At 39.4% G+C, this 72,089-nt stretch overlaps 2 protein-coding genes and 1 long non-coding RNA gene across 4 annotated transcripts; 1 reads left to right on the top strand and 2 right to left on the bottom strand.

Annotated features, from left to right (window-relative positions):
• The first annotated feature begins 13,371 nt into the window (after positions 1-13,371).
• LOC107811787 (protein CHLOROPLAST VESICULATION) lies at positions 13,372-15,084 on the top strand. The gene is made up of 2 exons (XM_016636776.2): positions 13,372-13,562; positions 14,519-15,084. The coding sequence occupies exons 1-2, from the start codon at positions 13,468-13,470 to the stop codon at positions 14,856-14,858; spliced, it is 435 nt and encodes a 144-aa protein (XP_016492262.1). The 5' UTR covers positions 13,372-13,467; the 3' UTR covers positions 14,859-15,084.
• A 1,738-nt stretch (positions 15,085-16,822) lies between these two features.
• LOC107811786 (uncharacterized) lies at positions 16,823-19,280 on the bottom strand. 2 transcript variants are annotated; one of them, XR_012705954.1, is made up of 4 exons: positions 19,148-19,280; positions 17,475-17,570; positions 17,325-17,397; positions 16,823-17,213 (listed from the first exon to the last, which is right to left on the bottom strand). It is a non-coding gene; the product is annotated as an uncharacterized LOC107811786 (long non-coding RNA). The 2 variants fall into 2 exon arrangements; XR_012705953.1 differs by having other exon boundaries at positions 17,475-17,589; positions 19,148-19,279.
• A 31,002-nt stretch (positions 19,281-50,282) lies between these two features.
• Positions 50,283-57,539, bottom strand: LOC107811788 (pleiotropic drug resistance protein 1-like). The gene is made up of 24 exons (XM_016636778.2): positions 57,010-57,539; positions 56,454-56,574; positions 56,257-56,345; positions 56,086-56,170; positions 55,838-55,997; positions 55,653-55,729; positions 55,495-55,548; positions 55,324-55,414; positions 54,884-55,185; positions 54,506-54,787; positions 54,095-54,411; positions 53,849-54,009; positions 53,637-53,740; positions 53,392-53,554; positions 53,188-53,295; positions 52,942-53,105; positions 52,536-52,868; positions 52,165-52,455; positions 51,994-52,077; positions 51,775-51,908; positions 51,462-51,689; positions 51,218-51,389; positions 50,892-51,146; positions 50,283-50,769 (listed from the first exon to the last, which is right to left on the bottom strand). The coding sequence occupies exons 1-24, from the start codon at positions 57,333-57,335 to the stop codon at positions 50,512-50,514; spliced, it is 4,359 nt and encodes a 1,452-aa protein (XP_016492264.1). The 5' UTR covers positions 57,336-57,539; the 3' UTR covers positions 50,283-50,511.
• Positions 57,540-72,089: the final 14,550 nt, after the last annotated feature.

Below are 72,089 nucleotides of genomic sequence, written 5' to 3'. Positions count from 1 at the left end.
TTCAATTTTTTTTAATAATTATTTTTCTCTTATATTATATTTTGTGAAATAATAGCTCTTAACTTTTTGTAACCATTGTTATGATCACTTCTTGTAAAAGTAGTGTATTAATATTCGTTGGATTTGGGATTGGGATCATCTACTTTAATTTTTATTATTATTTTTATCTTTTGTAAATTTTAATCTTTTATTTTAACTTATGAAGTTGGGTTCTAGATCTTATTTTTTAAGAAAAACTTAATAAATAAGAAGTAGAATCTCATTAGAATCTTTCTTTTGTTGAGGTGTTTATTGATTCTCTCGTCTCCTTGGAGTATTCTTTTTAAAGTAATCTTTTGGGCAAAATTCTTTACTGTAATATTTACTTTGTGTCTTATGATTTGTAGGGAATTTTAGTGAGTCAAGATGATCAAGAAATTTTTCAAGCCGCAAACCTCTTCAGGTTGTACTTCTAGTTCTCCTTCGCTAAACTCTCATTCATGTCAGTGGTTAATGACAATGTCAATTCTTCCCATTCATCACGCAAAGATATTATGTTGGATTTGAATCTTCCTAACTCTGATCCTGGTGAAAGAAAATAAATTTCAAAATATCCTCCTAATTTACGCGATCGAGTGAGAAGACATTATATTCAAAGAAGGCCTTGTCGGCCTCGTAATTTTATTTTTCCAAAAATATATTTTGGTGGAAAATTGCGTCACTTTAATCCGGAATGGTTTAAAACTTCATATTCTGGATGGTTAGAATACAGTATTAAAGAAGATGCAGCATTTTGCTTATGCTGTCACTTGTTTAAAAATGAGATTGGGGGATATAGTAAAAAAAGTAAGTGATTCTTTTACAAAAGATGGTTTTAGAGCTTGGAATAAAGGTATAGAAAAGCTTAACACTCATGCAGGTGAAGTAAATAATATTCATAATCGATACTCGTTCCTTAGTTCGATTATTATGATATATTGACTTGAAATTACGTTAGTAACCCATACACTTCAATTTCTAAATCCGTTTCTGTTCTCCTTTATAATAGACACAATAAATATTTGTAGATGTTCGATAGAAACACAAGTCAAAAAGCAAAAAACAGCATGATATCATTTTTCTTCTTAGATGATTTACATGAAACTTTTCCTCTCTTTTTTTGGTTTGATTAAATGAAATTGTCAAAATGTTTGTAAGCCACGTGGTTCAAATATGCTAGGAGAAGAAAGAGCGAGGATTTGAAACTTATAGATTTAAGATTCTAGCCTTTTTAAGTTATTCAATTCTAAATTAATAATTTATATATAGTAAATAAATTTAGCCTTCGTGTTTGTGGCCTTCTTTCATCACCCATACGGTTGTCCTATGGGAGAAAAATCCACAACTAAAATAAGTTGGGATTTCACTGAGAAACCAATTAACAGGGAGCATCATCTAAATTCAAGAACTACATAAAAGGGAGTAATTAAATAACCGTAATCAGTCAAGCTGGCCGTGTCCTGGCAGGGGTCTTAAGAAAACCTCAGGAGACTGGAAAAAAAAAAGTATAGACCTATTTTTTAATAACTGAGAAATGCGGGCATAGTTTGAAACTTTGTGGATAAAAGGATAATAAAGCTAAATTATTTTTAAATATAAAAAAAATATTTTTTAGGTAAACTAAAATGAAAAGTGTACCACATAAAAAATGCACATACAATAAATTATAACAAGATACAGATAAAATTAAACACATTGGTTGCTCATGTTAGAATCGAAATAACTAGATGTCATGCGTAAGCTAACAAAGCATACATTGAACAAGAATAAATTATACAACAAAAGAGAAATATACCAAAAGAAACAAAAATATTAAACGTGGTTCGGTCAGTTGAATTACGTCCACATGCGGAGATGAGCAATCAACTATATAAAAGAGAGAACCAAAATATCGAGAGAACAACCTCACAAAGAGGCAAACACAAGTGGTAGGCTAATACTTGTCCCGAAATTCTCCCCCTAAACAAGACTCTCACATCTCATATGGCTACACTGTGGATACTACTGAATGAGAAGGAATGATCCTCAATTTATAGAAATTCAAAACATTTTCCTCCGAGAAAAAGGACTAGCCAAGTATGGGAGATTTATAATTTTCTTCAAGGAAAAGTAAAACCCAATTATGGTAAACATGTTGCCCTTTCCTTCACGGAATTAGAAAATCAAATATGGTAAGGAAATTAAAACAAACACCTAACAATTCTCCCCCTTAGCCTGAATTTTCTGACAAAATAAACTTGATCCACCTTCTTTACGTAATCATCAACAAATCGCATCTCCAAATCTCCACCATAAATTTTGTCTCAATGTGAGTAACACTCCGACCAAATTTCTCAGACAAATATCATGATTACCATCAAATAGTTGCGACTAGAACTAAATTCACCTCGATGAACCTGTCTTGAACCTCACTCTGATACCACTTGTTAGGATCGAAATAATCAGGTATCATGGAGAAGCTACAAAGCATACCTTGAATGACGATAAATCAGACAGCAAAATAGAAATATACCAATAGAAGACACAAATATTTAATGTGGTTCGGTCAATTAACCTATGTCGACAGACAGAGCTGAGCAATCCACTATATAAAAGAGAGCATAAAAATATCTAGAGAACAACCTCACAAAGAGGCAAACACAAGTGTCAGGCTAACACTTGTCCTGAAATTCTCTCCCTAAATAAGACTCTCAAACCCCATATGGCTACATTGTGGATACTACTCAATGAGAAGGAAGGATCCTCAATTCATAGAAATTCAAAACCTTTTTCTCCAAGAAAAATGACTAGCCAAATATAAGAGATTATAATTTTTTTCTAGGAAAAGAAAAACTCAATTATGATAAACATGTTGCCCTTTCTTTCAAGGAATTGGAAAACCAAATGGCAAGAAAATTAGGACAAACTTGTATAGGGTAAAATATGTTATATTAAATGATCGTATAAGGAAGTGACACGTGAAGCCGAAGGCAGAGGATAGCTGAAACCGAAGGAAACTATTCCGTCTGTTACCAAAAAGAATGATACTCATAAATATGAAATGCCTGCCACTCGGTAACATTAAGAATATTCCACAACATTTAGTACACTGCCCGTTACAAAGAATATGACATTCATGCCCGCCGTTACACATTCTTCAATGGCCCCGTAATTGATATTAAAGAAGGACCTTGTTCCCTAGGCGCAACTATAAATAGTGAGCTCTATTATCATTGTAAAAGACACGAATTTTCTGGCAAACATATGCTACACTTTATTCAAAGCTTAATATAACTTTATCTTCTTGCTTTTTGATTTTATTGTTGTTGTGCCCGGAAGCCCTACTCTCGGAACTAATATTTATGCTATTTCATCTCCATCTCACAGCTAAGTATTGCATATGTATCTAATTCTTCTATTATTTCAGGATCAAATTAATTTACTTGTCTAAATACCACGTATAAATTCAACTGTATTGTTTTACAGGTAAACTGTTTGGCGCCCATCGTGGAGCCTAGACAGTCGTGTAATTAAGTTGGTCCTTGCCTTTTTTACTAACGTATTTTGATTATTTGTTCTTAGCAAAAAATCATAAAAAATGGCAGATAATGGTGTTAACAACACATACAATCTTGAGGCCCAAGGAAACCAGCCTCAGCACAAGGATTCAATGAGTGATACCCGCAATGAGGGGAACGAAGCCACGCCGGTCCATGGCAGGCGATACTCGCAACATGTTCGGGAGGCAACTCCTGATGATACTGAAGAGGAGTATGTTGTTGAAGCGTTAAGGGTCTTGCAGGAGCAACAAGAGGTCATTCTAGACCATCTCACACGACATGATAAAATTATGACAGAGCTAAAGCAAGCGTTAGCGGGTATTTCCAATAACGCAAATAGGCGAGGTCCAGTTCCTTTCGGTGCTCCCGCAAATCAAACAACGTAGAAGATCAACAACAACACCCCGAGGGGCGAGGTCGACTTCGATAGATCGGGGGAAGCGGATCCGGTCACAACAACGAGGGTGATCCTTTTAAGAGCGAACTCATACGATTTATGAGGGAAGTGAATGACCGCATGGACCAAATCCCGGGTTCACCACCTGTGCTGAAAGGGCCGGACTCAAAGAAGTATATTCAATTGCTGTACAAATCAAGTGCGACACCAGAATTGATCCCGAAGCGGATTACAATGCCCGACGTGCCAAAATATGATGAGACTTCGAACCCTCAGGAGCATATTACCACCTATACAATGGCAGTAAAGGGGAATGATTTAGCTCCCCACGAGATCGAATAAGTTTTGCTAAAAATCTCGGAGAGACTCTCACGTGAGGAGCTTTGACGTGGTATTCGCTGTTACCTGAGCATTCCATAGATTCCTTTGAGATACTCGCAGATTCTTTCATTAAGGCTCATGCAGGGGCGAGAAAGGTGCAGTCCCGGAAGGCCGACATATTCAGAATTGCACAAGGAAAATCCGAGTTGCTATGAGAATTTGTAACCCGGTTCCAGAAGGAAAGGATGTTGCTACTCGGTTGTTCCGGATGAATGGGCGGTTGAAACATTCACCAAGGGTTTGAATCCGAGAAGTTCCGATGCTTCTCGGAAGTTGAAGGAGAGCTTGCTCGAATTCCAAGCGACGACTTGCGTGGATGTTCACAACCGGTGCGAGTCAAAGATAAGGATTGAGGATGATCATCTCAGCTTCCCAGCGTCACCTAAAGGTTGGGAGAAGAATAAAGAGAAATCAAAAGACGATTTCGACAAAGATAGATGGTCTTTAAGCGACCGGTTTTTTCCCTATGAATGGGCCGAAGGACGCGACAGAGATTTCCGGTCGGCAGACAGGTTTGCTACCGATAGAAGAACTGATCGCGGCCGAAATAATAGATCACTACACGACAAGGAAACATCAGGTTCTTGAGATCCTTCCTACCCTAGACTTTCAATACAACTTCAACGTCAGTGTAGTAAAGTTGGTGTCGGCTAAGAGGAACATTATAGAAGCACGGTTTCCAAAGCCAATGAGGTCCGATCCCAGCCATAGGGATCTTAATTTGTGGTGCAAATACCACGGGACGAACGACTACCAGACTGGGGACTACCAATATTTCCGGGAAGAAGTGGCAACACTATTGAAAAATGGCCATCTTAGGGAATTCTTAAGTGACCGGGCCAAAAATAATTATGGTCGTAACTGTGATAACATAGAGCGCGCAAAACAATAGGAGATGATCCCCCGCACTATATGATCAACATGATTTTTAGGGGAAACGAGATTAATGGGGTTACCTTCTCGGCAGCAAAAAAGACGAAGGTATCAGTAACCCACAACAAGAGACTCCGGGAAGTCGCTGAAGACGACATCACTTTCACGGAGGAAGATGCAGACAGAATATTGCTACTGCTCAACGACACATTGGTAATTTCTCTAACTGTATTAAATTTTAAAAATCAAACGAGTTCTGCTGGATCTAGGGAGTTCTGCCAATATTATACAATGGAGGGGTATTGAAACAAGCCAAACTTACCAGAAGCATCATTCCGGACACAAAGCTCCTCACCAGGTTCAACCTCGCAAGTATGACAACCCGAAGAGAGATCCTGCTACCCACAAATGCCAAGGGGGTGACGAAGACGAACATTTTCAAGGTTAGGGATGGTGATATGGGCTACACCATTATCTTGGGAAGACCGTGGTTGCACGAGATGAAAACCGTGTCGTCAACGTATGATCAGTTGCTGAAATTCCCAACTCCCGAGGGGATTAAACAGATTAAAGGCGATCAACCGGTGGCAAGGGAGATGAATGCGATTTCGGTCACCAATAGCAAAGGGAAGGAGCATGCGGCATAGAAATTACACGAACCAGCGCCTACTCCTGAATCAAGTGAAGTCAACCAGGGGGAAGAGGCGTCAGAATCTTATCAGGTGCGAAGATATTTCCAAGTACCAGAAGAGACGGATGCAACGAAGTCCACATCGGGAGAGCTTGAGCAACTCACATTATTTGAAAAGTTTTTGGAGAGAAAATTCCACTTGGGGACAGGACTGCACCCCGAGCTCAGGTCTGGATTTTTTGAATTTCTCAAATTTAATGCCGATTGTTTTGCGTGGTCGCATGCGAATATGACAGGTATCCCGATGGAAGTGGTTGTACACAAGCTAATATTGGATCTCAGCATCCCTCTGGTAAGACAAAAGAAATTCCCTATTACCGAGGCCAGAAATAAATTCGTCAAAGAAGAGGTAACTTGCCTACTTGATATCGGTTCGATCCGAGAGGTAAAATATTCGGACTGGCTAGCTAACGTAGTAGTAGTTCCTGAAAAGAACAATAAATTTTTCATGTGCGTAGACTATAAGGACTTGAATAAGGCGTGCCCAAAGGACTCGTTCCCACTGCCAAACATCGATCAAATGATTGATGTAACGATCGGGCATGAGTTAATGAGTTTCCTTGATGCTTATTCCGGGTACAACCAAATTAAGATGAACCCGGAGGATCGGGAAAAAACTTCGTTCATAACAAATTTTGGCACATATTGCTATAATGTGATGCCATTTGGGCTAAAGAATGTCGGAGCCACTTAGCAACTACTCGTAAACAATATGATTGAAAAACAGATAGGAAAAACCATGGAAGTTTATATAGATGATATGATTGTTAAGTCTTTGAATGCATGTGATCATATTAAGCACTTGCAAGAAACTTTTGACATCCTAAGGAAGCATAACATGAAGCTTAACCTCGAGAAGTGCACGTTCGGGGTCAGCTCCGGCAAGTTCCTAGGATTTATGGTGTCACAGAGGGGGATTAAGGTAAACCCTGATAAAATCAAAGCCATCGAAGACATCTCGGACCAACTATCAAGCGTAAAAGAGGTTCAAAGGCTCATAGGGAGATTGGCCACTTTGAGTAGGTTGATTTCCCGGTCATTAGAGAAATGCCACAGTTTCTTCGCGCTGCTAAAAAAGAAGAACAACTTCGAATGGACCCCGGAATGCCATCAGGCTTTGAGGGATTTGAAAAAGTAGTTGTCAACCCCTCTGTTACTATCAAAGCCAGAGGAAGGAAAAAAATTGTTAATCTACCTAGCAGTCTCGGAAGTAGCGGTAAGCACCGTTTTAGTTCGTGAGGATAAAGGTACGCAATCTCCCATTTATTATTAGTAGAATTTTAATGGGAGTAGAAACTCGCTACCCATATTTAGAGAAGTTAGCCTTAGCTCTCGTAGTCTCCCTCGAAAGCTAAGGCCTTACTTCCAATGTCACCCGATAGCTGCGGTGACCACCTTTCCCCTGCGAAATATCTTTCATAAGCCCAAACTTTCGGGTAGGCTACCCAAATAGGCAGTCAAAATGAGTGAATTTGATATAGAATATAAACCTAGGACTGCGATTAAGTCACAGGTTTTGGCCGACTTTGGGGCCGATTTTAGTCCGGGATTTCTGCCTCTGGCAACCAAAGAAGCAGTGATGGCGTCAGAATCGACATCAGGAGTTTGGACCCTATATACGAACAGAGCTTCCAACGTAAAAAGGTCCGGGCTTGGCATAGTATTAACCATGCCTTTGGGAGAAACCTTAAGGCAAGCCATAAGAATGGTCACTTTGACTAACAATGAAGTAGAGTATGAAGCTTTGATTACAAGACTCGAATCAGCCCGGGGACTAGATTCCAAGGTCATAGAAATCAAATGCGACTCCTAGCTGGTGGTAAATCAGGTCTACAGGATCTTCGAAGCCAAAGAGAAGCGCATGCAACAATACATAGTGAAGGTTTAGGCTCTGCTTCCGAGAGTGGTCAATTACACACATCCCGAGGGAAGAAAACTCGGAAGCGGACGCACTAGCTAACCTCGGCTCATCAACGAAAATGAAAGGATCGGATTTCGGTAAGGTAGTACAGCTTATGCACTCGGTTCTGGACGCAGATAACTATTATGAGGTAAATACGACTAATTTAGTATGGGACTGGAGGAATGAGATCATTGATTATATCGAACATGGGAAGTTGCCCGAAGACCCCAAGTCATCTCGGGCACTGCATGTTAAAGCATCACGATATAGCTTCAAAGAAGGCCAATTGTATAGGAAATCTTTCCAAGGCCCACTGGCCCGATGCTTGGAAGCCTCCAAAGCTAATTATGTAATACAAGAAGTCCACGAAAGGATATGTGGAAATAATTCAAGCGTAGACTCCTTAGTACTAAAATTGGTAAGGGCAGGATACTATTGGCCCCGAATGGAACAAGACGCCCAATCTTTCGTACAAAAATATGATAAGTGTCAACGCTACGCACCGCTAGTACATCAACTGTCAGAACCATTGCACTCAGTTTTGTCTCCATGGTCGTTCATGAAATGAGGAATGGATATCGCCGGACCACTATCGCCGGCCCCTGGTAAGGTAAGATTTCTTTTGATTTTAACTGAATATTTTTCTAAGTGGGTTGAAACAGGTCCTTATCAGAAGATAGGCGAACTTGAAGTGGTGGATTTCTTATAGGAAAACATAATTTGCAGATTTGGAATACCAAAAGAGATAGTCTGTGATAATGGGGCACAGTTTATAGGCGTGAAGGTCACAAAGTCCTTGAAAATCAAATGGATCACCTGTTCGCCCTATCATCTAAGCTCAAACGGTCAAGCGGAATCAACGAACAAAGTGATTATACAAAATCTCAAAAAGAGATTGGAAGCAGCTAAAGGTAAATAGCCCGAGGAACTACCTGGAGTACTATAGGCATACCGAAAAACGGCCAAATCGAGCACAAGAGAGACTCCTTTCTCCCTTGTGTACGGAGCAGAAGCCTTGATTCTTGTGGAAGTAGGGGAACCTACCTTGAGATATTTTCAGGCAAATGAAAAGGCAATCAACGAAGCAATGCTAGTCAATTTGGAGCTACTCAATGAGCGCAGGGACTTGGCGCATATAAGTATGACAACTTAAAAGTAGAGAATATAAAGATATTATAATCGAAGAGCCAACCTCCGTTATTTCAAAGTAGGGGACTTGGTTCTAAGGAAAGTAACTCAAAACACCCGGGAACTCAATGCAGGGAAGCTAGGTCCAACATAGGAAGCCCCTACAGGGTTTTAGCTATCACCGGGAAAGGTTTATACGAGTTGGAGAATCAAGATGGAGAAAAGTTTCCAAGAAACTGGAATGTGGCACACCTCAAGAGATACTATTGCTGATGAACATCACCTGTACTGAGAGTATGTGCTGCATTCTTTTCCCCTTCGTCCGGATTTTGTCCCAATTAGGTTTTTCTGGCAAGGCTTTTAATGAGGCAGCAACGAAAAATATACCACGAAGAAGGTTTCAACAATAGCGATAAGACCTTTTAATAGCAAGGCACACAAGCGAAGAACCACTCCGGAGCGGTTAGATAATCTTTTGCTCGGTAGCAAAGTTCCCATCGGGAAGTTAAGTTTGCTAACAAACAGAGGTTACCCGACCGTTCACAAGTGAAAACCACTAGGAGATAGTTAGATAGTCTAGGTGAATAGCAGCTTGGTCCTGCTTGGCCAAAAGTTGATCCCGCTCAGAGGTAAGTTCCTCCTTTTCCCGAATCATCCTTTGGAGGCCCTCGGAAGTAAGGAAATTGGCATGCGAAACAAGAAAGGCAAACTCAAAATACTACTAAATCAAAGACAGAAGAAATGACAAAGCAAGTGAAGAGTATACCGCTGCGGTGTTGTGTATAACATTGTTCAACATGCACTCTCCCGAGATAGCTTGTATCTTTTTCCAATTTTTTTCTAAAACCAAAGGCCTCAGATAATTAGCAAGTTCCAACGGTCGGGATAGCAAATTGCATCCGGTAGAGACCGAGAGAGTAACGCTCCTCCTCCTTTGTGGATCTTCTGAGGAGGCAGCATAAATTTTCCCCAAATTCCCATGAACTGGAGACTGGGGGAGAAAAACGTCCTCTTCTCGAATAGATGCGGCCGGTGGAGATGATGTAACATTTGCTGGTGGAAGAGTTAGTGAAGAAGGAGATGAAGCTGATGGCGTTGAAGGATGAGAAGCAGTTGCGGCAAACGTAGTGCTGGTTGTTGGTTTCTCGTCAACCGAAGAAGGCAGGGATTCGATACTCAGTCCCACAATACCGGGCGCAACAACTGGGATCCGAAAATGGGAGTTGGAATTTTCCACCATCTCAAACTCCCCCAGAGCGCCGAAGCATCGTCCTCAGTTGGTGTAACTAACTCAACATATTGAGCAGTTTGCTGAGTTGAGGAAGGTCATCGTTTTGTGTGTAGAGAAGCCCCCTCCTTGCTGGTTTCTCCATCATCGTCAATCATCACAGTATCTATGGCCGGCCCGGTCTGGAGATGACTCGGGGGTAGCATTCTCCGCCCTATTAATCTTTCCCTCGTCCGCGGAGAAACGCTTTCTTTTTGGTTGCTTGTTCTTCGGTCGGGGACTCTGAGAAGAAGCACTCGCACCAGAAGCAGGCCCGGAGATGCCTGTCTGTGAAAAATCCTTCTGTAGCAGCCTCGCTACATCAGCAGGATCGGCCAAAACGTCCTCTTCGGGGACGACAACCAAGCCCTGGGGTAGACCTGAATTCAACAAAGAGAGAAATGATTAAGTTATACTACCGGAAAGTAGGGAGACTATCTGTATAATGTAAAATATGTTATATTAAATGATCACATAAGGAAGTGACAAATGGAGCCGAAGGCAGAGGATAGCTAAAACCGAATGCAATTATTCCGTATGTTACCATAAAGAATGATACTCATAAAGATGAAATAAATGACTGCCACCCGGTAGCATTTAATGAATAATATTCTACAATATTTAGTATACTGCCTGTTATAAAGAATATGTCATTCATGCCCGCCGTTACACATTCTTCAATGGCCCTCATAATTGACATTAAAGAAGGGCGTGATCCCAGGACCGTGTTCCCTAGGTGCAATTATAAATAGTGAGCTCTATTATCATTGTAAAGGACACGAATTTTCTGACAAACATATGCTACACTCTATTCAAATCTTAATATAATTTTATCTTCTTGTTTTTTGATATCATTGCTATTGTACCGGGAAACCCTGCTCCAGGAACTATTATTTCTCCTATTTCATTTCCATCTCAAGGCTAAGTATTGCATATTTATCTAATTCTTCTATTATTTCAAGATCAAATTAATTCACTTGTCTAGAAACCACGTATAAATTCAACTGTACTATTTTATGGGTAAACAAAGATGTTTTATGTGTGTGTGAACAAAGTCCCACATGGAAAGTAAAAAAAAATATAAGCTACAAATTGGATACTTTCAATGGTGTGAGGCCTTTTGGGGAAAATCGTGCAAACTTGGTCCAAAGGGGACAATATCATACCATGTTAAGAGTATCTTTGGGTCGTTTTAGCCCATTAACTAGTATCAGAGCCAATGGTTTGGCGAGACGAGTATGGAGATGACGAAGTGATGGCATAGAAACTCAAGACTATGTAGGTGACACACAGTTAATCTCCAAATTAGCCCATAAAGGATGATGGGTCATGTGAAACTCAGTTCAAGGGGGAGATTGTTGGGTTCGTGTGAACAAAGTCCTACCTGGAAAGTAGAAAAGAAAAATAAACTACTTATAAGAAGTTAGATATTCTTAATGGTGTGAGACCTTATCGGAAAAATCGTGCGGGCTTCATCCAAAGCGAAAAATATCACATCATGTTAAGAGTATCTTTGTACCGTTTTAGCCCAACACAAACACCTAACAACTCAAAAGGAAAGTTGTTTAGAATTTTAGGTACAACAACGAAATTGATAGTCTAACTTTGAAGTTTCTTCGGAAGGAAAACAAATTACGCAACGGAAACCCCTCCCAAATATTTGGAGCCACATTCACGACGTAAGCACGTGATAATATTGATAATAGATGCCCCTTGCAATTAATTATTGTCCAGCCTTACTTTTATAGTTAGAAAAAAGAAGATTTAGTGTTAATCATAATATATTTAGATTTAAATTTAATAAGTTTAATATTTATGTTCTAGTTGAACTCGTTTCACTTTGACAATTATGAGTTTAGAATTTAATACATGTTGAAAATTTCACATATGATCTAATTTCCGTAGCAAAGTTAACCGAAATAAATCGCCACTAAATAAAATAGTTTTAATAAATTTGTCTTTACCATTTGAAGTAGTTCAATACAGTTTCTTTTTACGATATTGATATACATTGTATAATTCCATAAACTTGTATTATATTTTCATGTCATTTGTTTTTTCTTCATTTTCAAAAAAGACATTAATCACGTACTCACTTTAACTTCTTGCTCTTCTGTAATGCGTGCTCCAATTGTATTAATTTTCTACACATGAAATTTGTCCATACAAAATAAAAAAATTGGTTGAGAGATCCCTCTAAATTTGAGCTCTTGTGTAATGCGTGCAAGCAATTGGTATGAGAAGATGTTAAAAGCCGTAGCTTTCAGATTTTTGTTGGTTTGAACTTTGAAGTAGGCATAGAAAGAAGCATTACAAATTGACTCGCCAGAAAAATTGGACTAATTACACAAATCTCTTCAACCTTTTTTCTAACTACGAAGACCATCCCACTAGTTTCTAATGTTACAAAGTCAATCCGAAAGTTTAAATTAGCTGAGTTTAGGACCATAACGAATTTCCTTATAATAGACATTAACAAATACTTAATTAGAGATAAACTATTCGACTCGTGCTAAACTCTGCCTAGTTCGTTGTTCCGTTGATTGAAGTAATACATTTAGTTATTATGAATGTAATGAAATTATATCTTTTATCCTTCTAATTTTTGTACTTTTTTTATTTTCCTTTTGGTATTAGTCCGCAATAAATAAATATTCAAAAGGTAAATATTTTTTCAGTATGTTTGAGACATGGTTCGAAGAGCAAACCTCCATAAGAATGACTTCGCTTAAACCATTGCATTGTAATCTTCAGCCTTTAAAAAAGAAAGACATTTTCTGTTAATACTCTCTAAATGAAATTTCTTCTCGTATCGTGAGAAAGTTCAAATCTCATGTTCAAACTTCTTCTAACAATCAGTGTATGTATATATATATATATATTAAAGAGAAAGAGTTTATGATTTTTGAAACTTCAAAAAACATTTTTTAATTAGACTAACCTCAGGGGAGGTATATAGTAATAACTTATTATTAAAGTATCTTCCTAGAAAGTATTTCAAATTGATCGATAGAATTTGCTAAATTATTAAGGGTCCTACCCACGTGTCCATAACAAAGGAAATAGGACACCTTCTGAGTTTTGGTCAGCTACCGTAAACTGACCAATGACTCCGATCCACCAAACCTCATTCAACAAAAAGAAAGTACAAATTATAAATATCTAATGAAGCTAGTACGTACTACTCTTACCAAAAGGGATCGTAAAGAAAACTAAGCACCTACAACTAGTTCTCTTTGCTTTCTTCTCTTGATCATTTTGCCGTAGAAGATGGCCGTTGCAACAAAGTTGTGCCTCAATCTCTCCCCTCAACCTCCACCTTCTAACTTTATTCCTCCACCTTCAAAGACTACTCAAGTTTCTTGGTAAGTTTACTATTTCTCCTTTTATATATATATATATATATATTGTACTGTATCGTATGCCATAAAAAAAATATTATCATTATATTGGGTCCTTTTATATTTTAAACTTTTTATTAAAGAGCAGCTCGATGCATAAGTCATTCTATATTTATACAGGGTTCGACGAAGGACCCATCCTAAGAGGTGTCATGTATGCAACTTACGTTCTTATACCTTTTGAAATGTCATGACATGTTTATGACATTCTAAGAGTATTTTAGATGTGTTAAAAATCTTTTTAATTTTTCTGATAAACTTTATGTCTAGTCAACCATCACAACTGAAATAAAATGGAAAGGTACATGTAATCATACCTTTCTATGCAAATTTGGAAGAATGTCAATGTTATCTCAAAAGCAATAATTGCTCCATCCGTTTCAATTTATGTGAACTTATTTTTTTTTAGTCAGTTTCAAAAAGAATGATCTCATTCTTAATTTAGAAACAATGTAGTTTAAACTTTCAATTCTACCCTAAATGAGAAGATTTTATAACCACACAAATACTCTAAACCCTATTTTGACTTGTTTAGGACCACAAATTTTAAAAATCTTTATTTTTTCTTAAATTTCGTGTCCAGTCAAACATGTTCACATAAATTAAAACGGAGGGAGTATTATCGTGCGAAAGTATTATAGGCTTGTAACTAATTATACCGAGTGTCCTCGATCTTTGTACTCACACTTAGATCTCTTTAGTAATTGAAAACCAAGAATCATTATTGTGCCATCTGAATAACGTGAGACATAGTCAACATCTTTAACTGTTCATTCATTTGTATTCATCCCAAAAAAAATCTTCTTATGTCTGACACGAACTCCCCTATTTTATTTCTCTGATTCCATAAAAGCATGTATCTTTTTCCTTGGTATTTATTTAAAATAACATAATTTAGCTGTCTCTTTTAATTTAAGCAGGCAACGAAAAGAAGGATCATGGAAAAGCCAATGTGTATTAGGGATGGCATGTATAGTAATTGGATTAGAATTAGACAGCTCAATATTAGTAAATCAAGAAATTAGTGCTATCGCCGGGGATATGCAATTACAAATTATTGCCGGAAAACCAGCACAGAAATGGAGCGAGAAAAGATCGTGCCCGCCGTGGAACGGGAACTCTTTAGAAACCATCGTGCCGGAGAACTTACCGAGGCCGGTGACTCGCCGGAGATGGGAAACCGTTGATTATACTACTACTCAATCTGCACCAGAAGTAAAGTTGGTGACAAAATTTAGTAAAGGATGCTTCACTATGTGAACATATTAAAGGTTAATGTACAGTCAAGGGAGTTGGGTATAGGGTAAAGGGTTCAATTCAATTCCCTCGAAATAGACTATTGAATCCCTGTGACATAAAAAACAAGTTCAAATTTCAGCTGTAGCATTGTTTTTAGAATCCTCTTATATAAACTTCTTGGCCCCGCCAATAGCTATTTAATTACCGTGTATATTGAAGAATGCTAATAAAATATTTGTGGTCTTAATTTGTTTTGGTTTCTACTTGATGAATGAATATTTCAGCAGTAGTACATGATTGGCAGTTTATTTGCAGTACATGCAGTACCGAAATATACGTTACACATGAAAATCAATCAGCTCTTGCTTTCCCATTCCCAAACTCAATAGAAAGCATATATGTTTGGTCGACATCAGCCCATAAATAAAACCAAAATGCCCGAAGCAACTGATTGATAAGTGTTTAGTTTGGTGCACCACATATACATTTGTATAAGAACTTGATTTTTATATCGGCTCCCTTATTGAGATTTTTACGTGAAAAACCTCATTGATCAAGGGAATAAAAATCACGATCCATCTCTGAAATTTCTCACAAAAACTTCACTAAAACAAGGAGCAATTTCAGGTTACAAAATTCTTATAACCTAAGAGACTAAATCCTCGCCACTTAAGTGCCTACAACCACTTTGATTGTAGCAAAATGGTCAAGCTAACGCAAGTCTAAGACTTGAATTCTCTCACAAAGAAAAACCCCTCGAAATGCTTCTTGTGTAAGCAAATAAGATTACAACTCAATAAGCCTAATACAATGAACTAGACTAGAGACAATGAATTTGGCATTGTATCAAGGAACATGTTCTCTAATCTGGTTCTTCTGCACATTCCAGCTTTCAATATCTAGTTCAGAATTTTGAACTCGTTTTTTCTTACTTTTCTCTCAATTTATTCTGAAAAATGATGGAAGTACATACATACAATGAAGTAAACTTGGACTACATATAGGTAACACATTAGTAGCATAAAGAGTCCAAATTATAAATAGAAATAAATAATAAGAGATCTACTTCACAAAAAACTTGCCATATATGACTAGTTGACCACATAGTTTTTCCTATTTGTTTCCTACTCCAATTATAATTCTTCTCTAGCAAGAAACCTATTTAATTTTCACCAATTTCATGCAGAATATATCCCTTATAGATCTCCTAACCTTAGAGAATAAAGGAAGTAAGGAAAATATATTTCTTTCCTTAAAAAGACTCCAATTATGATTCTTCTTCCTCACAAACTTGGTCTCTAAGTCAGCAATAAAGATTTGCCAAGATTCTCTATTATTTGGGCGGCTGCCTCTACTAAAAAACAGCAAATTTGCGATCGTCGAATCAGTCGCAAATCGGTCGAAAATCGTATTTTTTCGACCGATTTGCGACTGAAAAGTGTCAGTCGGAAAACACGTGGTCGCAATATATTTGCGACTGAATCCGTCAAAAAATTGCGACGGATTCAGTCGCAAATTGAAAAATGCGGGGACATTTGAAATTAAGCAATTTGCGATGGAATTAGTCACAAATTTAGTGACTGATTCAGTCACTGATCAGAGTTAAAAAAAAATAAGTATAAATAAAAAGTTTCGATTGATTTCGTCGAAAAATTAAAAATAAAACTATTTTTTAATTAATTATTCTGATTGGAACAATCGTAAATATTGATTATTAATTAATTAAAAATATCAAAAATTCTCCATTTGCCACTGATTCAGTCGCAAATATTTATTAAATATTGTTAGAATTTTTCAATTGCGACTGAATTAGTCGCAAATCTGGATAATTTCTGGTAAAATTTGCGTCTGATTTAGTCGCAAATCTAGGCATTTTTAAGCAGAATCATGCTGTATTTCTAATTACACCACATGCCAAATAAAACAGCCAACCAAACACCTAACAATTAACCAAAAATTTAATATAACAATCCAAAAATATAATATAACAATCCAAAATCCAAAATCCAATATCTACTACAAAATGAACAGTAATATTTATAACAATTCAACCAACTAATCAAATAACCAACTAATCAAACAACCAACTATCAAACAACATAAATTAAACATGTCTCTAACTTCAACTCTAAAATATTCAAATAGCCTATTCAGTTTCAGTCTCCTCCTCAGACTCAGACTCCATTGCAGCTCCTTTCTTGCTTTTTTTTTTTAACAATTTTTGGATCAAAGCCTGAGTTGCTTGAAATTCTTGCGACATTTGATCCACTTTTTGATGCATAACTTCTATGTCTTCTTGGAAAACTGATGCCCCAGTGAATAATGTTGTTGGTGGATGACTGGAGGATGATTGTACTTCAATCCCGTAGACTCGACCTTTATTTATTATTTTCATGAGAAATAAGGAAAAGAAAATAAAAGAAGTAAGAAAACAAACAAGCAACTTTCAAATTAATACCAAAATAGATAATTACATAACATTTATACCTTTATTCATGCCCCCAGCCGTTTGTGTCCAAATTGCAATCATATCCTCCGGGGACGACTGAGTTCCTTCAGACTGAGTTTGTCGCTATGCATCAAGATCAATATGATATTGAAGGAAAGTTTTTAAAAGGAAATTGAAGGAAAACTCACCCGTCGCCATGGGGAACGATAATCAGCCGATGAAGATGATCGTATTGTACAATCCCTCCAGTACACTGTCTCACGGTACCAACAACTGTAGAAAAACTGGTAGATGGGGATGCAACTGCGTGAGAGCCTCCAATATCCAAGTTAGATATACTTGAAGTGGATGATAATGAAGATTATAATTGAGTGGACGATGTATGAGGCACAAAAGATAAACCACAATGCTAGCTACTATGATGGCTCGGGGATGCAATCGGTGGAGCCACCGAACTGACTAGCAGGATCACACGGGGAAGAAACTGAAAAATGAGACGTGGGTATAAAATTAATGGTGGTCAAAGCTGAGCCACCATAAGAAGGCATGGAGTAATACTGAAGCGAGCTAGACGGGGGAGGGACTTTGAAAAAGTCAGATGGCTATGAAGCTGGCATGGAAGGACGGGGAGGCATAGGAGGAGGGCTCATATTTGATGTAGGTGGAGGAAGCTGAGTTGACTTAGGTAAAGTGTGTTTTTTCTTCTTAGATCTTTTTATTTTTTTACCGCAAGAATTTATCTGTGTAATGAATATAAAATATTTACATATAAAAAAATTTAACATAACAAATATAAATATAAAGTATACATAATAAATCTTTCAAAGAGACATTTTGTTGCTTGAGCCTTGGGTAATTGGAAGAGCATTTCTAGTGTCAGAACAGGATGTTTGTATAGAAAAGGACAAAATAATCAACCACATGGTACTTTACTTCTGTAGTTGTAATTCCAAGATTACAAGTATTGTCAGTAGGAATCTTTCTTATAATACATTGCCTCTTATATGGATTCAAACTTAATGAATACCATATGCCAGAAACAAAGAATTTCTATGAACAAAGGGTATTCAATGTGATGACATTTTTAAAAATATCCACGGCGAAGAATCTTAGCTTTAACATGTCAAATCTTAGCTAACCAACATTAATACTCTATATATGTGTTAATTTGACTAGACGTGAAGTTTAAAATATATATAAAAAAAATTAAATTTTGTGATCTTAAACTAAAGGTGTGTATAACACATCAAAAATACCCTTTCAATCATATAAAACATGTCGCGTCATTCTTATAAGAAAGTATCAGTAAGGATAAAAATATGGCATTCTTTTATGTAACAAAGACAAAATACCAGGACACATAAATTGAAACTTAGGGAGTATCTAGTACTGGTGATGCTATTTCTCACGAGGCCATTAGATACAACTGAATTTTTTTTCAATGTGCCATAGAGCAGGAAAAGAATGGAAGTGTATATTCAAATCCATTTAATCAACAAAATCATGTGTTCACATCTATACTAAATTCAATCATTTGGAAATGTCTCTGACTAAAGAAACATGACTCTCTATATGTCTTAGGGTCTTATTGACCAACCATCAGCTTTATTTACGAATCATATGTTCCCTCTCTATGCACTTTTTTAAAGGAATTTCAGCATCCTGAATCTTCCTGAAGTATTCTGAAAGAAACTAAGTTTCAGCCGTGATTAATTTACTAAAAGCTTATGCCATTCTTAAGAACAAGATGAAGGGGTGGGGATGGGGGTGGATAAAATGAAAGTGTGAGGGAAGGGGTGGATATAGGGGATGGGTTTAACAAAAAGGAGGGTTGGGGAAGAAGAGGGAAGAAGTCACGTACCTTTTTCGGCAAGCAGCGGGCTGGGGGTCTGGGGCTTTCAATGGAGGAAGAAGAGAAGAAAGAAAGAAAAGAGAAGAAGATAGAGATGGGGGCGAGGCTGGGGTATTAAAAAGAATCTGCGACTGATTCCGTCGCAAAATTAGCGACCGTTTCAATCGCAACTTTAAAAAAATAATTTGACCAAAGTTTAAAAAAATTGCGACCGAAACGGACGCAAATGGTCAAATAAAATTGTTTGACTTTTAGTTTCCGACCGAATCCGTCGTAATTTTTTATCCCGAATTTTTGTGCCAAACATTGCGACCAATGTTGTCGGAAAAATAGTCGAAAGAATTAAAAAAATATAACAAATATTATTTTTGAAAATTCCGACCGAATCAGTATCTCACGCAAATACAAGACCAACCTAGCATGAGCAGATCCTTCACCACATCTTTCGACCAACCTAATATATCTGCCATGTTTGTTAACCATCAAAACCAAAATTCACCCATTTTCAACCATAAGTTATACCTGGCCCAAACAGATTTTGACCACTAAAATCCATAGTATATCAGATTGTATACCGTTTCATATATGACATGGATAAGTTAATCTCTTTAGATGAATAAGTTGATCTCGTTTATATAGATATATTTCGGGTATATTTATAATTCAATGGGATTTAAACCTGTTATATGAATCAACTTGAGAAATGGGAGAAGCCAATCACTTTTATAAAAGATTTGCGACACTAAGAGAACAATTGATTTATCAATTAGAGGTTCCCATTAGATTAAACAAGCACAGAAAACATGTAATCAAGCTACATAACTATCTCAAACTAAGGCTTTTCAACAGTAGTAGATTTACAGTGCAGTACTGGTGTCTGGTGGCCAGCACCACCAAGGACAATATTCTAAGAGTCTTCTATAATGCATTATCGGACGAAAAGAGCTGCCAATTTTATCTTGAGCTTGAACATGAACTCTCTTCACTTTTAGTGATAGGCACTTCAAATGAAAAGTCACCAAAGTTGAAGCGTGGAGAGAAAACAAGGAAGAAGACGAGACTAGAATAATCGGTGATTCATTAGTCTTCATATTGAATATTGCTGATTAGTCGAGTTCTAGTGATCATGTGAAACTTGTTACTGTGAAACATATTATATATAAAGAGGTTGAGATTTATGTTTACCCGAAAAAACGGATAGCAATTGAGTTTATACATAGTTTTAAGGATACATGATTTAACTTAGCACAAATTGAGAATATATATATATATATATATATATATATATATTAATATTGAAATTGACTGTAAAAGAAATAAATACAAACCAAACGAATCGAATAGCCTTGGCCCTCGAGTTCGATCACCCTTGAACCAAGTGAAGATTCAACTGATATAAGAATAAAGTAACAAGATATTGAAAGCTAGAAGAAGGCAGTGTATTGCTTTGTATTGCGTGAATATGATGTATTTTACAAATGATCAGACCCCCTTTATATAGTAGGGGAGTCCTACTTTTGATACAATTCTAAATACAGTAAGGAATCTCATGATATGCTAATTAATCGGCCTCTTTTTGATACGTGTCGGGATTTCCGCCGTGATCCTCGCCTGATTACGGATATTTCAGATTTCCGTTATTTGGCTCGGTAAGTTTCCCTCAGTCTCGTTCGATCTCTTTCTTGCTCGATCTCTGATAAGTGAGGATTTTGACTACTTATTTGCGCCTTTTTTACTTTTGTTTTAGATAAAAAATGTTTAAAGGTATTCCCGAAAATTAATAAAATATACTTACTTGTAGGAGTATTGGAAAATGAGCTAAAGTGATGAAATTCAACTCAAGAAAGAGTGTTTTTGAACAAGGACAAAAGTCAAGCAAAAAGGCTAAAATGCGGACCGCAGAATTTTGTCTGCAGCAACAGATCATAAAGAAATCTTGACAGAGCTGCTTTGAAAAGTGCGGACCGCACAATAATTGTACGGTCGTAGAAGACAAAGATGAGAGAGTTCCACATCTGAGATCAGCAAGAAGTGCGTACCTCACTATAATTGTGCGGTCGCAGAAATCAAAAGTGTGGCCGCACTCAGAATAGTGCGGTCCGCAGAACTCAAGAAGTGCGGTCGCAGTTCAAAATTGTGCCGCCGCAGAAGCCAATCCTGTCAAGAGCTGCAGCAAAGTGCGGACCGCACACAGAATTGTGCGGCCGCAGAACCTCCGAAAGGACAATCTTGTTTGAAAATTTCAGCTGTGTATAAATAGTCTTTTTTGACGAAATTAGGTTAAGTTTTGAATATCTAAAAGTTGGTAGCTGTTTTTCTTTACTGTTTTGGGAAATTTTATGATACCTCGTCAATTTTATATTGGATTCTCTTCTCTTTATCATTTAATATAAGTTTAATCATCTTTTCTCCTTTATTTTTTTCATTACCCACTATGAGTAGTTAAATTTCTAGCTAGGCTTGTGACCCAACCTTAGTGTGGGTACCTAATGGGTGTTTAATTTAGGGCTTGTTTATGGTTGGATGTATTATATTTAGCCTAGTTCTTGCTATATTTGTAGAATTAATGGTTGGAAACATTGATTCAAGCCTATTTGATTTAGTCTCTACTTGAGAAAGAGAGACTTAGTTTAGGACAACTTGGCTAACAAGAAATTGGGATGAACTCAAGAAATTGATAGTCCCAATTAAAGGGTTGAATCTAGAGATAGTAGAACCCGAGTTGAGCATCTATCAACTGTTTTGGTGCATTACCCATTTGGACTTGAGAAAGCCAAATTGGGCAAAATTACTCTATTACCGAGAGGTATTGAGTGAGTAATTATGTGTTGATTGTTATAGTATACCCCGACCAGCAAAACCCGCTCTAAAGTCCACAACCCATTAGTAAAAAATCTAGGTGAAAGTCACAACCCCAGATCTTTTACATATTTGAAAAATCAATACAAAAAATATTATTCTCTAGCTTTACATTTGCAAACCGTAGCATAATTTAGAAGTAGACTTAAAACAAAGTTTGTTGAAGTGCATCTTAGATACTTTACATGCTTAGTCCGAGTATATACCTAATCCCATCTACGCTCCCTGTGGAATCGATCTCGACTCCCAGTTGGGTAATTATAATTTCAATCGACCGCTTCACAACCCCAAACTGAGGTGTGATTTTGGGCAAGATCAATTTTTGGCGCCGTTGCTGGGGAGCTAAAAACGAATTTTGCTATATATTTGGTTTTGTGTGTGATTTGTCTTCCTTTCCTTCCGCGTTACTAATCTTTTTGGTGAAACAATTGTAGGTACAAAAATTGCTCTCAACAACAATGATCCTCTCGGAAACTTGCCATTAGAGGATGACGGGGAAGAAGACCAAGTTAAAGAGGTTCCTCTTGAACCTCAAGAAAATAGACGAGGCCGCCCATCTCAAGACAATGTCCCTCCCCCCTCCACCACCTCCACTAAGAGTGGCTCCAGACCGGGTGTTGCCAAACGAAGGATATGCAAGTGCCATAGTCCCGTCCCGCATTAGGGCGGGAAACTTCCAAATCACTAATATTATGCTCACATTGTTAGAGCAATGGGGATTCTTCACTGGGAATACGAGTCAAAATACATATAAACACTTGAAGGGGCTTGTGGACACTTGCTGGGGGAGTAAACAGACCAACGTCTTCGAGGATGCTTTAAGGTTGAGGTTATTTCCCTTCTCTCTTACGGGGGAAAGCCTTGGATTGGTTAGAAAGATTGCCAAACCATTATATCCGTACATGGGATGAATTGGCGGAGAAATTCATTGCTAAGTTCTTTTCTCCCGGGCATATGGCTACTCTTCAAGACAAGATTCTACCATTCAAGAAAGAAACCAATGAGCCTTTGCATGAGATATGGGAAAGGTGACGTACTATGGTGAAAGAGTGCCCAAACAATGACATGACGGAGACTATGATTTAACAAATTTTCTATAGGGGGATCAATATTACCAATCAATACATGGTCAACCAACTTGCCGGTGGAAATTGCATGACAACACCATATGCCGAAGTTTGTAAGATCTTAGATGAAATGACAGATACTTCATCGGCATGGCAAAGTAGAGCAAATGTTCCTCAAGGTGATCCAAATGTGATTCACCTACATAAAGAATTGCATGATCATGGGCAAGCAATTGCCGGGTTGACCACCACAATGAATCAATTAGACAAAGCTCAACTTCAGCAAGTTCAAGGTCCTAAGCAAGTAAATGCAATGGAAGGTATAAATATGATGGTGAACAAGCGAAGGCAAATGGGTCAACCAGTGCAAAACCATGTGGAACAATATGTGCAAGAAGATAGTGAGTTTAACCAAGATGAATCCTACAATGAACAAGAGGAGGAAGTGAAATATGTGAACAACTTCCAAGGGCAAAGAAACAAATCACAAGGCCCGAATCAACAACCATGGAGATCTCAAGGAAATCAAGGGAATTGGAACTCAAACAACCAAAGTAATTGGAGTGGTGGTAACAACCAAGGTAATTGGAACAATCATAACAACCAAGGTAATTGGAACAATCAAAACAACCAAGGCAATTGGAGTGGCAACAATCAAGGGTATTGGGGAGGCAATAACCAAGGGGCTTGGAACAATAACCTAGGGAATCAGGGATCGGGCTTTCAAAGGCCCCTGATGTATCAACAACCAAGCAACCCGCCTCATTATACTTCCCATGGTCCTAGCTCTTCCAACAATGAAATGGGGTGAATTGAGAACATGTTCAAACAAATGATGGAGAAGAATGCCGACTCCGACACTCAACTAGCCTCTCACAACACTTCAATCCGCAATTTGGAAGTTTAATTGGGGAAAATCTCGCAAGCTTTGAACACTCATCCTAAGGGGGCACTACAAAAGACATGGTGGTGAACCCGAAGAATAGGAACAACACGGGACATGCCATGGCCATGACCACAAGGAGTGGAAAAGGCGGGGATGCAACCACCTCAAATCAAAGAAGAATTGTAGATGATGAACAAGTAATTCAAGAAGATGAGATTTCAAACAATGTGTTGCAAGCAAATGACGAAGTGAGAATTGATATTGATGAAAATGTGGAGGAGAATCAAGAAGAAGTGAACCCGTCTAGGGAACACATTGTTCACATACCGGAACCGGTAGTGCCGAAGGCTAAGGCACCAATGCCAGGGCACCAATACCAGGGCCTCCTCCTCCATACCCTGAAAGTCTTGCCAAGCAAAATGGTGAGAACCAATTCAAAAAGTTCATTGACATGATGAATAGCTTATCTATTAATGTGCCATTAGTTGAGGCTTTGGAGCAAATGTCTGGATATGCAAAGTTCATGAAGGATTTGGTGATAAAGAAAAGGTCGATGAATTATGAGACTATAAAGATGACACATCAAGTGAGTGCAATTGTGCACTCAATGGCTCCGAAATTAGAAGATCGTGACGCTTTCACAATCCCTTGCACCATTAGAAGCGCTGACTTTGCCAAAGCTCTTTGTGATCTAAGGGTGAGTATCAACTTGATGCCCTACTCCGTTTTCAAAATGTTGGGGATTGGGCAACTAAGACCCACTTCTATGAGGCTACAAATGACGGATCATACTATGAAGAGATCATTGGGTATTATTGATGATGTGTTGGTTCGACTTGATAAGTTCATCCTCCCGACAGACTTTGTGATTCTTGATTGTGAAGTGGACTATGAGGTGTCTATTATTCTAGGGAGACCTTTCCTTGCTACGGGGAAGGCTCTTGTTGATGTGGAAGCAGGTGAGCTCACCTTCCGAGTGGGTGATAAAAATATGGTTTTCCATGTGTGCAAATCTATGAGGCAAACGAATAACACTGAAGTATGTTCGTTTGTGGACTTAGTGACTGAGGTGATTGTTGATGATGCTAGTGCCATGATGGATGTTGATGATACTTTGGAGGCCGTATTGCTTAATCATGATGATGATGAGAAGGATGGCTATGTGAAATGTGTGAATGCATTGCAAGGAATGAGGTCGTACACCTATGAACCCCGCAAACTGTCCTTAGATCTTGAAAACTTGAAGACTCCTCCAACAAAGCCCTCAATCGAGGAGCCTCCCACTTTGGAGTTAAGTCCATTGCCTCCACATCTCAGGTATGAATTCCTTGGCCCGTGTTCTACTTTACCCGTTATCCTTTCCTCTTGTTTGACTAACGTACAAGTAGACTCTACTTTGGCTGTACTACAAAAGAGGAAGAAAGCTATCGGATGGACATTGGCAGATATTTGGGGTATAAGCCCTGCCTTTTGCATGCACAAGATTATTTTGGAAGAGGATGCCAAACCCTCCATCTAACATCAAAGAAGATTAAATGAAGCAATGCAAAAGTTGGTCAAGAAGGAGATCATAAAATGGTTGGATGCCGAGGTTGTTTACCCCATTTCTGATAGCTCGTAGACCTCTCCGGTGCAATGTGTCGCAAAGAAAGGGGGCATGACTGTGGTCACCAATGACAAGAACGGGTTGATCCCTACAAGAACGATAACTGAGTGGAGAGTGTGTATGGACTATTGCAAGTTCAACAAAGTCACAAGGAAAGATCATTTCCCACTTCCCTTCGTTGATAAAATGCTTGATAGGCTGTTCGGACGTGCTTTCTATTGTTTCCTTAATGGATATTCCGGCTACAATCAAATTCTTATTGCTCCGGAGGACCAAGAGAAGACTACCTTCACATGTCTCTATGGTACCTTCGCATTCTCGCGGATGCCATTTGGGTTATGCAATGCACCTACGACTTTTCAACAGTGCATGATGGCCATCTTTACCGACATGGTGGAGGATTTTCTTGAGGTTTTCATGGATGATTTTTCTGTGTTCGGGAATTCCTTTGATGATTGCTTGAAAATTTTGGATAAGGTCTTGGCAAGATGTAAGGAGACAAACTTGGTATTGAATTGGGAGAAATGTCACTTCATGGTCGAGAAAGGCATTGTCCTCGGCCATAAAATTCTAAAGAATGGTATTGAGGTCGACAAGGCCAAAATAGAGGTGATTTCTAAACTCCCACCCCTAAATCCGTGAAGGGAGTGCGGAGCTTCTTGGGTCATGCGGGGTTCTATCACTGTTTCATCAAGGATTTTTCCAAAGTGGTGAACCCCTTGTGTAAGCTTTTGGAGAAGAATGCCAAATTCCATTTCAACGAGGATTGCATGAAGGCATTCAAATTGCTCAAGTTCAAATTGACTACTACTCCTATTATCACCGCACCGGATTGGAGATTGCCTTTCGAGCTCATGTGTAACGCAAGTGATGTGGCGGTTGAAGCAGTTTTAGGGAAACATATCTACAAAATCTTCCATCCGATCTACTATGCTAGTAAGACCATGAACGATGCCTAAGTCAATTACACAGTAACTGAAAAAGAGCTACTTGCTATTATCTTTGCTATGGAGAAGTTCCGCCAGTACATGATGGGTACGAAGGTGATTGTCCACGCCGATCATGTGGCGCTTCGGTACTTAATGAGCAAAAAATGATTCAAAGGCTAGGTTAATGTTATGGGTGCTTTTATTGCAAGAGTTCGATCTAGAAATCCAAGACCGCAAAGGCAGTGAAAACCAAATGGCGGACCACTTGTCTCGATTGGAGGAGGAGGGGAGGCCACACGACGGCCTTGAGATTAATGATTCCTTCCCCGACGAGCAACTTCTATCCATTTCAATGACCAAGATGCCATGGTTTGCCGACTTAGCAAATTATCTTGAGAGTGGTATTTTACCGAATGAGTTCTCTTCAAATCAAAGGAAGAAGCTCAAACGGGATTTCCTTGACTATTATTGGGATGAACCATATCTCTTCCGGATTTGTACCGATAGTGTAATTTGATAATGTGTTCCGGAGGAAGAACAAGTGGAAATTCTTGAGGCTTGTCACTCTTCACCATATGGTGGTCAGCATGGTGGAGCGAGAACGACAACAAAAGTATTGAGTTATGGATTCTATTGGCCTACCCTCTACAAGGATGCTAGTGATCTAGTCAATGTGATGAATGTCAAAGGGCCGGTGGGATTTCTAAGAAAAATGAGATGCCCCTCACCACCATCTTGGAAATTGACATTTTTGATGTGTGGGATATTGATTTCATGGGACTGTTCGTAAGCTCTTGTGGGAACACCTACATTTTGGTAGCTGTGGACTATGTGTCAAAGTGGGTTGAAGTCGTGGCTCTACCCAACAACGAAGCTCGAAGTGTGGTGGCATGTTTGAAAGAACATCTTTACAATATTTGGTACCCCAAGGGCCATTATAAGTGATAGGGGATCGCACGTTTGCAACAAAGCTTTTGATACCTTACTCACCAAGTATGGTGTCACTCACAAAGTCTCGGCCCTCTATCACCCTCAAGCAAGCGGGCAAGTGGAAGTCTCCAACCTGGAGATCAAGAGTATTTTATCAAAGATAGTGAATGCTAACCGGACGGATTGGTCGAAGAAATTTGATGATGCTCTTTGGGATTATAGGATGGCTTACAAAACACCGATTGGTACGTCTCCATACCGGTTAATGTTCGAGAAAGCTTGTCACCTTCCAGTGGAACTTGAGCACAAGGCTATGTGGTCATTGAAGAAGCTTAATCTTGAGTGGGATGTCACCGCTAACTTAAGGGTGTCACAATTGAATGAGCTTGATGAATTCCGGTACCATGCATATACAAGTTATTCCTTATACAAGGATAAGATGAAGTACCTCCATGACAAGTACATCCGGAACAAGGAGTTCAAAGAATGGGATCTTGTGTTATTGTTCAATTCTCGGTTACGGATATTTCCGGAAAAGTTGAAATCTAAGTGGAGTGGTCCGTTTGAGGTTGTGAATGTGACACCCTTTGATGCATTAGACTTGAAGAATAAAAATGATGAAGTGTTTAGAGTCAATGGTCACCGGGTGAAGCATTATCTTGAAAAAGTTGATGATGGACACGTCGTGGCATTAATTCATTTCAAGTGATTGATGGTAATCTGCATCGTGCCGCGACGTTAAATCAGACGCTTCTTGGGAGGCAACTCATATTTCTTTTTATTCCTCTTTTTCTTCTTCTTTTTAGATAGGTTTTGTTTTGTGTTAACTGATTTTAAAGTGAATTGCAGGAATAAGTGTGCTTTGTAGGAACTGTGCTAGAAAAAATGGCTAAGTCTCAAAAAAGTTCGAACCGCACATTTGTTGTGCGGACCGCACAATATTGCATGCCACAACAGAGAGGAGTCTGCGACCGCACAATTCTTTATTTGGTCAACCTATAAATAGGCCCTCCTCACACTGTTTCAAACTTTACGCACTCTTAATTCTTGGCACCGAAGCAAGCACAGTGCACAAAAATTATTTCAAACATCACACTCATTTCATCAGCCTAGATTCTCACCTGCATCCTTCATCACTGGTATATTCAATTCATGTTTAGATTTTTCAAAATTTTCTTAGTTTTTGTTCTTAATTAGTATAGTTATTTTTAGGCCTAAATGTCAGATGATTCATCATGTGTGCTTAAATTTGTGTGGGTAATTTCATATATACTCATTGGGGGTTGGGTAAATCATGTATCATGTCTAATCTGCCAATACCATGTCTAAATTGTACAAAAATTTAAAAAACCTAAGTTCAGTGCTGTCTAATGTTGAATTGTGCTGCCGCACATGAAATTATGCGGTCCGCTGATCCTTAGTTAGGTCAACAAGTTGTGCATTCAATGTGCGGTCCATACTCAAAATTGTGCGGTCCGCAGAAAATGATCTGCGACCGCAGAAAAATTTGTGCGACGACAGATCCAAACATCAGAGAGCTGGTATTACTAGGCCTGGATTTGTGCGGCCGCACTCACATTTGTGCGGTCCGCATTTCAATTGTGCGGACGCACTTTAAAATTTTGCGGTCCGCATAAGGCAGTCTGGGGACCCACTCAGGATTGTACGGACCGCACTTTCACATGTGCGCACTGCTTTTCCTGTAACTTTTTACAGCCTGCTTCTGAACTTTAACTGACTCATGTTGCTTTGTATGCAGACAATGGTTCGATCAAGAGGTCGGGCTGATACTTCTAAAGGGAGGGGTGAACCCTCCCGAGGCAGAGGCAAGGGTACTCAACCTCTTGCAGTGTAGAAGAAAGCAATAGCAAAGAAGCCAACCATGGGGAAAGGCAGGGCCACAAAGCCTGCAGAATCAAGTTCTTATATCCCATCTAGGGAAGCCTCCGAGGGACACTCAGTGGAGGAACAACCTGAGGCCCAATGTAAACCACCACAGTTCCCTAAGAGATACCAACTCCGAAATGAACCCTCCACCTCAGCAAGCTCTTCTGAGGGTTCAGATGAAGGCAGCCAGGGTTTAGAACCCTCCTCTACACATACTCTCCCTGCACCAGTCGCAGTGGATGATGATGATGATATTGCAGATGATGGTAGAGGAGGTGACACTAGAGTGGGCATCCTAGAGAGGTCGAAAAAGAAGGAGGCATGAGAAGACAGATTTGTAAGCTTGACGACATTTACCAAATTAAGAGAGTGGTGGATCCAGAGATCGCTCACACTTGAGCGACAATTTCTGTTGAAGGATTTGGATAGATTCAATCCAAACGTGGCAAAGTAATTCAGAGAGAGAAAAGGGTGGACGTGGTTCACTTAGAGTATTATGGATGCCAAGGAGCATTTGGTACGGGAATTCTATGCCAATGTGGCACACATCAAGAAGGGTACTAATGTGACCAAGGTGAGGAACCTGAAGGTCAGATTTGATCAAAACACCCTGAACACCTACTTGGGGTTCGAGGAGGTGGAGCCAGTCCAGTACTTGAAAAAATTTTCAATGGATGATGAAGCTCTCCCTTGGCTAGCAGAGATCTTGGCAGCTCCATGACCACCACCATCGTGGATCACGGCGGGGGTTCCCATTGTACGGGCTATCCTCAACTTTGAAGAAAAAGGGTGGCAAACATTTGTGTTCAGCCGTATAGACCCGAGCCAAAATGAGAACAATCTTCCAATCCCCCGGGTAGTCTTAGTAGCATCTATTATGGCCGAGTACCCAATCAATATGGGTGCCATCATATAAGCCAACATGTCAGTAGTTGCCAGAAAGGGTGAGAGCTCCTACCCGTATCCCAACACCCTCACGGAGTACCTCACAAATGCGGGGGTTTTGGTTGCGTTTTGGGATAACATGATGAAACTGGAAAAAAGAAGCATGCAATATATTATTTGAGCAAGAAATTCACACCCTACGAAGCCCGGTACTCTTTACTGGAATGCACCTGCTGTACTTTGACATGGATATCTCAGATGTTGAGGCATTATTTCTTTGTATACACTACATACCTCATATCAAGGATGGATGCACTGAAATATATCTTTCAGAAGTCCATGCCTACGGGTAAGTTAGCAAAGTGGAAAATATTGCTGAGTGAGTTCGACATCATCTATGTAACTCAGAAGGCGGTCAAAGGGCAAGTATTGGCAGATCATCTGGCATAAAATCCCATAGACGGAGAATACGAACCATTGAAAATGTATTTTTCCGATGAAGAGGTGTCGTTCGTCTAAGAAGATATCATTGAAGCATATGATGGTTGAAGAATGTTCTTCGACGGAGCAACAAACTTCAAAGGAGTAGGTATTGGAGCTGTCTTGGTATCAAAAATTGGCCAACATTATCCAGTATCCGCAAAACTCAGGTTTCCATGTACCAACAATATGGAAGAATATGAGACTTGCATCACGGGACTCAGGTTGGCCATTGACATGAATGTTCAGGAGTAGCTGGTAATTGGAGATTCCGATCTGTTGGTGCATCAAGTTTTAGGAGAATGGGCTACGAAGAACACCAAAATATTGCCATATTTGCATTGTGTACAAGAGCTGATCAAAGGGTTCACGAAGATAGAATTCAAACATGTTCCGAGGGTTCAAAATGAGTTTGCAGATGTATTGGACGCTCTATATTACATGATACAACACCCCGACAAGAATTTCATCAATCTTATCCCAATAGGAATTCATAAACAACTAGCTTATTGTGCTCATGTTGAAGAAGAGAGCGATGGAAAACCATGGTTCCACGACATCAAGGAATATTTGGCAAAGGGAGAATATCTAGAGCATGCTACCCATACTCAAAAACGCACACTTCAAAGATTAGCCAACCATTTCTTTCAAAGCGGAGGAATTCTGTATAGAAGAACTCCCGACTTGGGATTATTACGGTGTGTCGATGCCAGAGAAGCTTCCAGATTTCTCAAGGAAATACATGCCAGAACCTGCGGACCACACATGACTGGTTTCACCTTAACCAAAATGATACTAAGAGCAGGGTATTTCTGGATGACTATGGAAATAAACTGCATCAAATATGTTCAGAAGTGCCACCAATGCCAGATACATGCTGACATGATACGGGTACCACCCAATGAACTCAATGCAACAAGTTCACCTTGGCCTTTCTCGGCCTGGGGTATGGATGTCATCGGCCCGATCGAGCCCGCCGCTTTGAATGGGCATAGATTCATTCTAGTGGCCATAGACTACTTCACAAAATGGGTTGAAACCGCATCTTACAAAGTTATAACTAAGAAAGTTGTAGTAGATTTTGTCTGGGACCGCATTGTTTATCAGTTTGGAGTACCAGAGTCAATCATCACCGACAACACTGCCAATCTCAACAGCGATCTGATGAAGTCCATTTATGAAAACTTCAAAATCAAGCACAAGAACTCCACAATATGCATGCCACAAAAGAACAGAGCCGTAGAAGCCGCCAACAAGAACATCAAGAAGATATTGAGGAAAATGGTAGATAATTACAAATAATGGCTCGAGAAGCTGCCGTTTGCTCTGTTCGGGTATCGTACCATAGTTCACACATCACCTGGGGTGACTCCTTACTTATTGGTTTACGACACTGAAGCAGTTATTGCCGCTGAAGTAGAAATCCCTTCTTTAATAATTATATAAAAAGTCGAGCTCAGTGATGCAGAATGGGTACAGAGACGATACGAGAAACTAGCTCTCATTGATGGTAAAAGAATGAATGCGGTGTGTTACGGTCAACTCTATCAGAACAGGATGGCAAGAGCCTTCAACAAAAAGGTCAGACCAAGGCAATTCACACCGGGGCAATTGGTGCTAAAATGAATCTTCCCACATCAAGATAAAGCCAAGGGAAAGTTTTCACCCAATTGGCAGGGTCCCTATATGGTTCATCGGGTACAAACAGGAGGAGCACTTATACTTGCAGAAATGGACGGAGAAATTTGGCCAAAATCTATCAACTCAAACGCAGTCAAAAGATACTATGTTTAGGATCGTTCACATTTCTTCACTTGATGTAACTGAACTACGCTTGACATGATTCTCGTTTAAGAGGGGATATGTAGGCAGCCCTGTGGGTTCGATCACATCTTAATAAAATTTTCATTTTTCCATGATCAGAAACTGGGGCAAGATCGTAAGTTCAGTCAACATCATCGTGTGTGGAACAACCGAAAAGTATTGTCAAAAGTATGCACTTAAACTGGGGCAAAATGTTGAGGAGGACCCTCAAAATTCTAAAGCAAGGAAGTTGCAATGTCTCTAAATGTGTCGCAGTCGCGGGTGCATCTAAATTATTTGATCTCACAAACTACAATGCATTTGAAACAACTATATTTTTGCAAATAATTTGTCAAATGCATACATATTTTCGAAAACTTTATTTTTATGACAGCCAGATGTTACCCAGGGTAACTCAAACAAGACTTTAAGACAAGAGTGAAGACAGAGCAAGGAGTCAAGAGCACGAACCGATCTTTCCCCTGCAAAACTCACGATTTTTCTTTCAATGAAGGCACAAAAAAATATCAATATTCACAAATACATACGCACATCAAATCACTACCTTTGTGACGATAAGTTACCAAACGCAAACACATCCAGCTAAGAAATACTTCACTCTCTCATCGTCGCTCATCGCTTTTCTTGGATAAGGCTAGGCACTGCCTTTCCCTGTATGAGACTAAGCATTGTCTCTTCTTCTTGCATGAGGCTAAGCATTGCCTCCCTAATTCCATAAGAATAAGCACTTCCTTTCCCTACATAAGACTAAGCAATGTCTCTTCTTCTTGCATGAGGCTAAGAATTTCCTCTCTAATTGCATAAGGCTAAGCACTGCCTTTCCCTGCATGATACTAAGCATTGTCTCTTCTTCTTTCATGAAGCTAAGAATTGCCTCCCTAATTGTATAAGGCTAAACACTGCCTTCCCTCATGAGACTAAGCATTGTCTCATCTTCCTACATGAGGCTAAGCATTGCCTCCATAATTGCATAAGGCTAAGCACCGCCTTTCTTTGCATGAGACTAAGCATTGTCTCCGTTTTTTGCATGAGACTAAGCATTGTCTCCCTTTTTGCATGAGACTAAGAAGTGTCTCCGATTATTGCATAAGGCTAAGCATTGCCTCCGTAATTGCACAAGGCTAAACGCTGCCCTTCCTTGCATGAGACTAAGCACTGCCTCCCTCCTTCGCATCGGGCTAAGCACTGCCCTCATCTCACACAAGACTAAGCCTTCTCACATGACTAAGCATCCTATCTTTGCATTTCATAGGCTGAAATGTCATCATTTTGTCCGAAGGCATCATCCTCATAGCCGGGAGACACCATTCCATGGCCTGAGGATCTCTTAAAATTGCACATCATTATTCAGAGGTGTCATAGTCCAGAGGCACCATCCTCATGGCCCGAGGACACCATTTTATGGTCTGCAAATCCCTTGTCATACGCTACATGGCCCAGAAAGTCATGGTCTAAGGACATAATCCTCCTTGTCCAAAGACAACCTTCATGGTCCAAAGGAAATTTGTATCATGTTAGCAATAACCAATATATATTCGCATGCGCTGTGTTTTAAGTTTTGCAGGTAACTCGGGAGTAACTGTTCTGCAAACAGGAGCAACCTTCGCTCTGATTTTCGTTCACATCGTTCACATCCTTTGACTTCTTCAAAGTAACCGACAATGCCTACCTTTCACTCTATGACCATTAAAACATCTGTGCATGATACAACCGCAACATTCATTTCACATTCATGACTCCGCCTACGATACTATCTTACCCAAAAAGATCCTTTTCGAAACATGCAACCACTCTTATAATAACTCCACCGGTTTCGTTCGCCGTTGGATCTAGAACTACACATGGCCTGATTTCCGTAATACCAGGGGTATGTAGGAAACTCAGGAACCAGGGTTCGCCCCCATTTTTCAAATCAAATCATTTCTCACTCAATTCGGCCAAAATTGGTAATCATTTTCTTTACCCGACAACTCTTTCATCATTCCCGGGTAAAGAGGGGCAGCTGTTGATACCCAATTTTGCCCTCACATTTTTCTAAATAGTATATATATCTTTTCAAAATGTCATTTTGCATCATTATATATATATATATTCAAAATGTTATTTTGCATCATTACATAATTTTGCAATAATTATACAAGTACTTTCCATAATTTTCCATAATTTTCAGAGCTATTTCTTGCATTTAAATTACTTGAATATTTACTAATTATTCACTTAAATTATTTGCAATAACTCAATCATCCAAATTTATTATTTTTAGACCCAGAAACATATTTTAAAATATTTTTTATATCATTTCATATAATTATATTTGTAGTTTAGTTATTTATGTGATTTTTTTACAGTAATAGCCTATGTTCATACATAAGTGCTCTTTTATTACATTATTTATGTAAACATAGTATTTTATATTTTTATGATGCTAAATTATTATTTTCAATCACTTTGTTGCATAAGTAATATTTTATTATCTATTAAATATTTGTTTAAATATTGTTTATAATTTTTTCGCGTATTTAATTTGTAGCCTAATTTTGAGCCAATTATGGGCCAATTTAATGGCCCAGGCGTCCAAAACCTCTAACCCCAATTCCCCAGCCCAAATCAAACAACCCCTCCAATTAACCCGGTCGGTACCCCGTTCAAATGACCCGCCCATTCCCTTTTCGATCCTGGTCGTTGATCTCAAATGATCAACGAGCCCTAATGAATCCCTACCTTCCCTAATATCCCCTCACGCTAAACCCTAATCCCATTCCTACACCCCAGCCGCCTCTGCATTCTCTCACTCCTACACCAAACCCTAGACGCCTCCTCACAAATCCCCTCAAAACCCAGCTAAATCATGAAATTCTTTCACGATCTGCTTACCTTATTTGTACAATCGTATTATCATTCATTCGTTCGTGGTATTACTTAGTACTTGCCTGATTTTGGCAAGTATTACCTCTTCAAATCGAGTGCAATCATCCTCAACCTCTAAGATTCAGACGAAAATCCATATGTATACACTCTCAATAAGGTCGTATGGGTCCGATTCACCGAGATTCTTGGCTAATTTTGACCATTTGTCAAACTAGGGTTTGTCTGATTTTTATCTATTTTGATTCGGAATAGGCTATGCATGTGACTTTCCTTGAACCTACTTAAACTTGATTGATCTTCTTTCCTTATTTGTGTTTGAATAATTGTTTTCCATGTTTACTTGTTCGATTTATACACTATATAAACCCCTCCGCTATTCCCCCTTTACGGACCTTTTTAATCACTGGATTAACTAAGAACTAAAAGCTATTGCTCTCTCATTCTCTCACTCTCTTGTTCTATACTTTGGCTCTTGGCTGGCTAAAAGCCAAGGCCACCGAAATTCCACTATTCGGCCTCTCTTAGTGTGAGCACTTTCCGGGGTTCATTTGAAGCCCTTGGGAACTCTGACGCACTAAAAAATTTGGGGTTTCTGTTGTTCTCTCTTTGTTACTGAAAAGCAAGTTGTTGGCTCTTAATATCTACTTTATTAGCTCGTTAATTCTGCAAAATGGTGAGTAATGAGACTCTTACGATTTTATTCTCTTTTATTTGTATTCATGTCATTCAGGCCTTTGTGAATCAATATGATGTTGTTTGCCTCTTTTCATGTTCATATTTGTTCTCATTATCCTATACACCTATTTTTTTTATATCTTAACTTACTTGGATTCTGAGTTTTGGTGCATGCCTATTTTATGTGTGTAACTTGAATGATTCCCTTAAGCCCGCTCTGCTATTTTGGTCCCTACTATTTGAATCCTTTCACATGTCTTGCCTTGATTTCTAGCCGACAATCTCAAGAAAAACCACAATTTCTTTTAAGTTTGAAAATATAATATTTAAACACAATCTACAAATCTCGCAAATACCGATACAAACACTCCCAAGACCTAGTGTCACTGAATATATGAGCATCTAATATGAATACAAGTTTGGAAAATACGGTCCATAACAGTCTGAGACCAAATACAGTAAATAAGGAGATAGGGAAGGAGAGGCAAGGTTTGCAAAACACGGCAGCTATCTCAGAATCTCCGAAAACTCAACTGTGCAAAAGAATCAACACCCGCCATGTCCGGAAACACCTGGATCTGCACACGAAGTGCAGGGTGTAGTATGAGTACGACCAACTCAGCAAGTAACAATAATAAATAAGGAACTGAAGATAGTGATGAGCTACACAGTTACAGTTCATTTTCAGTAATTCCAGCAGAGAGTAGACATGCTTTCAATTCCAGCAATTTAAGTCAAATCTGTTTTATACAGTTCAAGTTCATGTAATCCGGATATAAATCTTTCAGAGAATTTCACAAAAATAACAGATAGCAACTAAGTGCAACAACAAATGAAAAGAAAGTACAGCCTCTCATGGTAACAGCTACTCAACTCGTCACAACAGCTCAACCACTCGGCTCTCAGCCCTCAGCACTCACACTCAATGGGTACTCGCACTCACTGGGGGTGTACAGACTTCGGAGGGGCTCCTACAGACCAAGTGCAATAATCTACACGGATAACTCACGTACTGCACGAACAACTCACATGTCATAGTATATCTGGATCCGCACGGACAACTCACGTGCTATAGTATAATATAAGGATCCGCACGAACAACTCACGTGTTGCACGGATAACTCACGTGCTATAGTATAATATCTAGATCCGTACGGACAACTCACGTGCTATAGTATAATATAAGGATCAGCACGGACAACTCACGTGCTGCACGGACAACTCACGTGCTGTAGTATAATATCTCACAATTAGGCCCTCGGCCTCACTCAGTCATAAATAATATCTAGGAACCGCACTGACATCGGTTGCTTAGCCTTACGTCGCCCTTCCAAGAAACTTCAAGAAGGCGCCGCGTAACAGTTAGTATCAGAGCCTAGGCTCGACATCGGACGAGGGAACTCATTGCCATCATCATCACCATTTCTGACCATGGTGAATTACGGGGATCGCATCACGACCCTAGAAGAGACGGTTGACGCATTACGGCCCATCGTGGATACGTTGCCTGATCTAAAAACCAGCCTAGTGCAAAGGTTGGACGACCTGGACCGCAGAATGCGGCAGGCAAAAATTGACATAGCAAACATCAGTCAAGACTCTGAGGAAGACCGGGAAACGGCTGCCGTCGAGGCAACCAAAATTCATGGCAAATTTGAGGACCTCCAACAGGAGCGTGCCGAGGATTTAGCCCATCGGGAACTAGAGGCAGACAAACTGATCGTCATGTAGCAAACCATAGACAACTTGACAGGCCAGCTCAATGTTGTCAATGCTGCCCTTCAAAGCCTGCTCAAAGGAGGTGAAAACCACATCAGGGGTGCCATGAACATTGCCCTCATGCCCCAAAAGCTGAAAATTCCGGAGCCCAAGCCATACAACGGAGCCCGGGATGCTAAAGAAGTGGAAAACTTCATCTTCGACATCGAACAATACTTCGATGCCGTTGGACAGTTGGAGGAATCCAAGAAGGTAGCAACTGCTGCCATGTATCTTCAAGGCGATGCAAAACTCTGGTGGCGAGTCAAATACGAAGCCATCAGGGTCGGTGAAGATACTCTCCAGACATGGGAAAAACTGAAGGCCGCCATACGTCTGCAGTTCTTCCCCGAAAATGTGGAATACAATGCACGGAGAAAGTTGCATGAACTCCACCACACCAGGTCGGTGCGAGACTACGTGCCTGAATTCTCCGCACTCATGCTAAACATACGGGATATGGGGGACAAAGACAAACTGTTCGCATTCATAGAAGGTTTGAAACCGCATGCTCGTATAGAACTGCAAAGACAACGGGTAGATACCCTGCCCAAGGCCATTCAAGCTGCAGAGTGCCTTGGGGATTATCAGTTAGAAACTCAGAAGGATAGGCCCCAGCCGCCTGTCCGAGGGGGATACAACGGGAGCCCACCTAGCAACGGTGGCCCCAACAGAAACGGAGGAGATCGAGGTGCATCTAAATCTAAGACTCCTTCCTTAAGCAGCAACAGTGCTGCATCAGTCAACAATAATCAGGGGAGAAAGCCCCCATCAGAATGTCGTCATTGCGGTGGGGAACATTGAAACAATCAATGTCCCAATACACAGATCAATGCTCAACAGATTGTTGAAAATGAGTCAGATACCGACCACTCAGACGGCCCCGATCAAGTAGGTGCCTTCAACGTATTTGTTGGTTCCATTCATGATACCTTGGCAGGAACCAGTGCTGGCAACCGCAAGAAGAACGCATTTCCAATCAACAAGAAAGGGAAAGGAAAGGCGGACGAGAGGCCTCCCACATCACAAAAGAGGACCTTAATGTTCGTTGACATGAAAGTAAACGGCAGACCTATTCGGGCATTAATAGACACGGGTGCTAGCCACAACTACCTGGCCTCAACTCAGGTGCAACGCCTCGATCTAGCAGTGCAAAAATGCAAGGGTCGTGTCAAGGCTATCAATTCTCCATCTCAGCCAGTGAGTGGAATAGCCCAAGAAGTGCCAATGAAGCTTGGCCCATACAAGGGAATATTCGACCTATGCATAGCTATCATCGATGACTTCGAACTGATAGTGGGATTGGAATTCCTCAGGCAAACAAACACTATCCCGGTACCATATGCCAACATGCTCCTAATGATGGGAGACAACGGGGCCAAACCCCGCACCATACCGTGCATACCCATGAAGATGGCCGCTGAAAACATCACGGCCATGCAGTTAAAGGAGGAAACCAACAGACCTGAACTCACGGTTTCGGCTGCCCTCAACATCATCAAACAAACATCACATCATCGGCGGCCAACAGCTCATGGCACCCCTCATTATGCGAATACTTGTCAAGCATTCCAAAAGGACAAGTCAGATCACTCAGCACAAGCGGGACTCTTGGAGCCGCTACCTGTCCCACAGAGACCTTGGGAAAGCATTTCCCTGAATTTTATCACAGGATTACCCAAGGTCGGAAATCATGCAACCATCATGGTGGTAGTAGACCAATTTTCTAAGTATGCTACCTTCATCGCAGCCCCACAGAACATATCGGCAGATGATACAGCTTGACTCTTCTTCTCTCAGGTTGTCAAACATTAGGGTATGCCCAGCAACATCATTAGTGACTGCGACCCATGCTTCACTAGCAAATTTTGGACCCAACTCTTCAGTTCCCTCGGATCCAAATTGAGTTACAACTCAAACCATCATCATCAGCAAACATATGATCAAACAGACCGGTTCAATGACATGCTGGAGGAATATCTCCGCCAATTTGCAACTGGATCACAAACACATTGGGTGAAGCTTCTGAATGCTGCTCAGCTGTGTTTCAATTCACAAAAGTGCGCCCATACAAACAAAAGCGCTTTTAAAATTGTTACCGGACAGCAACCGCTACTCCCACAAAATGTGAATGCACCAAACATGCCATCATCTCATCGAGCTGCCAGTTTCTCGATAGAATAGGAGCAAACTTTGAAGATAGTGCGGAGCTATCTTGTCAAAGCCCAAGAGAGGGCAACGAGGTATGCCGAACAAAACCTTCGCTTTGCCCAACATCAAGCAGGGGACAAAGTGATGGTAAGAACCCTGAGGCAGAACTTATTTGCAAAGAGGACCCAAGATCCTCACCTATTGCAAAGCTACATCGGGCCTTTTTCCATTGAAAGATGCATCGGGAAATCCACATACCAGTTGAACACACCAGCCTGGTGGAAAATCCATCCAGTCTTTCATGTCAGCCGCCTCCGACCATTTCAGAAATACATGGAAGATCATTCAGAAAGACATCTCACAACACCGAGGGGAACAGACCTCCCAGCCAACAAGAGCCTGACCAATCATCATCATCCGACAGGTAAGGCTCCAAGGACGTCGCCAACTCAGGTGGGGGAGAATGTCATGGGATGCTTTCCATCATCGACCCATGACCCCTTGGACGCGCCCCGTGGCATCCCGGCAAGCCTCCCAACGCCTAGAGCCACGGTCGGCCCCGTGGTCTTGGCAGCGCCAAGTAACAAGCACGCATACGCCTCTGTCGTCCCACCGATAATCAGTTTCAGCGCCCAGCGGCTGGCGAATGCCATCAGTGCCGCGCGTACCGACAATGCTACGCGCACAAACCATCATGTTGCCAACAGCGCTGCCCGCACAGACAGTTCCCCGCGCGCAGACCCAATGCCAAGCACCAGCGCCTAGCCACTGGCAGATCCAAATAGTGTCGCGTACGCCAACAGCAATTCGCGCGCAGACCGTGATACTCAAGACAAAGTTGCTGCCATCGGACTTGCTTCCATAGAAGACTAAGTCCTTTTCATTGTAATTATAGAGTAGTTTTACTTCATTTATTTTCAGTGTGCTTCTACAGCTTTCTTAGGTCAACTCATGTAACTTTGGTTTATTTTTTTAAGCATTATTAAGGGGGACCAAAGCATTCAAACATTCAAGCATTCAAACAATTCTCTGTACTGGTGTCTCTCCCCCCCGACACCGCATTGCATCTTGTAATAGCTTTCATCATCATCAACACAATCATCAGCTTTTATCATCAATTGCTCATTTTCTGCTGCTTAATTGCTCACGACATTGGTTTTCCCATACGACACTGACAATCTAGTCTAGCGTACGGCGAGGACCTCAGTTGGCGCATAGCAACCGCACTGACATCAGTTGCTTAGCCTTACGTCGCCCTTCCAAGGAACTTCAGGAAGGCGCCGCGTAACATTTAATACGCAGCGCTCGGGATGCCTTGGGGTCTTTGGGCAACTTCCCGTGTTCGAGATAATCAATGATCTCATTCCTCCATTCCCATACCAAATTAGTCGTATTTACCTCATAGTAGCTATCTGCGTCCAGAACCTAGTGCATGAGCTGTACTAGCGTACCGAAATTCGATCCTTTCATTTTTATTGATGAGCCGAGGTTAGCTAGTGCGTCCGCTTCCGAGTTTTCTTCCCTCGGGATATGTGTAATTGACCACTCCCAGAAGCAGAGCATGAACCTTTACTACGTATTATTGCATGCGCTTCTCTTTGGCTTCGAAGATCTTGTAGACATCAGCTAGGAGTCGCATTTGATTTCTATGACCTTGGAATCTAGTCCTCCGGCTAATTCGAGTCCTGCAATCAAAGTTTCATACTCTACTTCATTGTTAGTCAAAGTGACCATTCTTATGGCCTGCCTTAAGGTTTCTCCCGAAGGCATGGTTAATACTATACCAAGCCCGGACCCTTTTACGTTCGAAGCTCCTTCCGTAAATAGGGTCCAAACTCCTGATGTCATTTCTGACACCATCACTGCTTCTTTGGTTGCCAGAGGCAGCAATCCCGGACTAAAATCGGCCCCAAAGTCGGCCAAAACCTGTGACTTAATCGCAGTCCTAGGTTTATATTCTATGTCAAATTCACTCATTTCGACGGCCCATTTGGCTAGCCTACCCAAAATTTCGGGCTTATGAAAGATATTCCGCAGGGGAAAGGTGATCACCGCAGCTATTGGGTGACATTGGAAGTAAGGCCTTAGCTTTCGAGGGCGACTACGAGAGCTAAGGCTAACTTCTCTAAATGCGGGTAGCGAGTTTCTGCTCCCGTTAAAATTCTACTAACGTAATAAATGGGAGATTGCGTACCTTCTTCCTCACGAACTAAAATGGTTCTTACTGCTACTTCTGAGACTGCTTGGTAGATTAATAATTTTTTGCCTTCCTCTGGCTTTGATAGTAACAGAGGGCTTGACAAGTACTTTTTCAAATCCCTCAAAGCTTGATGGCATTCTGGGGTCCATTCGAAGTTGTTCTTCTTTTTGAGCAACATGAAGAAACTGTGGCATTTCTTTGATGACCGGGAAATGAACCTACTCAAAGCAGCCAATCTCCCTATGAGCCTTTGAACCTCTTTTACGCTTGATAGCTGGTCCGGGATGTCTTCGATGGCTTTGATTTTATCGGGGTTTACCTCAATCCCCCTCTGTGACACCAGAAATCTAAGGAACTTGCTGGAGTTGACCCCGAACTCGCACTTCTCGGGGTTAAGCTTCATGTTATGCTTTCTTAGGATGTCAAAAGTTACTTGGAAGTGCTTAAGATGATCACATGTGTTCAAAGACTTAACAATAATATCATCTATATGAACTTCCATGGTTTTCCCTATCTGTTTTTCAAACATATTGTTTACGAGTCGTTGCTAAGTGGCTCCGGCATTCTTTAGCCCAAAGGGTATCAGATTATAGCAATATGTGCCAAAATTCATTATAAACGAAGTTTTTTCCTGATCCTCCGGGTTCATCTTAATTTGGTTGTACCCGGAATAAGCATCAAGGAAACTCATTAACTCGTGCCCGGTCATTACATCAATCATTTGATCGATGTTTGGCAGTGGGAATGAGTCTTTTGGGCACGTCTTATTAAAGTCCTTATAGTCTACGCACATGCAAAATTTATTGTTCTTTTCAGGAACTGCTACTACATTAGCTAGCCAGTCCGAATACTTTACCTCTCGGATCGAACCGATATCAAGTAGGCGAGTTACCTCTTCTTTGACGAATTTATTTCTGGCCTCGGCAATAGGGCATTTCTTTTGTCTTACCAGAGGGATGCTGAGATCCAAGATTAGCTTGTGTACAATAACTTCCATCGGGATACCTGTCATATCCGCATGCGACCACGCAAAACAATTGGCATTAAATTTGAGAAATTCAAAAAATCCAGAACTGAGCTCGGGGTGCAGTCCTGTCCCCAAGTGGAATTTCCTCTCCAAGAACTTTTTAAATAATGTGAGTTGCTCAAGCTCTTCCGATATGGACTTTGTTGCATCTGTCTCTTCTGGTACCTGGAAATATCTTGGCACCTGATAAGATTCTGACGCCTCTCCCCCCTAGTTGACTTCACTTGATTCAGGAGTAGGGCATTGGTTCCTGTAATTTTTGTGCCGCGTGCTCCTTCCCTTTGCTATTGGTGACCGAAATCGCATTCATCTCCCTTGCCGCCGGTTGATCGCCTTTAATCTATTTAATCCCCTCGGGAGTTGGGAATTTCAGCAACTGATCATACGTTGATGACACGACTTTCATCTCATGCAACCACGGTCTTCCCAAGATAGTGTTGTAGCCCATATCACCATCCCCAACCTCGAAAAGGGTTGTCTTCGTCACCCCATTGGCATTTGTGGGTAGCAAGATCTCTCATCGGGTTGTCATACATGTAAGGTTGAACCCGGTGAGGAGCTTTGTGTCCGGAATAATGCTTCCGGTAAGTTTGGCTTGTTCCAACACCCTCCATTGTATAATATTGGCAGAACTCCCTAGATCTGCTAGAACTCGTTTGATTTTAAAATCTAATACAGTTAGAGAAATTACCAATGTGTCATTGAGCGGTAGCAATAATCCGTCTGCATCTTCCTCCGTGAAAGTGATGTCGTCTTCAGTGACTTCCCGGAGTCTCTTGTTGTGAGTTACTGATACTTCGTCTTTTTTGCTGTCGAGAAGGTAATCCCATTAATCTCGTTTCCCCCGAAAATCATGTTGATCATCTGGCGCGGGGGATCATCTCCTGTTGTTTTGCACGCTCTATGTTATCACGGTTGCGACCATAATTGTTTTTCGCCCGGTCACTTAAGAATTCCCTGAGATGGCCATTTTTCAGTAGTGTCGTCACTTCTTTACGCAAATGTCAGCAGTCCCCAGTCCGGTGGTCGTTCGTCCCGTGGTATTTGCACCACAAATTAGGATCCCTCTAGCTGGGATCGGACCTCATTGTCTTCAAGAACCATGCTTCTTTAATGTTCCTCATAGACGACACCAACTTTACTACACTGACGTTGAAGTTGTATTCTGAAAGTCTAGGGTAGGAAGGATCTCGAGAACCTGATGTTTCCTTGTCCTGTAGTGATCTATTATTTCGGCCGTGATCAGTTCTTCTATCAGTAGCAAACCTGTCTGCCGACCGAAAATCTCTGCCGCGTCCTTTGGCCCATTCATAGGGAAAAAGCCGACCGCTTAAAGACCGTCTATCTGTGTCAAAATTGTCTTTTGATTTCTCTTTATTCTTCTCCCGACCTTTAGCTGACGCCGGGAAGCCGAGCTGATCATCCTCAATCCTTATCTTTGACTCGTACCGGTTGTGAACATCCGCGCAAGTCATCGCTTGGAATTCGAGCAAGCTCTCCTTCAACTTCCGGGAAGCATCGAAACTTCTCGTATTCAAACCCTTGGTGAATGTTTCAGCCGCCCATTCATCCGGAACAGCCGAGTAGCAACATCCTTTCCTTCTGGAACCGGGTTACGAATTCCTGCAGCAACTCAGACTTTCCTTGTGCAATTCTGAATATGTCGGCCTTCCGGGCATGTACCTTTCTGGCCCCGGCATGAGCCTTAATGAAAGAATCTGCGAGCATCTCAAATGAATCTATGGAATGCTCGGGTAACAGCGAATACCACGTCAAGGCTCCCCACGTGAGAGTCTCTCCGAGATTTTTTAGCAAAACTTATTCGATCTCGTGGGGAGCTAAATCGTTCCCCTTTACTGCCATTGTATAGGTGGTAATATGCTCTTGATGGTCCGAAGTACCGTCATGTTTCGGCACGTCGGGCATTGTAAACCGCTTCAGGATCAATTCTGGTGCCGCACTTGGTTTGTACAGCAATTGAGTATACTTCTTTGAGTCCGGCCCTTTCAGCACCGGTGGTGAACCCGGGATTTGGTCCATGCGGTTGTTCACTTCCCTCATAAATCATATGAGTTCGCTCTTGAAAGGATCACCCTCGTTGTTGTGACCAGCTACTGTTTCCCCCAGCTCCATCGAACCCGGCCTTGTCCCTCGGGGTGTTGTTGTCGATCTTCTGCATTGTTTGATTTGCGGGAGCACCGGAAGGAACTGGACCTCGCCCATTCGCGTTATTGGAAACACCCGCTAACGCCTGCTTTAGTTCTGTCATAACTTTATCATGTCGTGTGAGATGGTCTAGAATGACCTCTTGTTGCTCCTGCAAGACCCTTAACACTTCAACAACATACTCCTCTTCAGTATCATCAGGAGTTGCCTCCCGAACATGTCGCGGGTATCGCCTGTCGTGGACCGGCGTGGCTTCGTTCCCCTCATTGTGGGTATCACTGATTGAATCCTCGTGCTGAGGCTAGTTTCCTTGGGCCTCAAGATTGTATGTGTTGTTAACACCATTATCTGCCATTTTTTATGATTTTTTGCTAAGAACAAATAATCAAAAGACGTTAGTAAAAAAGGTAAGGACCAACTTAATTACACGACTGTCTAGGCTCCACGGTGGGCGCCAAATTATTTACCTGTAAAACGGTACAGTTAAATTTATACGTGGTATTTAGACAAGTAAATTAATTTGATCCTAAAATAATAGAAGAATTATATACATATGTAATACTTAACCGTGAGATGGAGATGAAATAGCATAAATAATAGTTCCGGGAACAGGGTTTCCGGACACAACAACAATAAAATCAAAAAGCAAGAAGATAAAGTTATATTAAGCTTTGAATAAAGTGTAGCATATGTTTGCCAGAAAATTCGTGTCCTTTACAATGATAATAGAGCTCACTATTTATAGTTGCGCCTAGGGAACAAGGTCCTAGTATCAGTCCCTTCTTTAATGTCAATTATAGGGCCATTGAAGAATGTGTAACGGCGGGCATGAATGTCATATTCTTTGTAACAGGCAGTGTACTAAATGTTGTGGAATATTTTTAATGCTACTGAGTGGCAGGAATTTCATCTTTATGAGTATCATTCTTTTCGGTAACATACGGAATAGTTGCCTTCGGTTTAAGCTATCCTATACCTTCGGCTCCACGTGTCACTTTCTTATGCGATCATTTAATATAACATATTTTACCCTATACAATTTTGTCCTAATTTTCTTGCCATTTGGTTTTCCAATTCCTTGAAAGAAAGGGCAACATGTTTATCATAATTGAGTTTTTCTTTTCTTAGAAAAATATTATAATCTCTCATATTTGGCTAGTCATTTTTCTTGGAGAAAAAGGTCTTGAATTTCTATGAATTGAGAATCCTTCCTTCTCATTGAGTAGCATCCACAATGTAGCCATATGGGGTTTGAGAGTCTTATTTAAGGGGAGAATTTCAGGACAGGTGTTAGCCTGACATTTGTGTTTGCCTCTTTGTGAGGTTGTTCTCTAGATATTTTTATGCTCTCTTTTATATAGTGGATTGCTCAGCTCTGTCTGTCGACATAGGTTAATTGACTGAACCACGTTAAATATTTGTGTCTCTATTGGTATATTTCTATTTTGTTGTCTGATTTATCGTCGTTCAAGGTATGCTTTGTAGCTTCTCCATGATACCTGATTATTTCGATCCTAACAAATGGTATCAGAGCGAGGTTCAAGACAGGTTCATCTAGGTGAATTTGGTTCTAGCCGCAACTATTTGATGGTAATCATGATATTTGTCTAAGAAATTTGGTCGGAGTGCTACTCACATTGAGACAAAATTTATGGTGGAGATTTGGAGATGCGATTTGTTGAAGATTACGTAAAGAAGGTGGATCAAGTTTATTTTGTCAGAAAATTCAGGCTAAGGGGGAGAATTGTTAGGTGTTTGTTTTAATTTTCTTACCATATTTAATTTTCTAATTCCTTGAAGGAAGGGGCAATATGTTTACCATAATTGGGTTTTACTTTTCCTAGAAGAAAATTATAAATCTCCCATATTTGGCTAGTCCTTTTTCTCGGAGGAAAATATTTTGAATTTCTATAAATTGAGGATCATTCATTCTCATTCAGTAGTATCCACAGTATAGTCATATGGAATGTGAGAGTCTTGTTTAGGGGGAGAATTTCGGGACAAGTGTTAGCCTACCACTTGTGTTGCCTCTTTGTGAGGTTGTTCTCTCGATATTTTGGTTCTCTTTTTTATATAGTTGATTACTCATCTCCGCATGTGGATGTAGTTCAACTGACCGAACCACGCTAAATATTTGTGTTTATTTTGGTATATTTCTCTTTTACTGTCTAATTTATCATTGTTCAAGATATGCTTTGTTAGCTTCCGCAAGACATGTAGTTATTTCGATCCTAACATGAGCAACCAATGTATTTAATTTTATATGTATCTTGTTATAATTTATTGTATATACATTTTTATGTGGTACACTTTCTATTTTAGTTTACTTAAAAAATATTTTTTTTATATTTAAAAATAATTTAGCTTTATTATCCTTTTATCCACAAAGTTTCAAACTATGCCCACATTTCTCGGTTATTAAAAAATAGGTCTATACTTTTTTTTTCAGTCTCCTGAGGTTTTCTTAAGACCCCTGCCAGGACACGGCCAGCTTTTCTGATTACGGTTATTTAATTACTCCCTTTTATGTAGTTCTTGAATTTAGATGATGCTCCCTGTTAATTGGTTTCTCAGTTGAATCCCAACTTATTTTAGTTGTGGATTTTTCTCCCATAGGACAACCTTATGGGTGATGAAAGAAGGCCACAAACACGAAGGCTAAATCTATTTACTATATATAAATTATTAATTTAGAATTGAATAACTTAAAAAGGTTATAATCTTAAACCCATAAGTTTCAAATCCTCACTCTTTCTTCTCCTAGCATATTTGAACCACGTGGCTTACAAACATTTTGACAATTTCATTTAATCAAACCAAAAAAAAAAGAAGGAAAAGTTTCATGTAAATCATCTAAGAAGAAAACTGATATCATGTTGTTTTTTGCTTTTTGACTTGTGTTTCTGTCGACCATCTACAAATATTTATTGTGTCTGTTATAAAGGAGAACTGAGGCGGATCTAGGAATTAAAGTGTATGGGTTCCTACCGCAATTTCAAGTCAATATATCATAATAATCGAACTAAGGAATGAGTATAGATTATGAACATTATCTACTTCACCCGCATGAGTGTTAAGCCTTTCTATACCTTTATTCCAAGCTCTAAAACCATCTTTTGTAAAAGAATCACTTACTTTTTTACTATATCCCCCAATCTCATTTTTAAAAAAGTAACAGCATAAGCAAAACGCTGCATCTTCTTTAATACTGTATTCAAACCATCCAGAATATGAAGTTTTAAACCATTCCGGATTAAAGTGACGCAATTTTCCACCAAAATATATTTTTGGAAAAATAAAATTACGAGGCCGACAAGGCCCCCTTTGAATATAATGTCTTCTCACTCGGTCGCATAAATTAGGAAGATATTTTGAAATTTATTTTCTTTCACCAGGATCAGGGTTAGGAAGATTCAAATCCAACATAATATCTTTGCGTGATGAATGGAAAGAATTGACATTGTCATTAACCACTGACATGAATGAGAGTTTAGCGAAGGAAAATTAGAAGTAGAACCTGAAGAGGTTTGCGGCTTGAAAAATCTCTTGATCATTTTGACTCACTAAAATTTCCTACAAATCATAAGACACAAAGTAAATATTACAGTAAAGAATTTTGCCCAAAAGATCACTTTAAAAAGAAAACTCCAAGGAGACGAGAGAATCAATAAATACCTCAACAAAAGAAAGATTCTAATGCGATTCTACTTCTTGTTTATTAAGTTTTTCTTAAAAAAAATAAGATCTAGAACCCAACTTCATAAGTTAAAATAAAAGATTAAAAGTTACAAAAGCTAAAAATAATAATAAAAATTAATGTAGATGATCCCAATCCCAAATCCAACGAATATTAATACACTACTTTTACAAGAAGTGATCATAACAATGGTTATAAAAAGTTAAGAGCTATTATTTCACAAAATATAATATAAGAGAAAAATAATTATTTAAAAAAATCGCAAGAGGGAGAAGACATGCAATGGATCGCTGACTTTGTCTTTGATAAGCAACAAAAGAAGAAGTCAAGATTGAAGAAGCCAAGAATGAAGAATAGTGGCTGCAATTCTCGTTTGAAACCCTAACCTTTGTTTTTTCCACGTGAATATTTGATACAAAATAACTTTTGGGGAGATTTTGATTTGGTTGTTTCTTTTAGGTTGTCTTTAGCTATTTATTACTATTATTTTATTTTTAAAAAGTAGACTAAAGAGAAAGTAGTACTAGCTTGATAGGGAGTGGTCCCCGATACTTTTCTTTCATTTCTTCTACTTCATATAAAGTATTGCTCAAAAAACAAAGAAAAAAATAAAATAACCTTACGGGGATTCGAACTCGCATTAACAGGTTATGGGACACGAGCCACACCTAGGTTCCCTGATTTACCACTGAACTAACAATATATTTTAGGACTGGATTCCCATATAATTATTCTTATACATTCAATGGATTTCTTAATACAAATACAAGGTCTAGGAAAAAGCTACTGGGTTCCCGGGAACCCATACCTATAACTGTAGATCCACCCCTGAAGGAGAACATGAAAAATGAATATGATTAGAAGTAAAATAAAAAAAGGACACTCGGGTCAGAGTTAAAATTAGCGTTTCATATCATCCTGAGTTGCTTGGACACTGAAAACCTACTGTTAATTCGTATCCTAGTACATTTTATGGTCGAAAAAAAACAAAAAGGAATAAGAAAGAATTAATATACTAATGAATATTCTGCGGGAACTCTTAATAGTTCAGTTAGTTGGTTACCAATTCCCCAATTTGTAATCCCCTCCCCCTCCCCCCAAATTGAAAAAAAAGAAAAAAATGAATATGGTCAGTTTGTCACAAGGTGGAGAATCAAACATTTGCCAACAAACTAAAAATTCAAGTCAACCAACCGAACTACTAAGATTATTCACATTAAAGCATAGCCATCTGACAAGTGCTAAGATGTTTTACAAAAGAAACTCAAAACTTTTTCAATATATACGAATGTGTACAAGGTTGTTCTTAGATACAGGAGCCAGGACACATACTTTAGTTCTTCTTCTTTACTATTCCAAAATTGAGAAAATCATAAAAAGGACAAAAGATGAAAAAAGAACATTACACTATTGCCTAAAATATACACATTTCTTGATAAAAGCTCTTCTCATGTCTATACCTGGACCAACTGTCCAACCTATCTTTTCTGAAAATTAAATGCTTTAATTGAATACGCAAAAATGAAGAGAAAAACAACGGATATTCCAACAAGAATTACTGCAACATATCCTACAAAGTCATATTTGAAATCAAAGAAATTCTCTATGAATTGTTCCACTGTCTCATTTGTGTCAAGGATGTGTTGTAGGTCTCCAAATTGTGAGGCAATTAGTCCATATAATGTCCAAGAAACGGGGCAAATGTAATAATACCATCTCCACCACACTGGCATTCTCTGTTATAAAACAGGAAAAAAAGAAGAGAAGAATTAGTAGCTAACTTACTATTTTTCAGATTTATCATAGAGCCAAAAAAGCTAGTCCAAAATTTCCAATAATGTTCCAAGATGGAACTTACTGTTTTTGGAACGACGAATCCACAGAAAAGGTTCCATATTGCATAAAATGCAGATGAAATGATGGCTGCAATGCTGTGATTAGGAGTAACAGCTACTGTCATCATCCCGTACAATGTGAAGTATAACAAGGTGAAATACATAAAGAACAGATACCAAAAGAACTTGGCAACTGTCCATTCAAATCCGATCATGACATATACTATAACTCCATATATGATCGTCTGAATGAAAAGGTACGGGAGCTCAATCATAACCTGCATAACAAAAATTTGTTGAATGAGCCAACAGCCAATGTCAACAAGTTCTCAAGGATACAAATTTGTACCTGTCCGAAAGCATATGGCAGAGCTGAATACATTCCAGCCGCTCTTTCCCTATAGAAAACTGTCCTCTCAATGGCAATAACTGGCTGCACTGAAGTTGCATTTTGTACACCAAGAAACAAGACAGCAGCATACATTGAACCTATAGCATTCAAAAGATCTTGTTGCCTTTTCCTGGAATCGGTTCAAAACCATTAGACTTGTGACTTAAAAAACACGTCGAGGGAAAACAGTTTTTGTATTTACCTTCTGGAGCCAAGATCCCAGAATATTGTTCCAAACATGAGAGCAATAAAGAATGTAAACATGAGCCTGACTGCTGTGTAAGGTGGATTTCTCCAGTATGACCAGTGCTGTTTCCAGAAACAAGCCTTGCATTGGGTGAAGAAAGATTGGGAGTACTTAGTTGGAAAGTAGAGGTCTTTTGAACAAGGGGGTGGTACACTTAGTTCCTTGATTAATGCTTTGTTTCTCCTGAATATTTGCTCCACTTCAGAATTCAAGATTATTTATATTATATATAGTTTGTGATTGTGTTCATGAACTGAATGATTCATACCTATACAATTCTGAGTTCTTGTATAATTCTGTAAAGTCAATTACGCGAGCTGCTTCTTGTGCTACTGAAGTTATCTCCAACATCCATGTTGCTGGATTATAACCATCTTTGATTTTTGGAACTCCATCAATTCCCTGAGGCAAATGGTAAAAGAATCATTATTTGTGTACTTGGCCAACATAATAGACTATTAGTTTCTTTACCTAACAGATTCCTTACCTCAAAATACTTAATAAGGTGAGAAGAATGGCGTCCTAATGGGCCGACATATATTTCTTCACCTCCTCGTTTCAGGAGTAGGAGCTGCAAAATATTAGTAGACTGAGAATGTTTTTCTCCAAATGAAATTACACTAAACTGAAAGATTTTGGAAGATCAACTGTTGCTCACCTCATCGAAAGCATCAAATATGTCGATGCTAGGCTGATGGATAGTGCATACCACTGTTCGGCCTGTATCTACCGTGTTTCTAACTGTTCTCATCACTATTGCAGCTGCTCTAGCATCTAGTCCAGAGGTTGGCTCATCCATGAATATTATAGAAGGGTTGGCAACAAGTTCAACTGCAACTGTAAGCCGTTTTCGTTGTTCAGTTGAAAGACCATTCACGCCAGGCAATCCAACAAGTGCTTCTCTTAGAGGGGTAAGCTCTACGAGTTCCATGACCTCTTCAACGAACATCTGCAATGCTACATTTTGATATAATATCCATTTTCATGTTATATTAGCAAACTTAGCAGCCAAATTCCAGACTGATTTACCTTTCTAGTTTCAGTGTCAACTTCACGAGGCAATCGAAGCAAAGCAGAAAACTGCAATGATTCATATACTGTAACATGAGGTGAATGAATGTCAGTTTGCTCACAGTATCCAGCTATCCGCGCAAACGTTTCTTGTTGTTTCGGGTACCCTGATATACTGATTGTTCCGTCAATGTATCCGCCAGTTTTCCTACCAGCTAAGACATCCATAAGGGTGGTCTTACCAGCTCCACTTACACCCATTAGAGCTGTCAAAACTCCTGGCCTAAAAGCACCACTCACACCTTTCAAGAGTTCAAGCCGATCCTCAGCCACACCTTGAGCTTTCATTTCCTGAAGTCAAACGATATATTTGAGAATTTAACTCAGACATGTATAGGTCAGTTAATTTCCATAGATCAAGTACCTGTGGCATATCTACTGCGTATCTGATATCGTCAAAAGTAATAGAAAGGGGCTCAAAAGGGAGAATCATTCCCCTTCTCTTGTTTAAATCAGCCTCAGTAATGCTGCCTACCCTTGAGGACATAGACCTGGAAGATGCACTTCGTCGAACATCATTTCCTCTTTCTGCATATATGGCGTTGATAGCGTTAGTAGTTGGTAGAAAATCTTAAACTGAAAACGAAGCTCAAAGGGAAGAAATTGTTACCAGAAGAGCGCTTTTCTATCGGAGATAGTTCAATAACCTCACCCCTTTTGCTTGCATTCCTCTCGGCAACAGTTTCTTCTGAAAGAACTGCCTGAGATTTACCAAATGCTGCACCAAAATTACCCTCCTTGTTGATATGATCCGATTATCCTATAAAAGGAAATGAAGACTAGATTGCATAAAATGAAGTTGGCGGATACTTACGGTTGAGATAAGCTAAGGCCACAGTGAACATGAAATTGAAGAGTAAAACATATCCAAGAAGAGCTCCTGCTCCAATCCAATACCATCTTGCTTCTGGAAAGATTCCACGCGATTTCAAGAATGATACTCCTAATGTCTCTGTGCCCGTGGAGTTAGGAGGAACCTGTAAAACAAAATTCAGATAAACTCTCAAAATTCTACCTTAACATCCTGTCCTTTCCAAAACTACAGAAGCTTTAACTTACATGTGCCCAACTCTTCCCTAGAAATTCATTCACAGCGATAGCATTCTGTGCGTACATCATAGGCGAAATCCAGTAGCCCCATATCCACCACTTCTTCACGTCATCTGATAGACAAATTCCTTCCATGTTAAATGAAAACTAACAAAAGGCGAAGACTACATATACATGAGCATTTTCCTTGTGATTTTTTCCGAACTTGTCTGTAATTTTACCTCTTGACAGAATGAATCCACCCATTACAAGAACTGTGAGTAGTGCACATGATCCAAATGTATTTGCAACAATGACATTCCTTCCAAGAGCTCCTATGAATCGAAACAGCCCCGAGGCCATTTGGTTAACACATATGAGCAGAAATAACTGTTTGAAGAACCTGCAAATAGAAAATTAATCTATATCAGATTTAACAAACCACGAAGTTCCACGGCTAGAAAAAAAATACTAAATTGATCTTCTACCTCCCAACATCCGCCTCGAATCCAATAACATAATAAGTCATACACACCCAAATGGCAACTTCTACAAGTGTGACCGGTATCTTGAGGATCCAAGTAGGAAGAGCATATGCCCAAGCAGGAAAGAAAAGAAGATCGCGTTGTTTGTAAAAGGAAGGAAGCTTCATTATACTGAGGGCAAGCTCTGAGAATCCATTGAACATAATCATGATAACTGCATAGAACAGTGCACCCAAGAAAACAGCACCATCTGTTGTTGTATTTCTGTGCATCTCAGTTCGTAGGAACAGCGTCATTGTTATAGAAGCCATCAATGTTAGCTGAAATGAAAGGAAAAAAAAAATTGATTTACTTCTAAACAAGCATTTAGGAACTTGAAAGGGCAACCTGTTTTTGTTATTACTTGCTACTTACTTGTATCATCTTGAATATATAGACGAATGAATTCCTCTTCATAAGAAGGTATTCTCTAGCTGTGCAGGCTTTTAAGAGTTCTTTCTTGCTAATACCATACTTCTTTGTGGTTAGAGCGGCAGGGTGGCTCTTTGATTTATCAAAAGGAACAGCAAGCTCATCACCAAGCTTCCTTCCAATGTGAAATGATTGAAATGATTCAGAAAATTCGCGCACTGTAATATACTTATAAGGTTCATCACGACGTGCCCAGTATTGCTCTTGATCCTTCCTTGATGTCACCTTTTATTAACACATAGTAGTAAAAGACTTAAATTAGAAACAAGAAATGCTCCACAACTAGAATGAGTTGAGGGAATAATTTCCAATGAGGTTTACTTCTTGTAAGAAATCAGCGACGCCTTTCCTCTCAGGACACATGAAGCCCATGTACTCGAAGAACTCAAGTACATTTTCCCGGGGACCTTGGTACACAATTTGCCCATCTGATAGAAGAATGATATCGTCGAACAAGTCATAAGTTTCTGGTGCAGGCTGAAGAAGTGAGATTACAGCAGTTCCTTGAAGAATGTGGATTGATTGCCTAATTGAATTCACAATCTGATAAGTTGTTGAACTATCTAAACCAGTTGATATCTCATCCATAAAAAGTGCTCTTGCTGGTCCAACCATCATCTCCCCTGTATTACAATTTATCAACAAGTTTAGTAGCCTTAATTAAGCACGATAACTTTTTCGCGCAACTCTTGGTACATGCTTATGGTTTCTACAGTATCTATTACTATTACAGGTTATAACTTGTTTCTGTTTGACCTAACCTGTAGTTAGTCTCTTTCTCTGCCCTCCTGAAATTCCTCGAATCATTTCATCTCCAACGAGGGTATCAGCACAAATTTCAAGTCCCAATATCTGAAAAAAGTACACAGATAGTGAATTGTTGCATAGTTTTCTAGTTTCTGCATTAGTGTTCCTTAATGCAAAGCAATTACCTTGAGAGTATAATCTGTTACAACATTAGCCTCCTGTCCCTCATTCCATGCTGACTGTTTAATAAAACCTTTAGTCAAACCAATTTATTATCATAATTCATAGAAATAAATAACAAGCAAGCATGTATCTGGATCTTTTTTTATATAGATGTCTTTACCTTCATAAAGATATCGACATCAGGATCTGGTTTAATATTTGCTCCCTTCTCTCTTCTAGACAGCTCTGCCAAAATTTCTGCAGATTCATAGTAAATTAATAAAAAATTATGCGATGTCCAAGAAAGATTGGAAATGCAACATGTTCATTGTGTCAGATCCCAGAGATAAAGGGAATCTCACTGACCATATTTGGCTCCAACTCCTTGACATCTAGCAGAAAATGCCAGTGTTTCCCTAACTGTCATTTCTCCAATATGAAGATCATTTTGGCTTATATAAGCAGATGATCTTTGTGGTACAAACTCATCCATTCCATGGCCATTATATGTAACTCTCCCTGAAACCTGAAAACGCATAAAATTATCGACTGCAAATGCGAAATGCGAAATGCTCAATAATTTGAAACTGTATTATATGACTTATGTTTCTTACTTTGAGATCTTTATCTAGTTTCCCAGCCAAAGCTAATAACAATGTGGTTTTTCCAGAACTTGGTGGTCCTAAAAGCAGTGTCATTCTGCATAACAAGAATTGAAAATGAATGAATAAACATGATTTTTTTTTGGATTGGTCTAAAAATGACACAGAAGTGTCTTTTCTCACCTTCCTGGTTTGATGATTCCACTGACTTCGTGAAGGATTGGCAATGGTTTCTTTCTACTTGGAAGAATATGAAGATAGTTCAAGAAATCCTTTACACAGAAAGTAAAATGGAGATAGAAAATGAGTATGTTGCATGTAAAAATATGACATAACTTAAGTCATTGATGATGTACAAGAAAAATCCTATGTATTATTACCTCTAAGATGTTAACTGTGAAGTTGAATATTGTAGGTAGAGCTCTACTACCAACTCGAGCTTCTGCATCTACACTCACATGCTCAAACCGGACTTCAATTGTAGGAAGATCAAGACCAACTCTGCATCATCCAAAAAGCACAAAAGTATATCAACATCATAAATTCAAAAACTAATCTAACAACTTCAATAGCTCTAAGAGCGTTTGATATAACAAAAGTCATTTTCGATGGAAAATGTTTTCTATGAAATTGTTAGATACATTGGTGAGTGAAAATAATTTTGAGAAAACATATATATTAAAGATTAATAATAATATTAGTATATCGGAGAGTGTTCTAATGAAAATTTGAGTACTAAAATCTAATAATAGCGTCGAAGTGTTGGTTGAATTAAGTAACACGAAGTTAAAAGTTAAGATAGTCGTAAGAAAATGACTTTCGCCGCTCATTAGTGACTGTAGTCATTTTCCCTTGAAAATATTTTAGAAAATGACTTTCGCCTGAAAAAACATTTTCCTAGAAACTGACTTCAAAACACACAGGAAAATATTCTACCTAGCAATGCGCTTTTTGAGTTTCAACAAGAACTTCTCATTATCTTCATCAGCAATCTTGACAAGCCTTTCTAATAAATTCCTCCTTTCCACCAAATCAAGTTTAGTTATATCAACTTCTCTAGATTGGCCTTCTTCTTCAGTGAGAATACCTCTCCTTATACGAAGATAAGTTGGAAGTTTCTCAAGAGCAGCCCATTTTAATGCCTCTTCATCATCTGCTTCTCTTGAAGATCTTGAAAACACATCCATTGCACTATTCCTCCATACATTTGAGCTACTCAAACGTGCACTACTTACCCTAAAACTGTCTTCACCACCCTCCATTTTCTCTTCTTTTTTTGTTCACTCACATTAAGCAACTGAATGAATGAGGCCAAAATATAAGTCAAGAAGAAATAAAGGTGGAGCTTTTGTAACTGCTCAATGAGACAAAAGACAAATTCAGTATTTAAGAACTTTGTGAGTATATGATCAAATGGGAATCTTTTTGCTCATTTCCTCCTCCTTTTCTGGTTGGAGGGTTCTTTGATTCTTGAAAGTTTCGTAAAAGGGTGTCATTTATATAATTATGATAATTGCGTCAATAATTCTGGTCAGCTAGCTCACCTCAACTAGTTCCACAGGCAATGGCGGAGCTACCTTATAAGAAGGAGTGTTAAATGATACTCCTTCGCGAAAAAAATACACTGTGTAGGTAGGTAAAAAAATAAATTATATGCATATATAATATGTATTGACTCCCTTAATTTCCTGGTATGTTTACTTATATATATTTTGAACACCCTTTAACGAATATTCTGACCCGTTAGAGAGATGTATACGAAGAATATAGAATAGAGTAGAGGGTCAACTTCGAGATACTATTTTAGTGATTTGACGTAAGAGTTGATGCAAACAAAATCAATGATGCCAAGTTTGTTTGACCAAATTACTAGCCATTTATTTCATGATTGAAAGTTTTGAGTTATGGTTTATGATCATCCTCCCACTACTTAGTGAACGAGAATAAGGTAAAACAAATAAAGGTAACATTAAAAATATATATTAAAAAACAACTTTCAAAAATTGAACAACCGTAGAGTGTGGTTTAATACTAAATGTTCCTCTCCCTTTAATCAAAGGTTCTAATACTCCAATAGGGTAAATGGTGTAAATCTTGAATTAGTTGGACAAGTGAGTTTCAAATATGGACTAAAGGTATAGGGAATAAGATCTGCATAGGTAATTGGGTAAATGATATTGGTTAGGACTAACCAATTAGCATCCTCAACAACTCATGATCCTGTCTTACTTCCTTTTATCTCAAGTATTATATTGATCATTACATGTAAATCCGATTCTTAAATGCAACTTGAATTAATCCTCATTAGGAATAAAGCGATAATAGTCTAAACTCCTATGTAAAATAAAGTCCTATATAAAGTATGATGTATCCTATAAGTTTAAGCAATGACAAGAAACTAGAATAAAATTTTTAACTACTACTATTTTATTTTATTTTTCTATTAAGTAACCATTTGAGGAAAACGGAAAGAAAGAGCAAATGTAAGAGCTTGATATAAGGGTTTTAGCATTACGCGTTCGGATTAGTTGGGATTTGTTCTGCACTTTATTTCATGATTTGATTAGCTAGATAAATTCAGTTGAAGATTATTAAATAATTAAATATTTGTAATATTAGATTTACAGCTTAAAAATCTCTGTATTAAAATGGATCTAACCTTGTAAGGCACATGCAAAGCATCTTAATTTTGTTCTTGCATTTAAAATCAAGCTCACCCCCCCCCCCCCCTAATCCCCGCCCCACCCTTTTCTTTCTTTGTGGTTGGCAAATCTACCTGAATGTCATTATATAAACAAATTTTAAAAAAAAAAATCAAGACAGATCTTTTTTTTCTCATTATTTCATAATTATATTGTCGTCGTCCATAACAATGAAACTAATAGGGCCACAACAGTAATCATCTTCACAAGTAATATTGTAGATTTTTGAAGCTCAAACAATAATAGTGCCTTTGTTTCAAAACGATGGTAAGCACCCTCCACTTCCAACCAAGAGGTTGTGAGTTCGAGTCACATATTTTGAATTATTAACTATTGTGGCTTATAATTGTATAGGGTAAAATATAATATGACGCGTGGTTGACTAAAAGGAGGACACGTGGAATCCAAGATGGAATGACCGGGGACCGAACGCAGCCAATGCGCTTGTCAACAGAATGGATAACATTCATAAAGTGTATTAAATGCTCTGCGCCCGGTAGCATTTACTAAGGAATATTCTACAGCATTAAGAGCGACGGTCCGTTACAAAGAATTTGGCATTTACGCTCAACGTTACATCTTCATCAATGACCCTCATAATTGACATTAAAGGAGGGCACGATCTTAGGACCTTCTTCCCTAGACATAGCTATAAATAGTGAGCTCAGTTATCATTGTAAGGACACAAAATTTCTGGCAAGAAATATATTATATTTTATACAAAGCTTTATACAATTTCACTCTCTTGCTTTTTGATCCCATCATTGCTGTGTTCGGAAACTGTGTTCACAGAATCACTATCTTTGCTATTTCATCTACATTCCAAGGCTAAGTACTGCGTATTTTTTCGATTATTATATTATTTCAGGATCAAACTAGTTCAATTCTCTAGAAACCATGTATAAATTCAACTGTACCATTTTACGGGTAAATAGTTTGGCGCACACAGTGGGGCCTATATAGCCGTGCAATTAAATTGATCCTTACCTCTTTTACTAACGTGTTTTGACTATTTTTATCTTAGAAAAAAAATCGCAAAAAATGGCAGATAATACTGTTAACGATGCACACAACCACAAAATTCGAAGGGATCAACCTCATTTCGAGGAATCAATCAGTGACACCCACAATGAGGGGAATGATGCCATGTCGGTGCATGGCAGAAGTACCTTCGACAGGTTTGGGAAAGAACACCCGATGATGGTGACAAGGAGCAAGTAGCGGATGTTGTGAGGATCCTGCAAGAGCAACAGGCAATCATTCTAGGCCATCTCACGCGACAGAATCAGGTTCTGACGGAACTAAAGCAGGCACTATCAGGTGCTTCGAATAATGCGAATAGGCGCGATCCGATTCCTCATGTTGTTCCTGTAGACCAAACAACACAGAGAATCAATAACAACACTCCCAGGGGTGAAGTCGACTCCAATGGGGCTGGGGGAGTAGATCGGGTCTTAACAACGAGAATGATTAATTCAAAGATGAGCTTTTACGGGTCATGAGGGAAGTAAACGCCCGTATGGATCAAATCTCGGACGCACCACCAGTATTGAAAGGCCTGAACTCGAAGAAGTATGTTCAATTACCGTACAAGCCAAGTGGGGCACCAACATTAATCCCGAAGCATTTCAAAATGCCTGAAGTTTCAAAGTATGATGGAACTTCAGACCCACAGGAACATATTACTACCTACGCAATGGCGGTGAAAGGAAATGATCTAGCTCCTCACGAAAATGAACATGTGTTGCTAAAGAAATTCGGCGAAACTCTCACGAGGGGATCCCTAACGTGGTATTCGTTACTACCCGAGCATTCCATAGATTCCTATGAGATGTTCACGGATTATTTCATTAAAGCTAATGCCGGGGCCAGAAAGGTGCAAGCCCGGAAAGCCGACATATTCAGAATTGCACAAGGAGAATTAGAATTATTACGAGAGTTTGTTACACGATTTCAGAAAGAAAGAATGTTGCTCCCGGTCGTCCCGAATGAATGGGCAGCTGAAGCATTCACCAAAGGATTGAATCTGAGAGGTTCAGACGCTTCTCGGAAGCTGAAGGAGAGCCTACTTGAGTTTCAAGCAACAACCTGGGCAGATGTTCACAACCGGTACGAGTCGAAGATAAGGATCATAGAAGACCAAGTCGGTTCTACATCATCGGCCAAAGCACACCGCTGATAATATTCAGTTGTTATCTCTTCAACCGTGCTCTTAGTCTGGTTGTACTCTATCTTCACTTCATTTAGAGTTCAATAACAAGAATATGCTCTTCAAGATTTCTTCAACAACAAAAATCTTGAAGAGAAGTTAACCAATCAAACTAAAAATAAAAGAAAAAATTAAAAGTTAATTCCTGAATTAGCACTACAAACTACTTCAAACACAATTGATATCCAATCCCCGGTAACGGCGCCAAAATTTGACGAGCGCAAAACACACACTTAAATTATGCTCGCTATTCAAAGATAGTATAGTATAATATCATATCCACAAGGATTGAATTTAAACAGTGTTCTCGTAGTTTCTAGCTTGATTTCTATCCATGAGGATCAACAATGGAGATTTCTTTGATTTCTAACTAAAATTAACTAAGAACCTAAAGTTATTGACTAATGACAATCGCAACAAAGGTAAGCAAAGAAGTTATCAATGGGAGAAAATAGGGGTTGATAGGATAGGTGCAAGGTAATTGTTCGGGATGTAACTCTAGATAATTCAATTCTAATATTCAGGTGAGTCTCTCGAATTCAGTTAATTATCAGTACAATTGTTTAGTAGAAACTCCTCTCTCGATTAAGTCTCAACCTCACAATGTGAACTAATTTAAGCTCTGTGAAGATATGCAAGAATGCGTAATGGATTGGTTTTTAGGAGAACCTCTCTCGATTATCCTCCTAACTAGGTTTAATAAGTGATTCAACTAGCCTCTTTCGATTACTTAGAAGAATTTATGAACTCAACCAACAATATAATGCAAAGATATCACAAGTTATACCTCTTTCGATTACAAGAACAAGTGAATATAGATGGAACAATTAAATCTTCCAAAAACGATTCAAATACATAAAAAAAGAGTTATAATCCACAAACAATCATCAATACACCAAATCCATTAAAATCCAAAAGGATCTACTCCATAGACATGGAGAAGTTCTTAACAAATGTAACTAAAGTACAGGAAAATATAGATTCAGTACAAACCCAGATCTTGAGTGAGGAATGAATGATGAAATCCTTGTGCTTGTGTTCTTCTAACTCCTCTTTAGCCTCCTTGGCCTCCTTAGGTCAAAAATTTGTCAAAAAGTCCCGAAATTGGTGTTTTCCCGTGTATTTAAGTCATCCCCCAATAAACCCCAGATGAAAATACCATTTTTAGCTAAAATGGGAAGATACTCTAGCATTTTTGTACTACCGCGCCACATGCCGCATGCCGCGCCGCCCCATGCGGCGCGCTTGTGGACAATTCCAGAACGATTCGCAAAATGAGTTCTGGGCATATTTTGCATTTTTCTTAGAGTAGTTCGTTTCTCCAATTTTTGACATCCGGACTTGGTCCTCGACCCCCGAACGCGATCCCTGTTTAATTCCCTGGGCTTCTACTCAGACTTCAAAGCTCCAAATAGCTCGAATTTGCTTCGCAACATCTAAATAACTTGGAATCACTCCTACATTGCATAAAACACATAATAAGTGTAAAACGCTATTAATTAAAGCTCAACATAAGTAAAGTGCAATGAATTAGAGTGCAATAAGTACTAAAACACGGTTTTCTAGCCTACCATCAACACCCCACACTTAAACCATTGCTCGTCCTCGAGCAATCAAACTACACTTCAATAGACACAACCTTTTTAAACAATTCTCCTAACGCATCATACCAAGAATAATAGAACAGATTAAGCACAACACCGTAACATCCTCGCCTCAAGAGTTGACTCAACAGCACCATGCATTTTTCACAACCTGCTCACTTACTCTAACATAAAGGTCAATGACATTACCTTTCCTTCATGAATCAAGTGCCCTCACACAACAATAGAGAGTAGTTCTACACACAATAAAATTTAAGAGCACATAGGAACTCAAGATAGAAAGAATTAACTCACTCTCAGAAATGAAATTCATGCACTAAAAAGAATGTACCAAAAGCTTGCCCGTAGTGTACTACTCTACTAATTGAGCTTATTCAGTCAAGGATCAAGTAGGACTTTATTTGGTTGTAATGTAAGTTGCGTGATGGGTAGGATATATTTGATATAAGCGTGACTACTCCTTTCTGAGCACTTTAATACATACAATTTAACCATTTAAAACTCCATACTTATGTCAAACCATAATTTCACCTTCACATCAGTATATGTCAACTCCCAACTTCTTTAAAAATAAATACATTAAGAGTTACCACTATCAATGAATTTTTTTTATTTTCTTTTTCAATTCAATTAGCTCTTATTTTATTTTATTTTTTTCAAAACAATGCACATTTCTCCTTATTCCAATAGTTCCACTCAAAAGCCAAATCAACACCCCACACTTTAACTTTTACAAAGTTTATAACAATTTCAAGTGGTCGTGAGAGGTAAGAAGGTTCAAATAGATGGTCAATTCAAATAATTGGGCAAGTCTTGTAATGTGGTTGCCAAAGAAATAGGATTACAGGCTCAAAGTGGTCAACTAGGATACATAACAATTAGGTGGGTAACAACATATAACTGGCTCAACAAAGAAACGCATATATCACTTCCAAGACTGAATAAAATTACTATTTCGCTTTGCAAACACACGGGGAAAGTTCTAGACATCAAATGCAATGCACAGAATACACGAAACCTCACACACATATGGCACATAACTCACTTAGGATCGGACTCATCGGGATACTCTAGTCAAAGCAGTTAAGCGAAGTTAAGATCATACAATTTAAGGTACTTATACAAGAGTCAAAAACTGAGCATAAGCGTCACAACTAAGGCACTTACTATTCTCAAGGTATAATACAGTCAAGAGATATTGCTTTCATTTCAAATCACAGCACAATGTTTCCTAATCCTAAAAAAAAGTTAAAACTAACTACACTCGGTTCAAACAAAACCCTTGGAAAAGAACCGCGGTACAAAGAAAAACCAAGGGGAAATTATTATACTACCTAAATAAAATAATATTATATTTTGTTTATCTTTTCAACTTTAAAAGTTTCAATCAAAAGAAACAAAAACACACAGAAAAAAATGAAAACAAACAGTTATTTATATATTTACATCCCCACCCCGCACTTTAAATTATGGCATGTCCCCACGACACACAAATAAAAAGCAAGAGGTAAAGAAAACTCCCCTAGACTTTTTCTGTTTTCGAGAACTTGTGAACTCCATCCCTAATTCTGAATGCATTTTTCGCTTTCGCTCCTCAGGATTCTTTATGGAGCTCATCAGGCCAAAGTCCTTTAAGGATATTTGCAAGACCCGCTCTTTTCTTTCTTTCTTGGCCTCATTTTGAGTGGTGGGTTGTTCTTGTAGGATCATCCTCAACTTGTTTCTGCATTCATTTACAAGATCAATCCCTGCATATTCCTGTAAATCCCCAAAAATAAATTCCACATGATCAAGATTAGAATAAGAAAATGAAGAAGAAAGGTCATGTGAGTACTCATCTGGTAGGTCCAAGACCATTTGTTCCTCATTCTGTTCTACTAAAAATTGCAATTATGGATAGGTGGATGGGTTTTTTAACTCTTCTTGTATTGCTTTATAATCAACCAAAGCCTCATTTTCAATCATTTCAGTTGAAAACAGAGTCCTCTTGCAAAGTGAAAAACTCTCTCTGTAGATGTTCATCATCTCGGGTAGGCTCATTTTCACACGGTATCTCTTTCATATATTCACCATCACAATGCAATGAGCTAAGTCTATTTACTAATTGATTCACTAGTATTGTTAGGTCGTTAGTGGCTTCATCATCTTGTATAAATTTCTCTTCCACCTTATGTACGAACTTATACATAAGCTCTTCTAAACTACCATTCTTCTCTTGAGGTGGTTGTCTCTCTTTGGTTTCATTCGAGTCATAATAAGGGTATTCATCCCAACCAGAGTCAGAATTGTACCCATATGAATTCTCATACATGTACGGACTAGAGACAAAGTGAGAGTGTTCAAAAGATGAACCATATGAAGGATGCCTACCTGCTTGACAATCAACCCAAAGATGATTTCCACCGCAATTAAAACACGTATCACACCGCTGATAATATTCAGTTGCTAACTCTTCAACTGTTTTCTTAGGCTGGTTGTACTCCATCTTCACATCATTTAGAGTTCAATAACAAGAATATGCTCTTCAAGATTTCTTCAACAAAAAAATCTTGAAGATAAGTTAACCAAACAAACTAAAAATAAAAGAAAAAATTAAAAGCTAATTCCTGAATTAGAACTACAAACTACTTCAAACACTATTGATATCCAATCCCCAGCAACGATGCCAAAATTTGACGAGCACAAAACACACACTTAAATTATGATCGCTAGTCAAAGATAGTTTAGTATAAAATCATGCCCACAGAGATTGGATTTAAACAGTGTTCTCGTAGTTTCTAGCTTGATTGCTATCCAGGAGGATCAGCAATGGAGATTTCTTTGATTACTAACTATAATTAACTAAGAACCTAAAACTATTGACTAATGACAATCGCAACAAAGGTAAGCAAGGAAGTTATCAATGGGAGAAAATAGGGGTTGATAGGATAGGTGCAAGATAATTGTTCGGGATCTAACTCTGGATAATTCACTTCTAATGTTCAGGTGAGTCTCTCAAATTCACTTAATTATCAGTACAATTGTTTAGTAGAAACTCCTCTCTCGATTAAGTCTCAACCTCACAATGTGAACCAATTTAAGCTCTGTGAAGATATGCAAGAATGCGTAATGGATTGGTTTTTAGGAGAACCTCTCTCGATTATCCTCCTAACTAGGTTTAATCAATGATTCAACTAGCCTTTTTCGATTACTTAGAAGAATCTATGAACTCAACCAATAATATAATGCAAAGATATCACAAGTTATACCTATTTCGATTACAAGAACAAGTGAATATAGATGCAACAATTAAATCTTCCAAAAATGATTCAAATACATAAAAGTAGAGTTATAATCCACAAACAATCATCAATACACCAAATCCATAAAAAACCAAAAGGATCTACTCTATAGACATGGAGAAGTTCTTCACAAATATAACTAAAGTATAGGAAAATATAGATTCAATCCAAACCCAGATCTTGAGTGAGGAAGGAATGATGAAATCCTTGTGCTTGTGTTCTTCCAACTCCTCCTTAGCCTGCTTGGCCTCCTTAGGTCGAAAATCTATCAAAATGTCCTGAAATTGGTGTTTTCCCATGTATTTAAACCATCCCCCAATAAACCCCAAACGAAAATACCTTTTTTTAGCGAAAATGGGAAGATTCTCTAGCATTTTTGTACTACCGCGCCGCATGCTGTGCCGCCCCATGCGGCGCGCTTGTGGACAATTCCAGAACAATTTGCAAAATGAGTTGTGGTCATATTTTGCACTGCCGCCCCGCCCCATGCGGCGCGGCTGTGCATTTTTCTTAGAGTAGTTCGTTTCTCCCATTTTTGACATCTGGACTTGGTCCTCGACCCCCGAACGCAATCCCAATTTAATCCCTTGGGCTTCTACTCAGACTTCAAAGCTCCAAATAGCTCTAATTTGCTCCGCAACATCTAAATAACTCAGAATCACTCCTACACGGCATTAAACACATAATAAGTACAAAACACTACTAATTAAAACTCAACATAAGTAAAGTGAAGTGAATTAGAGTGCAATAAGAGACTAAAATACGGGTTTCTAGCCTACCATCAAAGTGCGCGTTCAGGGTCAGCTTCGGTAAGTTACTGGGGTTTCTGGTTTCATAAAGGGGAATTGAAGTAAACCCCGATAAAATCATGGCCATAGACGATATCCCAGATCAATTATCAAACGTGAAGGAAGTCCAAAGACTCACAGGAAGGTTAGCAGCTTTGAGCAGGTTCATTTCCCGGTCCTCGAAAAAATGTCATCGCTTCTTTACATTGCTCAAAAAGAAGAACAATTTCGAATGGATGCCGGAGTGCCAGCATGTTTTGAGGGACCTGAAGAAGTACTTATCAATCCCTTCATTGCTCTCGAAACCGAAATAAGGCGAAACATTGCTAGTCTACCTCGCGGTTTCAAAAGTTACGGTAAGTGCGGTTTTAGTCTGGGAGGACGAAGGTACGTAGTTTCCTATTTATTACGTTAGCAAAATTTTAATGGGAGTAGAAACTCGCTACCCATATTTGGAAAAACTGGCCTTAGCTCTCGTAGTCGCTGCTCGGAAGCTGAGGCCCTATTTCTAATGCCACCCAATAGCTGTGGTGACTACTTTTATTTTGTGGAACATCCTTCATAAACCCAAACTCTCGGGCAGATTGGCCAAATGGGTCGTCGAAATGAGTGAATTCGACATAGAATATAAACCGAGGACTGCAATTAAGTCACAACTCTTGGATGACTTCGCGGCCGATTTTAGTCCAAGACTGCTACCTTTGGAAACCAAGGAGGCAGTCATGGTGTCAGAATCGACATCAGGGGTTTGGACCTTATTTACGGATGGAGCCTCTGAGGTAAAAGGGTCCGGGCTCAGAATAGTTTTAATCATGCCTTCTGGGGAAACCTTAAGACAAGCTATCAGAACAATTCCTTTAACTAACAATAAAGCAGAATAAAAAGCTTTGAATGCAGGGCTCGAATTGGCCCGGGGACTTGATTCCGAGATTATAGAAATCAAATGCGACTCACAACTGGTGGTAAATCAGGTTTACGGGTTCTTTGATACCAAAGAAGAATGTATGCAACAATACGTGGTAAAGGTCCAGGCTCTTTTGGCACGATTTCGTGACTTGTCAATAAATCATATCCCGAGAGAGGATAATGCAGAAGCAGATGCATTAGCAAACTTAGGTTCATCGACAGAAATAAAAGGATCGGAGTCCAGAACGGTGGTACAACTGATGAGCTCGGTCCTTGATACAGATGGTTACTACGAGGTAAATTCAGCTAGTCTGGTCTGGGACTGGAGGAACGAAATAATCAACTACCTCGAGCATGAAAAGTTTCCCGACGATCCCAAAGCATCACGGGCGTTACGCACCAAAGCTGCAATTTATAGCTTCAAGAAAGGCCAATTGTATAGAAAATCTTCCCAAGGCCCGCTGGCCCGGTGTTTAGGAGTGTCAGAAGCTGACTATGTCATGAGAGAAATCCACGAAGGGATATGCGGCAATCACTCAGGCGCAGAGTCTTTGGTGCTGAAATTAGTACGGGCAGGATATTACTGGCCTTGTATAGAACAAGACGCTAAAGATTTTGCACGAAAATGTGATAAGTGTCAAATCTACGTATCACTAGTACATCAACCGGCAGAACCTTTACATTTGGTTCTATCCCAATGGCCATCCATGAAATTGGGGATGGACATCGTCAGACCGCTTCCACCGACTCCCGGTAAGGTAAGGTTTCTTTTAATTTTGACTGATTATTTTTCTAAATGGGTGGAAGCAGGTTCTTATCAAAAAATCGGAGAACGCGAAGTGGTCGATTTCTTGTGGGAAAATATAATTTGCAGGTTCGGAATACCAAAAGAGATATCATGCGACAATGGGCCATAATTTATCGATGCAAAAGTTACAAAGTTCTTTGAAGACCTGAAAATAAAGAGAATCACATCCTCACCTTATCATCCGAGCACAAACGGTCAAGCGGATTCAACAAACAAAGTGATCATTCAAAACCTCAAGAAAAGGTTGGAAGCAGAAAAGGCAAATGGCCCGAAGAGTTGCCCGGAATCCTATGGGCCTACCGAACAATGGCCAAATCAAGTACAGGAGAAACTCCTTTTTCCCTCATGTACGGTGCTGAAGCCATAATCCCGATTGAAAAGGGCAAACCCACTTTGAGATATTCTCATACAAATGAAGAATCAAATGATGAAGCAACGCTAATCAACTTGGAACTGCTTGAGGGACGCAGGGACTTGGCGCATGTAAGAATGGAAGCTCAAAAATAGAGGATGGAGCGATATTACAATCGGAGAGCCAACTTCCATTTTTATGGCAAGGTTTTTAACGAGGGAGCGACGGAAAGTATACTACGAAGACAGCAACGATAAGACCTTTGATAGCAAGGCAAACGAACAAGCTTCCACTCAGGGATGATTAGGTAATCTTTGATTCGATAGCAAATTCCCACCGGGAAGTTAAGTTGCTACCAAACAGAGGTTACCCAACCGTTCATGGGCACAAACCGCCAGAGGACTGTTAGGTATTCTTTCGCTCGATAGCATGGATTTCTAAGGGGAAACAAGATATGTTATCAAGTGAGGATTACCTAGCAATTCATTGGTGGGACCTTCGAAGATACAAAACTTCCAGTGTTCCAATTCGCATTCTTCGCATTCAAACACTAGGGGAGAATGATATGAGGATATGAAAACAATGACTGCCACGTCAACCGGGAATGAAAATCCGGAAACAAAATGCATCATCGGGACCAGGAACTGTGCAGTCAGCCCCGTAGAAACAAGTTGTACAAGATAGCCACAAGTAATGGCAATTTCTTTTCTACATAGCAAAATGCTTATGTAATTTATGAAAATAGAAGGAATAAAATGAAATCCGTTTGCTTTTATCTTGTTTCTTGTCTGAACGATGAGCTAACTTTGTCATTTGAAAGTTAAACAAGTACTTCAAATGTTAGTGCCGTATTGAACAGGAGACATCCTCTTCAAGAGCATCGTAAACATAAGAGGGCCCTCTCTTATAAAAACCCTTACATTAAAGGGTTGGTTCCGGAAGAATCAATTCCCGGAATCCAAAATGCCATCGGGGAAAAATACACCTGAAGCCGCATATGAAAGGGACGCAAAAACTTACGCAAATATTCATAGAAACCTTCATGTAAAAGGGATACTTGCACAAATATTCATATAGACCCTCATGTAAAAGGGAAACTTGCGCAAATATTCATAAAAACCCTCATGTAAAAGAGATAATACTCGGAACCAAAATGCTTCGAAGAAAAGTCATCCGAGACTACACATAGTAAAGCGCGAATTGAACAACATGCGCAGAATACTTGAGCAAATGCAAAAGTAAGGCTTGCATGGAAATTCAAATAAAAGTAAGACTCAAACGGCACTTGAAAAAAAAACAAGAAAATATGTCTTTATTTACAAGAACGGGCCAAAACGTTACAAGATCAAAATGGGAAAAGAAAAAGCTAAACTGCAGTGCCTCCGGAACCAAAAGGAAGAGAAGTATCTGCATTGTCGGGAAGAGTAGGTGGTTCCGCTGATGGCTCAACGCTTTCCCCAATTTGGTCTTCGGCCTCATCGCCTTCCGATCCTTCTTCAGTTTTCGAAAACTCGGAACTAGAATTAGAAGAACCTGGAGCATCAGACTGCGCCGGGAGTCTATTTTTTGCAGCCAACTCAAGCTCTCGGGCCTTAGCAATTTCGGCATCAACATCAATGATACCGGCTTTGGCCTCTTCCAAGGTTTTCCTCCTCATGCTATACATGGAATAAGTTTTTTCAACAATGAGGGAAGCCGCTTGGAACTTAAGTTCTTCTTTTAGTTGAATAACCTCGGCGGAAAGGTTTTCCCGGGCGGATCTAGCAGATTTGAGGCTGACGTCAAGCTCGCGGATAGTTGAACTCAAGAGCCTATTATGCTCGATAGTTTTCTTATACTTATCTTCTAACTGGGCATGCTTCGCCTCCACAGCAGCAAGTTCTTCACTTTTGGAGTTCAAGGCTGCCTCCAAGTTAATCACTCTTTCAGCAGAGGCAGCCTCACGGTCAGTTGCAGCAAGAACGACATTTTGGAATTCTGCCCATTTGGCCTTGGCATCATCAAAATTAACCCTCGGTGGCTCAATTTCTTGGCTGAGGGTTACCGCTTCTTGCTCGCTTTTCTGCAAACGAGCCTCCAAAATAGCAGCCTTAGTAGCTCTGGTTTCCAGTTCCGAGAGGCGGAAAACAGTCTGGTCCCGTTTTGCCAAAAGTTGATCCCGTTCAAAAGTAAGTTCTTCCTTCTCACGAATCAACCTTTGTAGGCCCTCAGAGGCAAGAAAGTGGGCCTATAAAATAAGAAGAGGAAAAACTTAGAATACATTCGTTCAAAAGTAGAAGAAATAATAGAGGAAAGAAGGAACGTACTGCCGCGGCATTATGCATAGCATTGTTCAACAAAAAATCGCACGAGAGTGTCTGAATCTTTTCCTAATCTTTTTTTGAATCCAAAGTTTTCAGGTAATTAGCAAGCTCCACCAGCCGTGATATCAGGTTGCACCCGGTAGAGACCGAAAGAGTAATATTCCTTTTCCTTTGTGGATCTTCAAAAGGAGCAACATAATTTTGCCCTAAGTTCCCATGAACTAGGGACTGTGGAAGAGGGACACCTTCTTCATGGTCAGGTGCGGACGATAGAGATGGTGTAGTAACCGCTGGTGGAAGAGTAGGCGAAGATGGAAATGATGTAGCAGTTGCTGGTGTTGGTGAAGGTGGAGATGAAGCTGATGGAGTTGAAGAGTGAGAAGTAACTGCATCAAATGCAATGATGGCTGTTGGATGCTCTCCAACCAAAGACGGCAAGGACCTGGTACTCAGCCCCGCAGCACCAGTTGCAGCAATTGGGGCCCGAAAACGGGAGTTGGCATATTCTACCAAATCAGACTCTCCCCAAAGTACCGAGACATCATCTTCAGTTGGTGTAACTATCTCAACAGGTTGAGAATCCTGTTGAAATGATGAGGATCGTCGCCTTCTGTGTAAAGAAGCTCCCTCATCAACAACTTCTTCATTATCATCAATCATCACGGTGTCTATGACCGGCCCAAAAGGAAGACCAATCATCATCGCCACTGGAGATGATTTAGGGGCATCAACCTTTGCCCTTTTATTCTTTTCCCCGGCCGCGGAGTAGCGTCTTCTCTTTGTTTGTTTATCCTCAGGTCGGGGACTCCGTAAAGAAATCTTTGCACCCAAAACAGGACCGGTGATACCTGTTCGAGTAAGTGCTTCATGAAGCAGCCTCGCTGCATAGCAGGATCAGCCAGAACATCCTCCTTAGGGACAGTGACAGAGCCTGCAAGTAGACCTAATTCCATGAACAAAGTCAGAAGGGTTCAACCAAGTTCTTCATATACAAAAATTAAAGCAAGGTAAATTGGAGTTACCATGATTTTTGGCCTTCCATCTGTATTTAAGGGCTAGTTCT

Source organism: Nicotiana tabacum, chromosome 23 (genome assembly GCF_000715075.1).
Source record: "Nicotiana tabacum cultivar K326 chromosome 23, ASM71507v2, whole genome shotgun sequence".
NCBI classification, from domain to species: domain Eukaryota; kingdom Viridiplantae; phylum Streptophyta; class Magnoliopsida; order Solanales; family Solanaceae; genus Nicotiana; species Nicotiana tabacum.
The sequence above is the reverse complement of the archived record's forward strand: the minus strand, read 5'-3'. Positions and strand labels throughout refer to the sequence as shown.

What these genes read in the sequence shown, in the direction of transcription:
- LOC107811788 (XM_016636778.2), bottom strand. Translation starts at nt 57,335, where the DNA reads ATGGAGGGTGGTGAAGACAGTTTTAGGGTAAGTAGTGCACGTTTGAGT. An exon ending in TCACAGTTAACATCTTAGAG is followed by an intron (nt 56,346 to 56,453) that starts GTAATAATACAT and finishes TTCTGTGTAAAG; the next exon opens with GATTTCTTGAACTATCTTCA. An exon ending in TATTTGATGCTTTCGATGAG is followed by an intron (nt 52,078 to 52,164) that starts GTGAGCAACAGT and finishes AATATTTTGCAG; the next exon opens with CTCCTACTCCTGAAACGAGG.
- LOC107811787 (XM_016636776.2), top strand. Translation starts at nt 13,468, where the DNA reads ATGGCCGTTGCAACAAAGTTGTGCCTCAATCTCTCCCCTCAACCTCCA. An exon ending in AAGACTACTCAAGTTTCTTG is followed by an intron (nt 13,563 to 14,518) that starts GTAAGTTTACTA and finishes TAATTTAAGCAG; the next exon opens with GCAACGAAAAGAAGGATCAT.